We start from the raw sequence: 71397 nt of genomic DNA, 5'->3' as shown, positions 1-71397 counted from the left end.
GACTGTCTGGTGGCTGAGGAATTGGTTGGATGGTCGCATCCAGAGGGTAGTGGTCAACAGCTCAATGTCGAGATGGAGATCAGTGGCAAGTGGTGTCCTCCAGGGGTCCGTACTGGGACCAGTACTGTTTAATATCTTCATCAGTGACATAGACGGTGGGATCGAGTGTACCCTCAGCAAGTTTGCAGATGACACCAAGCTGAGTGTTGTGGTCGACATGCCTGAGGGACAGGATGCCATCCAGAGGGACCTGGACAAGCTCGAGAAGTGCGCCTGTGTGAAGGGCTCATGAGGTTCAACAAGGCCAAGTGCAAGGTCCTGCACCTGGGTTGGGGCAACCCCCAGTATCAATACAGGCTGGGGGATGAAGGGATTGAGAGCAGCCTTGCCAAGAAGGACTTGGGGGTACTGGTGGATGAAAAGCTGGACATCAGCCAACAATGTGCGCTCGCAGCCCAGAAGGCCAACCGTATCCTGGACTGCATCAAAATAAATGGGGCCAGCAGCTCGAAGGAGGTGATTCTGCCCCCCTACTCTGCTCTGGTGAGACCCCACCTGCAGTACTGTGTCCAGCTCTGGAGCCCTCAGCAAAAGAAAGACATGGACCTGTTGGAGCGGGCCCAGAGGAGGGCCACGAAAATGATCAGGGGAATGGAACGCCTTTCCTATGAAGAAAGGCTGAGAGAGTTGGGGTTGTTCAGCCTGGAGAAGAGAAGGCTTCGGGGAGACCTTATTGCGGCCTATCAGTACTTAAAGAGGCCTTATAAGAAAGATGGGGACAAACTTTTTAGCAGGGCCTGTTGCGACAGGACAAGGGGGAATGGTTTTAAACTAAAAGAGAGTAGATTTAGACTAGATATGAGGAAGACATTTTTTAACAATGAGGGTGGTGATACACTGGCACAGGTTGCTCAGAGAGGTGGTAGATGCCCCATACCTGGAAACATTCAAGGTCAGGTTGGATGGGGCTCTGAGCAACCTGATCTAGTTGAAGATGTCCCTGCTCATTGCAGGGGGGTTGGACTAGATGACCTTAAAGGTCCCTTCCAACCCAAACTATTCTATGATTTTGTGTGTTCATATTATGCTGGCTTCAGCAAGACCTCTGCAGAAATTCAGTTCAGCATAACAACACTTGTTTTGCCAAAAGACTTATACACCTGGCTGGGTAATCACTGATTTTTTTTTTTTTTTTTTTTCTGAAGAATTCTGAAGATTGTAACATAAGTCACAGTAAATTGCCAAATCTTCTTAAGGGCTGGGGGGGGTGGGGGGGAAGGGGGGCGGAAGGGAGGGGAAGCAACAATTATGCCGAGGAATATTTATAAAAATCTAACTGTCACAGTACTTTTTTGTAACATAAATGGCAAAGATTGAAAGCCTTCAACTATTTACAGTTTGTTAGGAAAAAGATTTAAAGAAAGGAAATGAGAGATTTCCAATTAGCAGAAGCAAGGGATAAAGTTTCAGGCAAGCAGTTCTACATTTTTTAAGAGGAAAGCTTTTGGAGGAACACAAATTAAAGCTCATCTTCAAGAAAGAACTTCTATAAAAGGCAACTTTTAAGACAATCTGAAAAGTCCTCATGCATGAATCCGAGCAATAACTTCGTAACAATAGATGACTACAGTTTGTGTTTTTCTCATTTTAAGTTTATATCCATTCCAATACCTTGCTAGAATCTCAACATTATAGTAATTTTTTTTTTTTTTAAATCACTGCACCAGGCTTGCTTCTGATCCACTTCTCATTATATTCTAACCCCTTGCAAAATCAGTTATAACAGAGTACTCCAAAATATTATTACATACACCTGATACTAAGTGTTAGGCATTTAGGAAAAAGAGCTGCTAAATAAGGCACTTTTTCAGATGAAAGAAATGCATGCAGTTGCACTCTTTCAGTATTAGAAAATTGAAATCTCAGTTCAGTAGTAAGAGGCACCTTTAACTTTAAAAAGGTTCATCTTCTACAAACACACCGAAGTTCACCGTATTTGATCAATGAAAATTTCTACTAGAAACAACCAGTCTGTTACAAGTGCATCTCTGCATAAGGAATTTTTGAGACCCTTCTGTGTACACAAGTAACATTATTTAAAGCTGTGCAATCAAATGAGAATGTTCTTAACTTTTCTAATTTTTGTTGCCAGGTTTCATCAATCAAGTCTACCATTAAAGCTACTGAAAGCAGGTCACTTTTTAAAAGTCAATTGTTAAGTAAATACCCAGATACATAGTGCTAACTTTCTGCATTTTGGGAATTGATACTTTTACATTTTCATAAAACAATTCAGTGCCATCAGTGAAACAAAAATCCAATAGGCTATCTTGCCTATATATACACACACAGAGTCCATAGTCAGATGGCAGAAGTGATCAACTGACACAGGTGAAAAATATATCTTGGCTAATAACTCTCAAACTTGAATTAAGCTGTATAGCTCCAAAGACTGACTCTCCTCCAGTCCTGCATGGTATCAAATTTTTTACCATTAGATTTCAGATGTATTACCCACATACTCTACACTGATATTAAGCAGCTGTGTTCTAAGTACACAGGATTGAGTATTTACCTCCTAGCACAAGTACTTGGATACCATCAAGTCCCTTCCTCACTGAACAAATCTGACTATATCATATATCCTGATTTCCTCCTAACTAATAATCCACAAAAAACAGCAGAATCACACATACACACACACACACACAAAAAGAAAAAACCCACAGAGGTACATGTTAATACCATGTCTCTGCTATCAGGGGCCTGAATCTTATCCACCCTATGGGAAGAAGTAGTTTCAATAAGGAATGTAAATTCTATAGAAAGGAATTAGACCTTAGATAAGTAGCTTGAAAACAAACAAAACAAAAAACCCACAAAAACAAAAGCATTCTCAGAACATTTAAATGTGTAAGTTGCAAATTTAGACAACAGCAAGGCAAGAAATGTAGTTAAAAATCTCACACTGGAGCAAGGTGAGATAGGAGCAGAGAATCCTCAACAGAGGCTACAAAGCAGAAATAATTGCCAACATAATTGGCAGACATCATGGCCAAGCCCAACTGTAAACTTGAACAAATACTTCAGACTGCCAGAGATTAAGTCTGCATTTAAGAACTGGTTTTGGTCAGACACTCATACTTCCTTAGAGCGCCTCCTCTTTTTAAGAGAAGCCTCACTTATAGGTGGAAACAAAACCAAGGGGGGGAGGGCAAAATATGTACCAGCCGTATAGAAGGAAGTGAGTAGGACAACATGCCTACCCAAACATGAGAATTATAATTCTGCCACCACATAACAGATATTATTCTGAGAGGAGCTTGAAGCTGTCTACAAAGCAAGTAGATTTTCATTACTTTAAAAGAGCAGAGCAACAACTAGAAGGCATTGCATTTGTGTATCTGTTAATATCAAGCATGGGTCCAAGAACAGTTACAGTTGCAGAAGAAGATCGCACAAAATTGCAGAATGCTCTGAAGAAAAATCCCCTGAGGCCAGATCATGTGCATCTCTGCTGAATTTGAAAGACAGCACTGGCACCAGGTAAAGTTTGTGGTACCTTAATAGAATTCCAAGAAAACAGAATATATTGATTATGACCCTGAGTAAATGATTTTTTTTTTTTTAATCTGAAGCTGTCATTGGATGCATGGTAATATGAAGGCCCCTGCTTTTTGAGATGAACACTTTTCAGTCAGAATATTGGTGAAGATCTTGGGGAGTACAATCAGATCTCTGAATCTACAACCATGTTTAATACGAAAGAGGGTAGATCTAGATTAGATATAAGGAAGAAATTCTTCACTATGAGGGTGGTGAGGCAGTGGAACAGGTTGCCCAGAGAAGTTGTGAATGCCCCATCTCTGAAAGTGTTCAAGGCCAGGTTAGATAGGGTTTTGAACAACCTGGTCTAGTGGAAAGTGTCCCTGCCCATGGCAGGGGGGTTGGAACTAGATGATCTTTAAGGTCCCTTCCAATCCAAACAATTGTATGATTCAATGATTCTATGAAGAACAAAGCATATGCTTTTTAACAAGATTTTTTGATAACAGTGTGAAGATACATGTCCCACAGATCAAGAGCTCTGGCATTGATACATCAGAGGGTTGTGCTGCCATCCAGAGGGACCTCAACAGACTGGAGAAATGGGCAGGCAGGAATCTCATGCAGTTCCCTTTTTTGAACTACAAACTCCTCCTACGGGGGAGGAATAATCCCATGAACCAGTATATGCTGGGGGCTGATGGGCTGGAAAGCAGCTTTGCAGAAGAGGACCCCGGAGGCCTGGTGGATACCTATCTGAACATGAGCCAGCAATGTGCCCTTGCCGCAAAGAAAGTGAATGGTATCCTGGGCTGCATTAGGAGGAATGTTGTCAGTATGCTGATGGAGGTGATCCTCCCCCTCTATTCAGCACTGGTAAGATCACACGTGGATTACTGTGTCTAGTTCTGGGCTCCTCAGTAAAACAGAGACATGGGGGGTTGGATGAGATCACCTCCAGAGGTCCCCTGCATCCTTCTGTGATTCTCTAAGAGCAGCAAGCAAGTTTCCTTCTTGAAGGATGCAGTCTATAGGCTGAAGGCTACAGTCATTATCCTGAGCTTAAAAGTTTTTAAACTAAAAAAAATTCAGTCGCTGAAGACAGAACTGGACATTATTTTTTTTTTTAAATAATAATAAGCAAGTACTGTTAAGTCTTCGCCAGCAACAGATTGTAACCTGTTCAATGGCCAGTGAAAGAGCATAAGCAAGCATCTCCTGTTGAGTCTGATCATTATGAAAGGCATCCCTAAAACTATTGATCAGTTTCTAAAGTCATAGCACTGTAATAATGGACCAGAACTGCAAAGATTGACAGAGGAGGTGACAGGCAGGAAGAACTAATTCCCGAACATGCTTTCTCTAGCACTATCTGAGGCCCAAATGATTATGGTAACTGAAATTCTGCTTGTTCTTCTCAAAAGAATAAGGCTACGTAGGGATTAACATTTTCATGGTATTCAGTCTCTCTCCTGCTGCCCACCTAAATGCATTTGGGCTACCTAGACTTTGGACGAAAAACACCATTTACCAGTGAACAGGTAGCAGAATGCTGGAACAGAAATTTATTCAGAGTCTGGGCTAGGCCCTATGAATTTCTCTATTTGCAAAGAACATGGTGCTAACTTTAAGAGACCACAAGCAGGAATTAGAAATGTCTCACTGAAGCAGAGTGTTCTGGTATACCCAAGAGGCAGCAACTCTGTTGGATTCTTTAGGGAAACCTGCAAGTTGCAAAGTATGTATTTAAGTGCAAATTATTCTTGACGACTACTAGAGGCCTGCTTCCTAAACACCACAGTAGATTGTATAGGAAGAACCGGAAAAACCCAACATTTAGAGATCAACAACCAAAAGGTATATATAACAAATGACATGTGAAAACGATGTGAAAAGTGTACAGAAATATTACTTATTATCTTACAATGGGGCAACTACAAAAGCATCAAATGAAAGCATTAACTGCTTCACGGGTTCATTCTTGTGTGATGCCATGGATGCGAGAAGTAAGTTAGAAACAATCCATTAAGGCTACTGAATACAAAGATACTAACTGTGGCTCATGAAGTCCTTGAGGGCCATGACATGTTGAGAAAGGACATGCTGAGAAAGAATATTGGAGAAGTATCACTGTTCTTACTTTCTTCCCTAAGCATCTGGCAGTAGCTCCTGCTACAGGCAGGACATTGCGTAGAAGTTCTTACCATGACAAACTCCTAGCCCGGTTCCAATCCTTTATATCATAAAATTTTAAAATAACCCATTATGGTATCAAACTTACATTAGAAAGCAATGTCTCCTAAAAACCCAAGCATCAAGTCATCAGGATACAATGGAACTTCTGATAAGTTTAAAAGGTACTTGAAAAATCAGCACCCATATTTAGTGCAACACTTAATTTTAATAGTTAAACTTAAAACCACTATGTCTCATTCATTTACTCTTCAAGCTGTTCTCTCCAGATTTAAATCTCAGCAATATTACTTGCACAACAAATTTTGAAGTTTATCGAAGACATTTGGCACTTCTTATAAAAAGTAAAGTTACCGTTGAAAAAGATCCTTCACCCAGAATTTTCCCAAATTTGAAGTCATCAGGTCGTTTCTTTCGAGGCTGTGGAGGCTGCTGTCCTGTATGTTGCTGCAAGGAGTTTGAACTAGATCTTGAGTCAGCTGCAGTGCCCTCCATGTTAGATCCCTGTCTGCTGCCACAGGTGGAAATGACAGATGGAGTGCTGGAATCTGCTTGGTTCCTCACCATTGATGGGGATGAACAGGAGCATAACACCACGCTAGACTGGATTGGAACAGCATCATACTGAAAAGAGAAATGAAACTTATTCCCATACCTTCAAATAATTATCACACATCTGCACTTTATTTCTATTCAAGCATCATATAACGTCCTATTTGAAAGGGTTATCATTAAAATGTCTTTAGGAGGGAACGTTAGTGTTTATTTTGGACATGGCAGCTCTTATTTGTTAAATAACTCTATTTAGATCGTGTTGTGCACATACATATAGCCACAAGTAAAAAATCTGAACGCTTTAATTCAAGAACACTTTTTTCCAAACTCAAAAAAATGCTCCCTAGCACCAAGGTATCAAATTTCATGGTATATTCTCCTATGAATAACATGATCTTTAAACTTTATTTTGTGCTTAGATACAGAGCCATGGGTCCAATCTTAAAGTTTTCTAGAAACTAAAAGAATTATCTCATTATGCAATGAATACCTGTACTCACGAGTAACATTACTTTAGAGATCCAAGTTACAATGAACTGTAAATGAACATGTAAAGCATGAAAATTTTAATGGAGACAAAGCATACATTCCTACATTTTTACTTGGAATCTCACTTTCTCCAATAGTATTTCTCTTTAATACACACTGGGGAAGGACAGGAAGAAAAGAGAGAACAACATATAAAAGGCAGATCAGATGGAGGGTTTAATAATCAGCAATACCTAATACTTTTTTTGAAGAATGATCTGGTCCATGACCTTTTAAAACAAGGGATTTTACACTAATTAAATTGTACATACGGTCACATAAAGACATCCCAATTCCAAAACAAAGAACCAGATATAACCCAGAAAACAGCAAGTACAAGAAGATACACTCCAAATACTGATTCTTGTAATATACAAAGCAAATAATTTGGTACCCTTTTATCACCCTTTATTTACCCTTTCCCAAGTAAGACCAAGGAAACTTGTCAAGCTGCCTTCCCTCCCTGCTGGTAATATACCTCCATTAGTCTGTCAGGTGTCTGCTTCAAAAGTTTTACTTGAAACTGGCCAGAAAACGCAGACAGTAGGAGAGCTCTGCTGAGCTACTTCTGCCAATAAAAACTGAAATGGTATGCAAACAGAGGGAATATTTGAAAAAATTAACACCATGTCTGAACATTGTTTTTTAATCTCAGTATTCTAACATACGTCCAGCAGAATGAAACTATGACTTAATGAAAATCTCCTATCCTCAAAACAGATGTATTATACAACCCTGACCTAGTCTGCAAAATACCTCATGTTGATACTCAAATAAATCTTACTTGTCACAAAAAGAATTTATGTCATTAATTTCAATTTGATTCAGAACAATTTTCTGCATATCTACATATCTATCAGAAACCACTTTAGAAGGGAGTGGACTTGCATTCAATCATGCATATGCGCTTAAAGCACCTAGCCCCCAAATTAGCAATTACTCACTTGGCTATGCTCTATGAAGTAGGGAAAAGCAGCCCTTCTTTACTGCTAAACTTCTTTCAAACGTAAGATACAATTCAGAAGTACGCTTTACTTACACGTTTAGTGGCATTACAGAACAACGAGACAAACATATTTCTAAGCATGCAAACATACACTTTCTAAATTGAGACACAGGTAACAAGGTCAAAAAGAATACAGCTAAAACTCTCCATTTCATCCACTCTCCATAATTGATACATAAATATCAATTCCCGCAAGATTGAAAATTAACTATTATTAAGCAACTATTCTAAACAATATCTTCCAAGAGGCATAAGGGAAGATTCCCTTTCCAATCTGAGTGGACCCTACTTGCTCCAGGATCTCTATTGCTCCTTAGGGCTTTTTCCAAGAACTATGACTACACCGACAGGGCAGCAGATCAAGAACAGGTAACAGCTTCTTTTATTACACCTTTGTCTGAACTTTGTGATACAGCGGAGACTGATGAGGAACCTGCCTATAATGATAGCTATTTGCTATATTTTGCATAGCTTCTGTGAGGACAAAAGGAGGGCGAGGCTGGGGGAAGACTTGGAGACAGATGGGAGAATTTTGCTTTTCGGCAAGTTCACTACCTCCCCCAGAGAGCAGTATATGCCCCTACTCAGAATCAGTTACGCAGCGTTCTTCCCTTTGAAGAGAAGAAAGTATATTGATACTATTATTATGAAAAGAGCACATGCACATTAAAGTATGTGTGTTGTTGGTCACAGTTCCTTTTATGCCTTCTATGCAGATATTTTAGCTGACATGTTCCCCAGATTATCATAGAGTCATAGAATCATAGAATCATAGAGGTTGGAAAAGACCTCTAAGATCATCGAGTCCAACCGTCAACCCAACACACCATGTCCACTAAACCATGTCCCTAAGGACCTCATCTACACGTCTTTTAAATACTTCCAGGTATGGTGACTCCACCACTTCCCTGGGCAGCCTGTTCCAAGGCCTGACCACTCTTTCAGTAAAGAAATTTCTCCTAATGTCCAATATAAACCTCCCTTGGCGCAACTTGAGGCCATTTCCTCTCGTCCTATCGCTAGTTACTTGGGAGAAGAGACCAACACACACCTCACTACAGCCTCCTTTCAGGTAGTTGTAGAGCGCGATGAGGTCTCCCCTCAGCCTCCTCTTCTCCAGGCTAAACAACCCCAGTTCCCTCAGCCGCTCCTCATAAGGCTTGTGCTCCAGGCCCTTCACCAGCTTTGTTGCCCTCCTCTGGACACGCTCCAGCACCTCCATGTCCTTCTTGTAGTGAGGGGCCCAAAACTGAACACAGGATTCACCAGTGCCGAGTACAGGGGCACGATCACCTCCCTGCTCCTGCTGGCCACACTATTCCTAATACAGGCCAGGATGCCATTGGCCGCCTTGGCCACCTGGGCACACTGCCGGCTCATGTTCAGCTGGCTGTCAATCAGCACCCCCAGGCCCTTTTCCTCTGGGCAGCTTTCCAGCCACTCTTCCCCAAGCCTGTAGCGTTGCCTGGGGTTGTTGTGGCCCAAGTGTAGGACCCAGCACTTGGCCTTGTTGAACCTCATACAGTTGGCCTCGGCCCATCGATCCAGCCTGTCCAGGTCCCTCTGCAGAGCCTTCCTACCCTCCAGCTGATCAACACTCCCGCCCAGCTTGGTGTCGTCTGCAAACTTACTGAGGGAGCACTCGATCCCCTCGTCCAGATCATTGATAAAGATACTGAACAGGACCAGCCCCAGTACTGAGCCCTGGGGAACACCGCTCGTGACCGGCCGCCAACTGGATTTAACTCCGTTGACCACAACTCTCTGGGCTCGGCCGTCCAGCCAATTTTTTACCCAGCGAAGAGTGTACCTGTCTAGGCCGTGAGCCGCCAGCTTCTCTAGGAGAATGCTGTGGGAGACAGTGTCAAAGGCTTTACTGAAGTCCAGGTAGATTAGTTACTGCCCCTAACATTCTCATAGCCCAGCTGAATCACCTTTCCTTCAGACAGCTACTCAAACAGCAGCCTGTATAAAGATACACAGTAGGCAGAATTAAAAACAGATTGCACTCTTTCCTATCAAGAGTGCAGCAAGGCTGACACAAGTATGACTGCTCAACAACTGAAATGATGCCAATAGAAGAAACATCCCATTAATTGAAACATAGTAAATAAAAAACACATGCACACAGACTAAATATTAGGATTTAAATGACGAACTGGCTCCAGTCAGGCTATTCTAGAGCAAATGAGGTTTACAGGTAAATAAAGCAGCAGCATTGGGGGGGATCTGATTAGGTTCTGCAGCTAGCAAGATCACCTTGAAAAAACAAACCAACAAGAAAAAAACCCACCACAAAAGCACCATAGAGCACTGAGAGAAAGGGGGAAAAAGGTGTTGGATGCAGTATATTTCCTTGCACAGTATCTGAAACCAAGTCACAATGAATATCAAGTATAGAAAAGTCCTAAGGGAAAAAGAGACAGGAGTAAAGGACTTCGTAGGAAGAGGTTATTTCCAGCCAAGGTATAACGTTAATTAGTCCCCTGACTTTCTCAAAGGAAAGTCAAGATTAAGAACAAGAAGAACAGAGGAAGATGCAGTAGATTTCAAGTATCAGTTACCTAAGAAATGACAGAACTATGCAACTAGGTATGTTGCACTTGAACATATATAGAAAAGGTCACTCCTACACTTGCCTTTCCACACTCCACATATTCTTGTTTAGTATTTTGTGTCCTGTATTACTTACCTGCTCAGTTTTATTTTGAAAGATTCCGAAAAACAAGTCTGCAGAGACTATACATGATGTTTCTACATATATGTCTTCACATATGCCAGAGAAAGAATATGGGTTAGCTCATCTGGTCCAACGTCGTACAGCCACTCTTTTGCAAAAATCAGATTTAAGATTCTGCTAAATACAGACTTTTTTAGTGACATATGAAGTCAATCACTGAAGAATTTAAAAGCCTTCTAAACTGTGTTTGCAGTTCTCAGAAGCTTGAGGATGCTTTCCTTCCAGCAATTACCAACATTTCTCAACCGGCAAGCCAGTGAAAGCACAGACACTCATAGAGTGACAACAGACTTACCTATTGCATGACATGGATCACCATGGGCCACACTGATAACCACTGATCTAATCATTCTATCTCTGCTTTTACAAACTAGTCTCTTACACTGCCTACCTTCCCAAGCTCTTAAGGGTGCTGTTTCTAATTTACTTCCACATAGTAACTTACTTTCCTTCTTACTGCAACATACCGTGAGTTTGAAAACCTAATAAGGAAGAAAATAACAAATCTGCTGAAGGTAAGTGGAATTATAGATCAACAGACATATCAAAATCTTCATTAACTGATTTTCACTAAATCACTAGAAACAGGCTTCCTTTTATTTACATGCCATGTGAATTAAGTCCATATATTGTTCTTTTCCCCTCTTGCCTGCAAACAGTAGAAAAACTTTAAAAGAAGAAAACTTGAATCAATGCAAAAAGCCCACTAGATATCACTACATTTTTCCTTTTATAGTTTCCTCGCTCCCATTTGTATGAAAAGCCAGTGACAGGCAAAGGCCCCAGCTATCTAAAAGGACTTACACCTTTTGGAATCCTTTTTGCAATTCAGCATTTTGACAACAGCACTACCACTAAAACTTTTAATATATCTAAACACTCCTCTAAAGCAAGTACAACCACAACAACTACATCTCCACTAGCTTTTTCCCACCGCAAAATCTGCAACACTGCTTTGCTGATACAGTTCTGTCAACGCTAAGAGCAGCATAAAATACTCTAGAGACTGGGCCTTCTAAAGCTTCCAGTATCTTTTACTTCTATCCTAACTGACATGATACTGAACTGAAGATGACTGAGAGTATCTTTGCTACCACTGAAACTCTACTAGCAAAATCTCTTTTTTGTTACAAAGAAAGTCAGTGTGAATAGGGTTCTAACCTATCACTTGTCTGATAACACTGAGTCTAACTGCTGACTGTATTACTGAATCTCTACCTGCATTAAGACATAGGGCAGACATGATCAGAAAAGCTCTTCCATCCACCTACCTATAAGGCCAATTTTTTGGGAAGCAGACCTGGCTAACAGAAAGTATTATTTACACAAAGCAACATGAGCTCTACATCTTAACTGGTACATTTGTTTTGATTATAAACAATGCTGATGAGTCTGCATAAGCTAGAACATTGGGCACAACCCTCTTATGAATGTTTTTTTATGGTAAAGTGTATTACACTTTATGAATGTATGAAATAATGCAGATAGACATCCATAAAACATTTGACTTGGCATTATGTAACGTCTGAAATACAGAATATTGTTGCGGAAAATGAATATAGGATATATTCTAAGTAAAACTGGTTAAATTCTTAAACAACTTATAATTAATAGTCATCCCCAAACAAGGATCTCTTCCACTTCACACCTGGATTGACTCTCAAACCAAAAAGGTTGAAAGAAAAAAGAATAATTGCATAAATTTAAAGACTGAAACCCCCACCACCACCACCACTTGGCAAAAAAAGCATATCTCTTACTTAAAGCAATCTACAGCTTTTGGTAAATTAGACAAACAGCGAGACCTTACTCTTCTCTCTACCAAAACATTACTACAAATTAAAATATGGTCCAAGAATTTAAGCATAATGGTGGGAAACAAGTGGACAAAGAACTTAAGCTAGTCCACACCTAAATATACAGAACTAGAAAGCATCAACTAGGAGAAGCGAAGTCTCACTGCCACTAGTACTGTGCAAACATTAAGGAGAAAAATCAAAACAAACCAGTTTCAGAAGAAAATCAAGACACTGAACCCCTGGAAAAACATTTAATCATCTGACTAGATTAAGCTCCTGAAATCTGTGTTTATTAAAGAATCTGACTGTTTTAGCCTTGTGGTATCAGAGAATACAGAACTCTAAAAATTAGGATCACCTGAAATTCAACACACGTTTTATTGGATATAAGAATGACTGAGTGGTGTATGTCATAACTGTTAGACTGAATTATCAGAAGTTCACAGACTATTATGAAGTTAAACCAATACAAACATGTATGCCCTACCTCAGCAAAGTTTGCTTAAGAAATGATAGGATTCAGAAAGCAACATAGCAGCACTCTAGGATACCTATGAATTAATCTTTTCACTTGCAAATGGAATGTGAGAGGCTTTCAAAACAGATACTACATGATACAGTATAAGATACCCTTCCCGGCTGTTACAGAATCCAATCACAGCTTTTACATCTCTGCCAAACATAGCCCTTTGACAAAGGATGATCTTCCAAAATCTACGCATCTAAGATTCAATGTCCAAATTAATACACTTGTCTTCAAGTAAAAATACGGAGTCCATTTATGTATCTGTACAATTAAGGAGGAATAAAGGCCTTTATTTCACACTGAGAGAAGATAATTGCTTTCATTGGACAAGTGTTTTGTAGTTTTAGAGATAAAGCTGACTTACTACTATTTATCAATACTGAGATTCTACTAAATACAGTTTAAGTTAGATATGCTTGGCGTGAGAGGTTTTGTAAATTATTTTGATATTGTCATACAAGCCAAAAATTCTGAAATTGAAATTTATTTTGTATTGCTTATAATTTAAACATTGACAACCTGGGGTCTCCTAAGGACTTATCTGCAAAATGCAGAGGGGAAAAAATGAACAGCGAGGCAGTTATATTTCATATATACTTTTCATGGCACACTAATGTTTCTGAGGGTTGACAAAGATGCAGCAACTGCATCTGACACACATCTTGTATCTGAAAAAGAGCATAAGAAGGGGCAACTAACAGATATTATGCACAGCTTTCCCACTGGCCTCCTCTCCCCTCATATCCCACAATGAAAATGTTTACTTTCTCCAGGTTCTCCAATACTTATTTGTGACAACCTCCACTTCAAAGGCTAGAGTGCAACACACCCTGGAAGTTCCAGCATATTCCAAAAGAAAAAAAGCAACTCATCAGGTCAAATACTAAAATGGGCCTGAATATATGTCCTCAAACTATTCCTCACAGTACCTAAAAAGAGAATGCAGTCAAAAGCAGGGTAGTTCAGCTACAAGAAATGTAAGTTAAGATACAAAGAAACACCAATTCAGAATAACAAAATCCAACTATAAGCCTCACCTTCCAGTGTAGAGAGCACAGAACAGGTGGCACTTCCCATTATATACCAACCCATGTAGGAGTGGTTTGCAGGTAGCATAATGATTGTCCTGTGATCCCTATCAATATTTAACACCAGTTTTCCTTTCATAAACTGTACGCTGCTACACCAGAGTGACTGCCATGAATGAAGGCAACCCAGAACAATAATAGATGGTGTGCTTTCATAAACTGCAGTAAACATCAATTCTCATACCATATCCTCATGTCTATTTATACTCTGGACTTCTATCTAAAAATGGACTGTCAGACTTTCTGCTAAGTGACCAACAGCATCCTCTTTCTTTTAACCGATTGTATATATATGCATATATAGAAACAATATACCAAATAATTAATGAAACTCCATTGCATGCCTGTTTCCATTTATATACACTTAGAAGTTTTTCAGATAATTTAAAGAATTTAATAATACATCTATTTGCCAACATTATTATTACCTTTGAGGAATTAAAATATTTGTCTAAAAAAAAAAGAAAATCCACTCATCTGCCTTAAAAAGAGGTGTCACTAGATGCTGGCAGACTGTCTTATCATTATAACATAAAATCAAGCATATAATGGACAGGACAAAACTCAGATTAAGCTAAGCCTCACCAGTACTTCTGAATGCACTACACAACCAGTAAACTGTTCGCTCACCTAACAGGTTAACTTTGACACTCAAATACATACAGCCATATTTAAAAAATTAAAACACCATAGTAATTAGGAGTTATTTAAAAACATGTACCCTGTTCACACTTTCAGCTTGATAGAAGATTACATATCTCCCCAATCAGGAAGGAATACCACTAGACCAAACATAAGGAAACCAGACTTAGAAGTATGCTTTCAGATTCTGAAATGTGAGGAAAAAATTGCCAAAGGCTTTAAAGAACCACACTCAACATTCATTCATTGAAAAGAAGGAATATATTAAAAAAAAAAAATTGTAACTGAATACTACATTGGCAAATACCTAGTCTTCTCTGGGATGAAAACATTAAGTCATACTTTAATGACTTATCTCTATGCAGCAGAGTGTGCAAAATGTAGCGTTAAAAAACCTAGTCAAAAAAATAATCTGATCAAAAGGGGTGATAGTAAGGCATTCAAAAAAAATCTCCTCTTTTTAGGTACTATACAAAGCAGTTAATTAAACAAGCTGGTTAATCTTCAACATATCACAAGAAGCAAAGCTCATATTGAAATGACAGATCCTGTTCAATCTTTCTTAAGGCAGATAATTCAAATGTCTAACACAAAGTCACAGCAAATAAAATCAACAGGCATTTCTAAGAACAAACACCCCTCTCCAAAAAACAAACGAGGCACTTACTAAAAACTGTACTAGAATACAAAGATGCCAAAAGTATTTTCCCGGGACAATAGGATGTTTTTTTCTACAGAGAAGTTCTTTGAAGATCATAGTAAGCCATTTTCTTCAAACTGCAGTAAACAAACCCTACTCCAACTATTAGTTATTTGTAGATATTAAAAAAGCATTAACATCAAACATTAATCTTCTATAGCACAGTGGTTTGCGTTTATGTTGTGTAGAACTGCATCAGCACTCTTTCAAACCTTATTGTCAAATGGTATGCAAAGATTACTGTAGAGAACTTAAGATCTAGCTCATAACCCAACAAATTGCCCATCAACTCCATGCATCTTGAAGAAAGCGACCATTACAGTCAGCAAAACAGTCTGAAGCCAAACAATTTGTCAAAATCTACACTTTGATCAAGGTTTGTAAATGGTTACTGATTACTACATTTAAAAGAACAGATTAAAATCTCATATTTCAATTATAAAAGCTATTTTAACACAACTTTGTTTTGCAAAAGAATCTGAAGTTATACATCTATCTGGAGTGAAATTTTTTGATCTCAGAAGTTGCCACATGAAAAAACTGTTGCTTAATAGACCATTTTTATGAATAAACCATGCAAATTTCAAAAGCATTCAGTTGTATAAAGGGAGGATTTTGTTGTTGTTTCAACAGACTGCCATGCTAACTGATTAAAGTCTAGGCTCTAACCCACCAAAACAACTATGCTCACCTTCATGCGCAGTGTCATTTGAAACCTCTCAAATGCTGGAAGGTAAGCATTTATTGAAGCATTGCATAAAACCGTTCCCAAAAAAAAAAATCTCTTAACAGATTATCTTGATAGAAATGACCATCATTTAAAAGAAAAGACGACTTCTTTAAAAATAATGTCCTGGTAATACGTTTCAAGATTAAAGATTGTAAGTGTTAATGGAAGGGGAAAGCTTGGAGCAGATAATTCTTCAAAGACACTATTCTACCCAAACTGCCTGGGACCTTTGCAATAGTAGAAAACAGAAGTATGAAAAGAATTCAAGCGAATGTAGTCTGCTTGATATATTAACAGCCCTAATACTATTTAAAGAAAAATTACAGTAATATGAAGGTAATGTTGAAAATATTTGTAATAAATCATCATAAAATACAGCTATTATTTCAGAAGAAATACATATAAAGCCCTGGCTAAGCCTAACATAATGCCACACTCTAATAACCCATGAGAACTTGAGTAGTAAAATTGTTTTTTTTCAGGGACTTTTTGTTTCTGTTACTGTAAGGCACAAGTAGGTTGTTAAAAAAGACTCTAGTATCTAGTTGGCAGTTGGTTGCCTCATGTTCAAAATAAATTTTGGAAGATACAAGTCCTATCTTCAAAACATAATCAAGAAGATTAACTTTGAAGAAGAATCAAAATTAATTTATTTTTCTTCCTAAGCTTTCTGGATGTACATCCTCACAAAGTCCATGGCATACAAAGAAGTGTTTTAAAGTTTGGGGAGACATACTGTATTGTTCACATAAAATAAACTCAAAACACCAGAAACAAAGGTCAGCTCTGACACTCTACCTCCTTCATAACTGAACTGATCACTTACCACCAGTTCCTTACTTTCTGCAGTAAATCTATAACACAGTTTGTCCATAAGGGAGTAATGAGAAAATCAGATTCATGTTTTATCAGGAAAAATATAACCAATATGCTCAAGGATTTGGAAGCACAGAAAACACCTCTACATTGTTAGATTGTTTTGACTCTTCATTTAGGGAATAACGGTATTTTATCCACAAGACTGATTTTGTTTCTACAGAAATTAATTTCTCACATACAGAGCAATATTGACCCAAACATTTTAGTTAACGTAAATGCCTTTTTCTAAATTTGACAACCTTACACATTCAGTGATATTTCCAGCCACTAACTTCCAGGATTCTAATTCCAAATTCAGGTAGGGATTAAAGCTAATGAAAGGATTTGTAAGAACCTGCATATCAGCCAGTTACCCTCTAACCTCCTCTACTGCTAAGCAAAGCACCTTCAGGGGCAGAGACTATTTAAGGCCTCCTTCCACCGCCTCCCCCCCCCAAGCCTCAAAACAGATCAGAAACAGGAAACCACAAAAATCTCTAAGAACCTAAAGTCAGCCTCTGGCCCAAATAGCTATATATGTAAACAAGCCATTGAGAATTCATTTCACACAAACAGATCCAGGCCAGCTCACAAGAAAACAAAAGCCATCTGTAATCGCAATAGTCTAGATCACATTCTACACCATCAGTTATCTCATGAAGCACACCAATATTAAGAGGTGTTGCACAGCATGGATGGGGTGCATGCTAACAAACACAAAGGCCTTCCTATACTAGGCTCCTTGCTAGCAATTCTAGGAGGCAAAGAGAACAGTTTTGGGTGAAGAGCAGAGAAGCAGCCACACAGGTGGCAGTATGCAGATGGAGTGTACAAAAGTTGGACAGCACAGTCAAGAATTGTAGATTAAATCCCTGCAGGATTACTAAAGAATTGAACATCAAATTTAATACTTTCTTTTCAGAAGAATGTGCTAAGCAAGTTAATCCTTGCAATTTTTCACCATAAAGAATTACAGAATATTTGCTAGGTGAAGTATTTACAGCTTGTCTTTTAAAGCAGAAAGTAAGAGTCAGCTTTAGTATTTAGTCACACACCAAACCTACAGTATTTCCTACAGCACTGTTGAGTAGAATCCATAAGGTGTGAAAAATAAGGTTCTAGACCAAACAGGTAACTTTGTGCATGTTGTATTCAGTCTTTTCATAGACTTTAGTTAGACCTTAGTAACTTTCCACAAGTTTACCTGCAAATAACATCTCAGAAAGGGAAGTGGGGAGGGAGAAAAATCAGCTCCTTCCCCTTTTTTGCTTCTTTATTACATATACATAATCTAACTTGGCCACCTGCAAAAAAAGTTTTCCCAGTTGAAATACCAGAAACAATAATTCCTTGGCTTCATACAAATTCTTCAGGAAGCTCCAATATGAGGAACCTGGAGCAGGATTTTACCTTTCAAACAGTGTTTTCCAAATTAAGTTTTTATCTTTCCATATTAAAAAGTAATTTCTCACTTGCATATTTTCTGATGCCACAAATGTGCTAGTTCTACAATAATCCATACAGCTTTTCTAGAAAAAAAGTTTAGGTAAAATACAAGTTTACTGTTTAAAAACAGGGATTCCTAAAATATTTCACACCTTCATAGATCAAATCTATTTTTATTATTTTGCCAGTTTATGACTTTTTTCAGTCTAACAAAGTGACTGTACCCCTGGTTTCATGCCTTCTGTACCAAAATTCCTACAAGTATTTAAATAATAAGCATCCCTTTTCAAGTTTTTCCTGCAATGCTGCCTTCCACCTCATCTGCTTTAGGGAAGTGAAATGAGCCCGAATCTGCAGGGTGTCTTACAACGTCCAGCTACAGCAATCTCCTCGCAGAGTTTCAAGAGCTATATGAAACAGACATAACTTCTTGCCCTGTATGTAACAGATGGATAATCCAAAGAATAATTTGCTTTAAAAAAAAAAGCCTACCTATACAGTGGATTCATTGTTTAGTTGAACATTGCTATTATATCCAGATTATTCTCTGGATCGTCTCCTTTCCACTCGCTACCAGCCCTTCCTATGTTAGAAATATGAATGCATATAAAATTGCTCCTTTCAAGCTTCTTCCATTTTTTTGCCTTTGAGCACCATCTCAACATCTGTATCTTTTACTATTTTCTATTCCTGCAGTCTGCTTTGGAAAGAGATTTACAGAAAACTATGCATGAGTGATGAAGACTAGTCATAGCCTTATGCTGAAAACCCAAGAGAAGAGAATACTAAGTAGATAGGTATGTAGGGAAAATCCCTGAAGCCTGTCTGAAAGTTTTATACCTACAAATAACTACAAACAGAACTCTTACCATAGCCTTGTCCAATTCCTAGCATAAATGCAGAACTTACTCTATTAAGAACGGCTCTTTGAAAAGTGTAGTTTTATTAGTTCCACAGGGGGAAAAAAAAAAAGCTAGCAGTTTTGTTCAGACATATCCATGACTATACTATAGGTTTTATCAGGTCAGAAACACTGGTAGAATCTAATAATCATTAGAGCAGCTAAACCTTCCAGTGGAGATGTTGCTGAAAATGAAGATGTAAATAACCATTCTTCTAGACTCTTCATTTTGAGAGGAAGAGCACTTCTTGATATGAGACCCAATATGCTTATAATGAAGGCATTAACAGCAAATAACTAAGACCACACTGACACCTGCAGCTAAAGCAGCACTAAAGTTGTTTCCTTCTTAAAAGTGCAATTCTCTCCTTGGTAGCACATGTTCTGAAAATAGTAGAATGTTTTAGGAATTGTCCCCATATACACAAATACAAAAATTAACTGTTTCGGCAGAGGAATGCTGGAATATTCCTTTCAAAGCTGTGCTCTATTCCCTGCCCGGACTTTTGCATTTATAGTAAAATAATCACAGAACTCATTAATGTAATTAATTCCATCACACAAACATTAACAGTAACTTGCTCAAAGTCTCAGAAATACTCGATTTCCCACATTTTATATAATCTGAATTACAAAAAGGTTAGCTGAATCAAGCCACCTCTATCTGCTACTGCCAGTCAGTACACTCACCTGACCAGAGAAATATTAAACAGGATGGAAGAGAAGGAATTAAAAATAAGTTACCCTGAAAAAATATTTTAGTTTTAACAAAAATGGTTGCCAACTTTGTTCTTCATTCATTCTCTCCTTGTATGTTTCTCTTACAGGCAGGGACCTAACCTGTATATAGAAAAGGAACAGAAATGTATTCTGGAGAGAAAAACCTGGAAAGAGAGGCAACAAGCAAGGACAGAAGCACAAAGGGAAGCACAGTCCCTGTTTAAAAGTAAACAGAAGTCATCTCTGATGCCAAGAAGCAGCCATATGGAGCTCTATCAAGTGGCAGAAAAGCAAAACTAATTCCTTTAATAATCAAACATTGCTTTATTTCATAATCCTCAATGCAGTATTTCATGTTCTCCTCTGTACAGCTATTCCGCATAATAATTCTCATCTTCAGTCAACAAGTATGATTATGTGTAACACCCTGAGGAAAAAAGCACTAAGCATGAAGAGAGAGCACACTGAAACAGGACTTCAAGAATCAATGCAGCTATGCCGGTCTCCATGCAAAAGACCCTCCTTATCCGATTCCAACTGATGAAAAAGTTAAGTGCTGCAGAGTGGAGCTTGGCAGCTTGCAACCGACAGAAAGAACATGAGACCCAAAAGCACAGCAGCATGCACACAAGTTTAAGGAACACATCACTGCCAGTTAGTTACACTAACATCAATGAAAGCTGGTAGTTATTTTTGTAAAAAACACTCTTCTCATAAGAGAATTTCTACACTAACTAAACTGTATAATCTACAAGGCAAACTAAGATTTACCATTACCACTTCTGTGTATCAGCTACAACTCCATTTCATGCTAGTCAGTGCTCACAAAACGTTAGACTTTTACATCGTGAGACTAACGTCAACTGTGTTTGAAACGGCGTCCTGTCACGACCCTCACGATCTCCCTCACGCGCTTGTTTCCACTACAGAAGAAACCGATTACAGAAGAACAGGTGGCTCCCCCAGGGCAACAAGGCCGGCTCTCCCGGGGGAGACGGCCCGGCACAGCCACGCCAACGCCCCGCACCCGGAACCGAGAGCGAAGCTCCGCCAAAGGCCGCGGGGCGGCTACTTCAGCCTGGGCCCCGGCCTCGCTTCCTCCCGCCGGCGGGCCGAGCTCGGGGCGCCCGCCGCCGCGCTCGCCTCGCGCCTCAGGGCCCCGCCGGCGCCTGGGGCGGGAGCAGGGTCCTCCCGCGGGGCCCGCGGCGACCCAGGAGGCAGGGGGCAAAATGAGGACCAGGAGCAGCAGCGCCAAGGCCGGCCCCGCGGAGGGCAGCGCTCGCTCGCCCGGCCGCCCTCCCTGTCCGAGCGGGCGGCAAGCGGCGGGGCCGCCCGCGAAACCCCAGCACGACCCCGCCGCCCGGCAGCGTGTAGGGCACGGGTGGCCACCCCCTCACGGGCCGGCGCCGGCGCCCGGGCCTACTTCTTCCCCCCCGCACCGCGGGCCGCGGCCGCCAGCAGTCCCGGGCGGCCGCCGCGCTGGCCCCGCGCCCCGGACTCACCAGGTGGCTGCTGGTGCTGGCCATGGGCCCCGCCCGGCCGGCGCGGCCCGCGCTCCGGTCGCCCTTTAAGATCCCAGCGCACGGCCGCCGAGCCTGAGCCAATGGGGCGCCCGCATCCTCCGCCCGTGACGTCACCCACAACAATACGCCCCCTCCGCCGTGGGCAGGACTTCCGTGCAGTCCGCTCGCTCACTGGCGGCGCCATCTGCTACTCACGTGCGAGCCCGGACAGAGCGTCCCCCGTCAGCCTCAGCGCCCTCAGCCAAGTGAGCATGCGCAGTCGTAAGGGTGACGCTGCCGGCCTCAGTTCCTGTCAGGAGGCCGAGCAGCTGAGGGCGGAAGAGGACAGGGCAGCCTGGCAGCGCGGCCTCCCCAGCCTCCACCTTGCGCTCACATCCGGGTTTGTGCCACGACGCAAGAGGGCTGTGGGAGCGACGACGTGGTGACGTCAGGAGGGGGCGGGTGATGCCGGGGCGGTGCCTGGCGTCGCTGGCAGGTTTGGCGGCGCACGGCCTTCTTGCTGCCTCTGCTGCCGGTAGCAGCCCGTGACTCGCCTTGTGAACGGATGGGCACCGAGTCCTTGTTACAGCCGTGAACTCAAATGCGTCATAAAGGCAATTTCAGTACACATGTTCACTCCTAAAAATTTGCCCTCTCTGGAAAAAATCCACGTTCCCTGTGCCTCTTGAGTATGAATTCACCGATTCTGACATGCAGTTTTCATTACGAGGCTTTCCTTTGCGGTCTGGGAACAGAATAATTTTTGCCGCTTGTAATTAGTGTGCCTGCTAAGTACCGACAGCATTTCTTAAACTACTGCGTGGTGTGAGAATGAGAATTTGTTCTCTCGGGTATGTGTGTAGAAGGCATGTTCTGGCCTGCCTGCGTTCACAAGCAATGGAAGTGCATTTCTTCACCGGTCAGCCGGATCCAGTGCTAACCACCACCAGGATCACAGGCGTGCTGAGAGGGATGGGCCATTTGTGCACGACACAGTAGCAAACAATTTGAATTTGTCAAGGGATTATTGAATTGTGCGGGATAACTCAAAGCGATGATGCAGGGAAGGACCGTCTAGTTCAGAAAGCTGCATTAGAATCTACAAGACAGATATTTTGTTTCAAATGGAATGGAGGGCCAGGGCAGCCGCAGTGTCCCAGCATTGAACTACTTTCTTTAGAAAGATTTTTGCGATAGCCAGCCTAAATAAACTTTCCCGTATGATGACTTTTCTCTTCCTTCTCTTCAGCATACAAGTAGAACAACTGATCATAATCTTCTAATACGTTGGGCGTGTGTGGGGTGGTGATGGTGGTTTTTTGTTTTAAATATACCTTCACCCTTTTTCAGACTGTATCCAAATTCTTGGCCTCTCTCATAGGCAGTGTTTTCTTCCCTGGATTCTTTCCAACTGACTTACACCTTTCTGAAGGTATCATGCCTAGACTTGGATATACTATTCAACTGCGGCCTCATTTGTTATAAGTAGAATTAAATAAGTACTTGCTACCATTCTCAAATTACATGTCTCTTATTATGTGCTATAATAGTATTTGTCTGTTTGCAGTAATATCTCACTGTTAATTCATTATTTATATTATGGTACACTTCAGCTCTCACACCCTACTTCAATATATTGCTGATAACCTCTTATTCCCCAGTTTATATTAATGCATTTGCTTTTTCTTTCAAAGTGCAATCCTTCGCACTTTATGGAATTTCATGGTATTTAGACTTTATTTAAAATTTGTCAAAATATTTTTTCTCCTCATTTTTGTCTCCCAAAATGACTAAAATCCTTCCCAGAACAATGTCACAAATCTTGTATGCATACTTTCTGTTTCATCACCAAAATTAATGAAAATATTGAATCAGACCAAGATTGAGCCAGGATCGACTCCTGGAATACCACTTGAAATGCCATTTCAGTTTACTGGGGAACTATTAATGATTAGACTCAAATGCATTTTTAAAAAGTGTAATCACTCATTCATAAGTCTAGGTGGTATCACTTAGGCCAACTAGCTTCCTTAGTATTCCTTTAAAATTGAACTATGTCAAAAATCTTACCAAAGTCAAATTATATAACATCCACTTCTTCCTCATCATCAGCAAGTAAACAAAGAAGGAAGTTGATGAATCAATTTATAATGTTTGTCACTTTTTAATCCTCTAGATATTTAAAAAAAAATGTTTAATAATTTATTCCAGAATCCCTTTTAAAGAAGTTAGGCTAGTTGGTTTATCATTATTTTGGGCTCTATTTTTCCTACATTTAAAGATGAGACTGTTTCTCTTTCAAAAGCCCTCTAGATTTCTTGTTCTGCATGGCTTCTCAGAAATAACTTTCTCAGAAATAACGTTGCAGAGACTGCTTTGGGTAGTTATTTATGGTTCACTTGGGGTTTTTTTTGCTTTTGCAAAAAATACTTTAGGGTGAACTCCATCTGGCCCTGCAGAAGTTAACATACCTTAGGTTAAGGCGTTTAACTCAAATTTTATGTGTGCTACTATCATCTTGTTAAAATCAATCATATTAATTATCCTCATTGTTAAACTATATTGTTCTACTGAAACAAAAAAAGGGTGCTGTATCCTTCAATCCACTACACATCATCTATTATTCACTCCCTTTCCTGCTCAGTAATGGGCCTCTATTCTCCTTTTTTCCTCAGACCACTGACAAACTCTTAGATTTGTTGTTGCCTCCTTTTCTATTTAATTTTAGTTTCTCAGTTTGTTTCCAACTGAGCAAGAGATAAAAATCTCTACCGTACAAGTTTTCCAGCAGGTCTGGTACCCTAAACTCTGCACGATGAAGCCATGGGACTCTGCAGCATTGTCTTCATCTCAAAGGATGACACAGCAAAACTCTTTACAGCATCAATGAATGTTTTCTATGCTGAAAGGCTTTAATTGATATGATATACTGGTATTTCATGAAACAGCTTTAGATGCTATTGTGTGCTTTACTACTTCCATTCTGAAGTTTTTCTATAAAGGAAAATGCTACAGTTTACTTTGTCTGATGTTAAGCAGCAGAACCTAGCAAATTGCCTATAGTGATGCTGTTGCCTGATTTGTGTTTGCCTCAGCTCATACATGGTGAGATAAATGTATAGTCTGTATGACTGATCCACAGCCCAGATAAGCAGGGATACAAATGAATCAGAATATGATGTCTACCTAAGTTAGCCCTACTGGAATAGGAAGTGAGTCTGAACAGAACTGTCTTGACGCATATAGCTTAATTGAGTAGTCGTAATATTATTATGAGTCTGCCCTCCTTCATTCCTTCCTTTTCCTTGTGTTCACAACTCTCTGCTGTGTAATATTTGAAATAGCTGTAAACTTTGCTCTGTGCAATCCATAAATTTTACTAGTTCTGTGACGAGCCTGATAGTTTTTGAGCCTTATAAAAATATGCAAGAACATAAACAAACATAAATCTGACTGTTCAATCAGCTGTGTGGACCATTATGATACTGTCTAGTTATAGAGCCAAAACTGTGAACGGATGAGAGAAAAATTTTGCCAGATGAAGTGGAAAAGGGTCTGCCTTTTGGCCAGGAGGATCTGTTTGAATTCACATATGTGAAAACCAGCAGAGCGACAAAGCATTCAGTAGCCACAAACACTGTAACAGTATTAATGCCCTATCTAAGCTACACAAAAGCTTTTTGCTACTTGGTAGTGTTTCTTCTACTTTCCTTACCATAATTCAGCATTGATGTTTTTCCAGAAGTCTTTACTTTCCGTGAACCCAGTTTATTTACAAAATTTTAAAAATAATACAACAAATCTTCCGCCTACCCTTTCTTGATAAGAGGATCTTATGCTTTTGTCTACTGAAGTTACAAGAATCTTCCTACTCTGCAAGGTTATATGACCTCAACAGCATCGCTCAGAATGTGTCTTTGTAATTTTCCAAGAACCAAATTCAAGTGCAAATACATTCCTCTGCAGTCCTGGGTGCTAACCTCCTGTCACATGACCTCTAAATTGAGACAGCTTGGAAAAAGCCTACTCTAGTTTTAGGTATGCCCAAACCATTACTTCTATCAAAAAAGTAAACTGGTGTTTTACAACTGCAGTTAATTTCTTCTATAGCATTTTTGCTATGTGGTGCATGTGTTTGCATTTCACAGTGCAAGCAGTAGAAGCTGTGGAGGCTATGTTAACAGATAATCTCTCTACTACTTTTCAAATGTAGTTTTATTTTAAGAAAAAAACATTATCTTTGGAAAATAAAAAGTGTGCAGCAATCCATATAAAAATTAAAAAGGAGGGTAGTTCTACACAAAATGCAGGGAAAAAATGAAATCAACAGAAGTAACAGCATTGGCATAAACATAATTCGCAAAGCAGGTGTAACTGTTGTAGCCTTTCACCAATAACAGGAACAGAGGAGAGAACTCTTTGGCACTTGTAAAATCCAGACAAATAGTGTCTAAAATATCTTTCCCTTTCTGTCTCTGACTGTAGAGATCCTATTGTAAGCATAATTTAAGTCCCATTTCCATGGTCCCCAAACATGAACGTGGAGATAGAATTCCCTTCATACACTGATACACATTTTGAAGCTGTTTAGATACTTTGCTCCAGCTACTTTTAGTACAAAATATTTTGAGAACCTTATTTCTGTGTTTGATCAGGAGCGTTCATCTACAAGTCTAATCTTAATCAATTTATAGAAGATCTGTTCCGTGAATCTTTCTGAACCATGTATTTAGTATATGGTGGCTTGTGATTAAGTTGAAGTTTACACAATGGCCACGTTTAAACTTCTAAACCTGTCATTCTGTTTAAGTAGCTCTACCCCTTCGCATTTCTTACCACTGTGTAAAAGTAGTCACACCTCTTCTCTTCCAGTACCTGTTGCAGCCTTAGTTAATTTCTTGAACATGGCTGACCAGATTTTTTGAATACAGTATTGCAGAAAAAGACAGATACAAGGAAGAACACCTGTCCTAGAGGAAATAATGTGTTGTTCTTGCGTGAGAGAGTTTACTGCAGTATTCAGAGAGGTGAACGGCATCTCCCCTACCCTGCTGAGTGAATTGTAATGTAGATTTTTTAAGGATCGTGTGTATCTTTGCTATCCACCTGGTGACAGACATTTAATTACCAAGCTGAGAGAAAACGTAGAAGCAATTTAGTAGATTAGAGTGGACCAACAAAGACATTTTAGAAACGCTAGTGCGATCTTCACGTTCTGCTTCGCAGGCCGAAGGTCTGCGAAAAGGCAGCTCTTCCAGCAGGTGGCAACGACGCGCTGCGGGACGCGGGGGCGCGCGGGGGCTCCGCGGGGTCCGAAGAGGGTGGGCAGAGCCCGGGGCTGCTGCGACGGCTGAGTGACGCTCCAGTCAAGTGAGGTGATGAACCAGGTCCAGGGTCCAACCAGGGAGTCCAGAAGCAGCCGGGATGCAGGTGGGCCTGGGGACAAAGTTCTAACATAGTCCAAGGTCTCTCTAGGAGGTAGGGCTGGAAACAAGGCTACAGCATAGGTCCAGGGTCCATCCAGGAGTCAGGGACAGAGAGAGGGGACTGGAAACAAGCTACAACATCCACCCAATGGGCCCATCCAAAATATAACCCACCTGAAGCCTAGGTCCAGAGCCATCCAGGAAATGACACAGAGATAGAACTGAAGGCAAGTCATGTCACTCAGGCCTAAATGGAGGTTAAATGGAGCACTCAGGACCTCGGCGGAGGATGTGGGAGGGAGTCCCAGGTGAGATTGGTCAGGCCAGATAAGGCCTATTGGTGCACTTTAGGCCATGACAGTAAGACAAACTACACAGCAATTCTCTTTACAGAGACATGTATTCCAGCTGTGTTCTCACTTAAGTCTCTGAATCATATGGCTACAGAAAGCATTTCTCTAACTGACTCTACAGGTGCAAAATCACATGTAGCTCTCTGGGTATTACACCCAGAGAGATAAATAGATTTTTAATACACAGTTTGCAAATGCAAGCAACTATATTGCAGCAATGGGAAAACTTTGAGTATAACAAACATCAGAGATCTGAGGTAGGCATATTATAAACAAACCCTAGACTTTTCCTCAGTTCATGTACACTGATTGGCAGGTGACTTCCATGTCACTGGACTATCTAGCCCCAGAAATATTGCTGAGCTGACTGCATTTATTTGCTCAGAGCTGGTCCAATATTTCCCAGCCAGGGAAGAGTGCATCCTGTCTTCTCCCTCCCACAGAATGCTGATTAAATAATTAACTTCATCCTTCTCCCCAGCAAACAAAACCCCCTCAGTTTGGTGATAGCAACAGTGCAGATTTTAGGGCGTGAAGGTAAGGGAAGGTGATGGGAGGGATCAGTAGTCTTTAAATGGCATATATGATCTTTAATTGTGTAAAGAAGAAACTGGTATTAGGAGTCAAAAGGTTGTATTACCTATGTGTTTGGCACTGGTGCACCTCCTACTGCAATATGTTGAGCTGTGGGAACCACTGTGCAAGCTATTGAAAACCGTAATCTCATTATAAAGATGGGGTAACCAGTTCTGCACACTGAAACCAGGTGAGGCATGCTATTGATTTATGTGAAAGCATTCTTAATTTTTTTCTCTAGTACTGTGAATCTCATTCTGAATACATCTATTGCCTGGTTTTGAATGTAAAAGTATGTTATGAAAAAGTCTTCATTGAACTGTCCAAATTGATGCCCTGATTCCTTTCTTAAACTTATGCTTTATTTAGACGTGCCTATGGCTTACAACTTTTTCAGAATTTGGCAGACTGTCCTGGTTCCGTCTGGGACAGAGTTAACTTTCTTCCCAGTAGCTTGGGGGGTGTGCTGTCTCTTGAGTTTGGTATGAGAGGAGCATTGATGGCCCGTTGATGCTTTGGCTGTTGCTGGGCGGTGCCTGCACCTCGGAGACTTTTGTTTTCTTTTTTTGGCCTCCCATGCCCTGCCACCTGCAGGGGAAGCTCCTGGGGGGAGGGAGCACAGCCGGGGTGGTTGACCTAGCTGGCCAGTGGGGTATTCTGTGACATACCCCATGTGACATCATGCTCAGTATAAAAACCGGAGGTGGGGGGGGGGCTCGCCCCTCATTTGTGACACGCGGTCGGCGAGCAGTTGCATTCTGCATTGCCTGCTTTGTATAGTCTTATTATTGTTCTCATTGTTATTATCACTGTTCTACTTAGTTTTATTTCAATTATTAAACTGTTTTTATCTCAACCCGCAAGTTTTCCTACTTGTACCCTCCCGATTCTCTCCCCCATCCCACCGGAGCGGGGGGGTGAGCAAGCGGCTGTGTGGTGTTTATTTGCTGGCTGGGGTTAAACCATGACACAGACCATGTCAGAAAAAGACGGTACAAAAGGCAACTCATTACTTGCATTTACACTGTAATGACTCTCAGTTCTGTGCTCAGGCATTGCCTATATTAGGCTTCATGTGAATCAGGTTGGCTCAAAAAGCCATATTGTGTTCGGCCTGCAGTACCATACAAATATAAATATACTACTTCTAGACAGAGGCAAATACGCATGGCTGATGTACATGCACATGCTATCTAGAGCTGATGCTGTCACAGCAGTTTCTGTGCTGCACTCCAATATGCACTGAAAATAGGAAGTGTGTTGATCAAATCAATTGTTCACTAGTCCTAAAATGATAAGATTTGACACTGGGATTTTGGATTTTGTCAATTAACTTGGCTCCATGAGCATTGAGGCTAGCATCCAAGTGCTGTAGTTTTGTGTCGCAACTTAATCCTCGTCTTGCATGTTGTTAAAAACAAACACACTCCCCCCCGTCGTGTGTTCATTCCCTTTCCTAGCATAAAAAGAACATCCCCTCCTCTCTTCCAGTTATGATCGCGGGTACGTAAATATGTATGTTATAAAATATTATGGTTCTTGCTTTAGAACTGATAGTTTAGATCTCTGTACTTGATTAGCATCTCTGTCTTCAGAATTGCTGCGCCTCTAGCAGGAACAGATCTGCAGATTAGATTAAATTACTGAAGATTAAACAGACTATTTGTAATTTTTGGTGTTTTTACTGGCTAGATGAGTGAACATGTGGATGGCTCTGTGAAAGAGCATACACTCTGCTGAGGGATGCTGGGACACTCAAGGGGCTATGCTTGTCTGGAAAGGCCTGTGGTGATAGAGAAAGACTTCTGCAGCACAGGATTCATGACTCGCAGGAGCACAGCAATACAGGAAAGACGGAGTGATAGGGCTGTGGAGCTGGAACTGACAGAGTTCGCATTGGGCAATTTGTAAGACGGTGCTACTCTGAGTCTAACCAACGTTCTCTATCCTTTGTTTACACAATGATCAAATTTAACAAAAGTAAACTAAAAAGAGCAAGCTTGTTTCTCTTGTCTCTGGAATTACTCTCCTCCTATTTGCTTACTTAACCAGGAAAAGATTTATGGCTTTATTTGGCCACTAACTAATGGCAGTCTCAGGAAAAAAGATTGCTTTCACAGGCTAGGCTTCTGCACCTTTGACCAGGAGTTTGCAGATCAATGATCTTAAGCTCTGAAGCTCAGGGCTGCGGGGAATGTTTCAGCATGCCAAATACCACTATTTGACACGTGCGTTTTGCTTTGATGCATTTGAAGCCACACTGCGAAGACAAGTCACCCTAACTCAGAGGGCACAATAGGTTGAGTGCTGTGTCTTAATGTTTGTGACTTGTTTGCTGCTCTTTCAAAATGAGTTTGTGTCAGTGCTGTGATACCTATACTGTTGAGAAACATGCAGTCTGATCTTCTTACCCCTCTTGAAATGAGCGTGCAGATGACTAAACAGCAGAATGTCTGATGGAGATACAGCTTCTATCACTTATTACTGGGAACACCAATACTTCACCAGAGGTACAGCTATTGGGTGGGCACTAGCAGAACTATACTGGTGCTCACATGCTAGACACCATGGGATAGCTCACCATGCTGGTCCCCCTTGGGTTTTTGAGCTGTAAAATACATCTTCATTCAGGAGCCTTCTTATCCCTTTTTCTGTTGGTGGTAGCAGCAGCACTGGTTTAGTGCTTTGATCTGCAAACCAGGGGGAGCATTTAGTTCTTCCCTCTCCTATTCCTATGATTTTTTCAAGCCAACTTTTACTAATGATTCATATAGTCAATGTTTTCTAAACTAAAGTTCTTTCCAAAGCTCTCAGACACTAACTTCTGAAAAATTGAAGTTTGCATTAATAATTCCTCTGCTTTATTTACTTCTGAATAATCATACTGTGTTAGTTCTTTTACTTTATTCACTTTAAGGAAAAAAAAAAAAACAAACCCACAACTAAAACAAAATCTTTGTCACAGAACAATTTCAACTCCTTAGTGGCTTACAAGCATTGCTTAAATATCTTCTGAAATTGTTTCCTCTGGCAAAACACAACAGGAAGAAAAGAAAGGGGAAAATACTGGGCACTTTGTTCTGGTTGCAGATGATACATATAGCGTGTAGTCAGTAGTCCCAGGAAATGAAAGGCTTCAAAGGCTTGACCAGAGCCCACATTATGGCTCCTTACTAGATGGTAGTTCTCTATCTTCTGCTGGAAGGATATATATCACACTTAGAGGCAAAACTCAGCTTTAGAATAGTTCAGAGATTCTGGGAGAAGCTGTGAAAAACCATAGCTTGAACCTAATACCAGTCTCAAACATGGCACAAAAAACCCCAAACAATAAAACCCCAAACCAAAACAAAAGCACAAAGCAAAAGGACAGAAAAATGGGCTTTTATACACTGCTTTTCTAGAAAAGTTTTTCATTGGCTGAATAAAAATGAGGCTTTGATTGTTCCAAAACCCTAATTGTAAAGCAGAGGCATTTTGTTCTTTTTTTCTAGCTACAACAACTAACATTTTCTATGGTACCTTTCCTCTTTGCATTTTTCCCATTTTATAAGTAGCTGCATAAAAGCAGCAGCAGCTCAAAGTTGTTAGAGTTTCACCTGGAGAACCGCTGATGCTGCAATATCATTTCAGTCTTTTAACCATCAGCCTGTCATCATCTCCAGACTCAGTTCTTATAGTCTTCCTGTCCTGGTCTGATGGACACAGGCAGCATCATATTTGATTTTTCATTTCTCTCAAGTATTTTCCTACTACATTCCATCTCTCTATTTCCTTTTGCTTCTCTATCTCATTAAGTTTTGTGCTCTCCCTTCCATAGCCTGACCTGCTGCTCCTTACTCATATCTGAGTATAATTGTTACCATTCTCCTTTTGCTAATATTACCAGTACAGAATACCTTGTTAACCGAACAAGATTTTATTAAACTGGTTCAATTTCTGCGCAGACATGTTCATAGGCAAGGGCTGTCAAGATCTGAGAAATTTGAAGTACAATTGATCTGACAATTCCAGGAAGTATCCCTCTGATTCTGAAGATTTGAAATTTGGGACACTACATCAAGCCACACTAGGGGGGTCTAAAAGTTTGAGACCACCAAAATCCTTCAGGCATGTGGTCTTGTTTTACAGATTTTCTTCTCCAGAGGAAATTATAGCAACTGCTAATGACGGTAACATCACATTCTTCTCTTGCCATTAGATTCTGGTATAACATAAAAAGCATCCTTGAATATAGGTTTTACAAGATAAAAAGCACAAAGGACCAGAAAGGGGATATTTTTCCAGATATCAGAAAAGCCCTTACAACACTGAAAACAAATCACTGCTGGCACCTCCTGTGGCTGTCACACAAGTTGGATGTGAACTCCTCATTCTGATGCTGCTTTTCTCCCAGATGAAGACTTCCCACAATAGTTCTCTGGCTTAGCACACGTTTTTGGGAAGGGTGTCTCGATCTACTTTGTTACTTATAACTGAAATCCTTCTTTGCATTGTCAAAACTAATCAGTTCTAACAGTCACCAGAGAGACAAGGGAAGCACACCCAGAGAGGATGAAATGAACGTGTGTGACTGTATGTATGCATGTCCCAGCTAGTATAGATGCATGTGTACACATCTCAGTATGCTTGCTAAAAGCATGCTTGTTGAGCCCTTTAAATCTAGGAGATGTAACTCAGACTCCAGGAATCTCCTTGGTGGGTAATCAATTATATATAGGATTTTCTGTGTGTAGGGCAGAAAGTAAACTTCCAGAGATTTGGCTCAGAAAGGCTGTACCTGTTGAGCAGATAGGCAAAGGACTCATCAGTTCTAGAGAAATAATAAAAGCCCTGGAAAGGCAGTGCGCCTGGCCTGTTTTGTGATTAAATAAATCTCGTTTGTGCTATTCTTGCTTTTCATCTTTCTCCATTAGATCAGCCCAGCCACTTAACCTTGGAATAAATTTTTGTTAAAATCAAAGCAGTACATGGGGCTTAGTTTCTGCAAAATAAAAAGTTACAGCCATTCAGGATAATAAAGAACAAGGCCTGATTATCTTTAAATAGTGCAATTATAAATTCTGATGAAATCAGGAACCATTTGAAGTCATCAATATCATATTAAGAAGCAAAATTACCCTCTTTAGCAAAAATTGTTTATCATGGTTTTATGAAGAATCGTACATAGTTTTAAAATAATGGAGTTTAAATCATGGTTCAGCACATTGCAAATATTGCTGCTTCTCAGTCCAGCAGATGCTAATGTTCAGGATAGAGTAAATGTTGGGTTAATCTGATTTGCAGTGAGGAAAGAACTATCTACCAAGAGCAGTACAGAGCTGTTGTCTCACAAGGAAATTTGGAAAGCATCATCTTGCAGGGCAGGGAGAGGCACATAATTCCAATAACTCTTCCTGAGGAAAAACAGCAGGTCTGCTGCTGCTTCCTTAGACTAGGGGGTTGCTGGACTTCTGCTGCTGCCAGGAGGTTAATTTAGGGAAGGGCATCGTCATGTGTCTCCTGAGACTGCAGATGTTGCTGGAGTCAGGCCTTGCCATGCCTGTAGGGGTAGTATTTGCTAGCCAGAGGAGTTGGTCACAATCTTCTTCTGAAGTACAGAAATTGAGGATTTACCTGAAAATGATACATATTTGTAATTGTCTGCACAGTCACCATTTAAGCCACTTGGGAGGACAATGTTGGGAGATGAGAAGACAGCACAAAGGCCTTTGCAGGCAGTATTCCTCAGGGAAGGTCACGCTGATCATTCTGATGTTTGACAAGACTATTACCGTTGGAGAGCTTCAGTGGTTCAGCAGGAATCAAACCTCCTGTGGTATCATTGTCACACAAGGTACAATAGTCACTACTGCTGAAGGACACATTTGCTGTCTCCAAAGATTCCTGAAGCGTAAGGAAGTCACCCTTTCCATGCTGTGACTGAGATGGATAATTCCTTTCCATGCTAAGGCTCTCAAGGTTGACTTTAATTATTTCAGAGATTTTCAGGCCAACTGTATCATCAGCATGGTTTTGTGCAAACAATAGTCCCAGCCTCGCTTCTACTATCTCTTCTGCTTTTATGTACCTGCTGGGGACATACTGCTGGCTTGGACCTGAGGCAAATACAAAATTTTCTTCTGCAGCAACCAGACTTGTGCTTTCCATAGGTTTCAAAGAGATCTGGGAAATCAGTTCTTGGGTGTTTAGATCAGAAACTCCACCTGCAGTCACTTTGTTTGAGTTGCTGGCCTCTTCTCTTCTGAGTTGGCTACAAGCCTCATTAGGTCCAACCCAGTCCTAGTGAAAGGATCAGTAAGTTCAGGACGTTTTGCTTAGAGTTGGAATTTGCAAAATAACCGTTCTTTCTGTGTGGTTTTGGCACAATAATCCAGAGGTTTAGTGCAAATCTACTGGGCAAAGTTAGAGTAATAGGGTGGAGAATCTAGCTGCTAATTTCACAAGATTTCACAAGAAATTTTCAAGATTTCACCTCCAGAATATACTGCAAGCTGCTTGTCTTGCTTTGGCTTTGCAAAGGCAGGGTGCACCTTTCATGTTCGGCATGGATAGGGAATGAGTGACTGGAGGGGGTTTATTTCTAAGGAGAGAGAAGCTGGACAGAAGCTCTGGTGGTGTAGCTAGTATGTGGAGGCAGGAAACTGAGAAACTATAAACTCCCAGGAAGACCAGAACCATGTGTCAGTAACTCTGCTCGGGAGCTAGAATGATTAATCCCAGAAAAAAAATCCTCCCCTCATGAACTGAGGGTCATAAGAAAGAAATGAAACTTATTTCTTACCTTAAAATTCCCGTTGTGCAAATTATAGAGTGGCTGAAAGAAAGCAGCTGGCGTGGGAATGTTAAAGCAGGAGAGGCTTTTTGCCCTGAAGTGAGAAAACAACACTTAAAATAAAAAAAAACAGGCAATTTTTCTGTATTCTGTCTCGATGATATAGCACACTGATTAGATGAAAGCCCCACACTTATGTTAGAAAGATTGCATGAGAAGCCCATTTCACATGGCTTCTGACATCTCATGCAATTGTTTGTCTGCCTACTGTGCATGCATTTAATGTTTCTAGCCTGAAGCACAATCTTAAAAGTTTCTGAGGAATGCTATATGCCGCAAACTCAATACTAGCCTATTACTCATTATATGCACTGAGCTATTTATGCATTTGTTTAGTAACCTGTTTGATCTAAACCACTGTTTCTGGAAGTGTTTTAGAGAGTTCTAGTTTCATTACGTTTAGACAGAGAAATTCTGCCAGACATCCTGGTTCCCTTTATTAGAGTGTATCCTGCAAAAATATTTTATTATATGGACATCATGTATTCTGTTTCTCTAAGAATGACATGTATATGGAGCGTAATAATGTATGTCAAGGCAGAAAAGGAAGAGGTAGGAGATTTACCTTTGCTCTGCCAGCATAAAAAATTGCAGAGGATGGTTCTAGAGACACTTTTTTCTCTGTACAACTTGGTCCCAGAACCTAAGAAACACTGAATCTGTGTCAGTGTAGTCTGCCTATATTGGTATTTTACATACTGACTACTGCCAGGTTTGTCACTGACATCAGTAGCTTAACACTGACATCAATTTAACTACCTTTATGGATTGCTGTGTACTTGCACTTGTAATTTATCTACATGAAACTTAACAAAAATTCTCCATGGTTTTAAATTTCTTTAGCTCCAAGAGACCCTTTAGCTTAGTTTGGGTGCCACAAAAGCACTTTGGTCTCCTTAAGGATTGAGTAGTGGGTCATTAACCATCATCAGCCAAGGAACGTGTCATGTCCCAAGATTGTCAAAAGAGCTTTTGAAAATGATTGAGTCTGTCCAGCAGAAACAGGAAACAAAAGGGACATAAGGACACTTGATATACCCTCTTCAGGCTATAAAGATCAAGGGGAACTTAATGAAAAACTATAACATACCTTGAAGAAAGCTTGCAGTTCCAAAATAAATAGAGTAGAGTGCCAAAACTCAGAGGAATGAACAAGAACTGCATAGTTCTGGTATTTAGGATCTTTTCAGACAGTTTTGGTACACCTAGGAAAAAAATCAGCACAAAAATAATTGATAAAAAGTCTGGAAGTCAAGATAGAACCCCAAATAACCAAGCAATGCAAATGAAACAGGCTGCTAAAGACCTCAATGAAAGTGATTTGGCTATGAAAACTTGAAGGAAGCTAGTTCTGATTTGAAAAGCTTCATTTTACCAGGTATCTTCCTTTTTTTTGGAACATGGACATGAAAAGACATGAAGTAAGGTAAAAACAACATTCTTTGTACCTGCTCTTTGAAACACTGTTGTCTGGCTCCACTCGCTCCACTGACTATGGTACGAATCCTCATTTTCAGAAACTTTGCAGCGAACTCGTGCAATGTAAGCAATGCCACTGCGAAGCTCTGTGGCTTCAATTTCTATCTGTGGCAGTGAACTGGGTGGTGTCTTGTTCAATGCGATCTGCAAAGTATTACAAAGAATTTCTGTTAACAAGGCCGGGCAAAGGGATGGTCTTTTAAATATTTTTTTTTCCCCTCCTTTTCTTTTCCAAATCCTCTTTTCTTGGATGCAAGAAGAGGGCCTGCATGATGATGGATGACTTCTGAATGCAGGGTTCAGGAGAAGATTTATTGATCTTCAGTATTGATGTTTTATATAAAGTCTTTCAGCCTTGATGTGGGAAAGCAGAAAGGCCAGCTTAAAACAGTCAGCTGCCAGAAGGCCCTGAGGTGAGTGGCAAGGCCACTGCGCCCAAAGAGCAAGGCAGTATCAGTGTGTGTCTCGCCTCATCCAGTTACCTCCCAGGACATGCTGTACTCTTTATACTGCAACTCGTATTGAAGAATTTCAACGAGGTACCAAGGCACACTCCACCATATCTGACACTTGCTGGCAGTGACGTTGCTCTGGATGTTCAAAGGTGGATCAAGTTTGACTGCAAATAGAGAGGTAGGTTTTTTCCACAATATTTGGGACATGAACACCGCAGAAGGAGATGCATGATACTAGGCTGACTAAAGTCTTGGAAGATAAAGCTGGGTCTAAAGACTGATACTAAGACCAGCAGTAGACCAAATTAGCTTACAGGGTAGGTCAGAACAGCTACAGAACTGACATAAATTAATGATAACTCCACTAGCCCCTGGGCATAGTCCTGCAAGCAAAGAACCACTCTGGATGTCACATTCTGCTCTTCCAACATACCACTAATATAGACAGGCTCTGAGATTTCGAATACTAGAGCATTTCTCTGAAGTACCAGGCCATGGGACATTGAATTAGAGCCATGACTTCGATTCCTCATGACTTCATTTCTTAAAAAAAAAGCAACTATAGAGGCAATCCAATTGTACATTATCCATGGCACAGGAAAACATGATGCAGATGAGAAGTATGCTTGAAAGATGCTCCAGAGCCAGCCCTTTCTGAAGCCCTGGAAAAGTCAGAATGGAGAGACACTGGGACTGCATCCTTACTGGTGAAGTCCACACAGTGCACTCTCCAGGGATGGGCAGTCTGGCTTGTTTCCATTATTTTCACTTGCTGTCTTTGAGACATCCTTTGTTAGAGAGCATATCAGACCTACCCCAAAGCTGCTAGGCAGAGCCTCAGCCCACAGCTGCCCTGGTTCATACTTACTGTGCTTGCGGGGATTGTACTCTGGAAAGGTAATGTACGTGTGATTACGTCCAAAGAAGTTGCCTTGGAGAGAGATTCTATAACCATCTGTTTCCAAGATCTGACTGGCTAAATGGATTGTGCAGTGGTATTGATTCTGCATGCTCTCTCTGGCAGTCAGTTTGCAGCTGGCGTTGTGACCCTTTGACCAGAGGCTAGAAGAATAAAAGGGCTGAAAGTTTCTTTTAAGTAATATGATTAAGTGCTTTTCAGTTTATGGAAGATGGGTGGCAGCTTAGCACAGCACCACATTCTGGAAGAACATGAACCTCTTTAGTGCAGACAGCAGAGGAAGCAATGCTAAAGCTGGCTGGACGGCAGGGCTGAAGAGGGAGGAAGGAGACACCTTCATAACCTCACTGCTGAGAGCACCAAACCTCCCAGGAGCTGCACACAGAGCCCAGTACCTGCCCCTACTCCCTCTGAAAGTGAGAGGGCTGCTATGTGCTGCTGCCAGGAAAGCAGCTGGTGTAGGGGGGTAGGAGTGGGAAAGTTAGTTACAAGTGCACAGCACAGAGCTAGCAAGTTGTACATTAAAGCCTCTTTTGCTATGAACAAACCAGTACTGACAGCAAAACATGTCAGAGGTTGGTTTGTTGTTTGTTTTTTTTTTTTTTTTTAATATTCACAAGCTTCAGCACAGCATAACAGGATGAATGACAGAAAACATCATCTTGGGGAAATAGCTCCAAAGAACAGCCTTCTATTATTAAATTATCTAGTGTAGCCATTTATTAGCAAATTTTTTATGTTGCATGTGACCCCCAAATAAACTGGGATACCACAGTTTATCAACTTGCATTTTTTCATAGATTTAAAATCCAGTATCATTACGAGTTAGGCTATTTTTGACTTAACCTTCCCAGAATATATGAGGCATCTAATGTCAGGTTGGCTTACCCTTATATAATAGTTCACCAGTTATTGGTAGTCAAGATATTGTTATCACGTAATCTAAACACATACATCTCAAATTAGCTTATTATCCTATCACCTAGCAAAACTATTCACCTGATTTCTTCTGTTAGAGGAAAAATTATTCACATCATATTCTAAATCTGTTATTACAGCTTATAACTCACTGGACTGTCAAAATCCTTTTGTGTATATATATTAACTAATTTAGATTAACCACTAGGGGTTTAATTTCTAGGCAACAAGACACGAAGCGATTAGAAATTGATTAGGCAGTGTCATGTAGGATGGGCTCTGGAAGTCCCCAGATCATGGGGAGCAGAAGCTGGGATGGGAGGGCCCTCTGCGCTGAGGCCCTGCCAGAAGGGGACACTGGACGGACGGACTGCCCTGAGCCGGCACGCAATCATGCAGCTGTGTGTGCTGGACCTCTGCTGCACCCCGAGGCTGTGGGCCCACAAAAGGGTGCGAAGGGAGCAGCTTCCGAGGCAGCCCAGGTACGGCAGAGCAAGCTGTGCCACAGGTCTCCTGCTGTGGAGGGAGCAGAGCCCGTGGCCGGGCCCTGTCTCTGCTCCTCTGCGCTGTCCTGCCCACGCCAGGGCCAGGGCTGCCACGGACAGCTCTCGTGTGCAGCTCTTACTTGGTGAAATGCAGGTGGAAAGGTCCGTCGCCCACGGGCTCCTCCATTGCCCACATGCAGCTCACGGTAGTCACGTAGTTATTCAGGCAGCTCAGGCTGCCAGGGAACTCTGCAGAAGAAGGAGACCAGAGCTGCATTCGTGTATCACCTGATGAGGCCTTGCTCAGGACATCAAATGCATTACTTTACTGACACCTCATCTATCCTTCCTCATGATGTCCTTCCTCTCTTGTGCTGCACTTCGCTGCATGAGATGAGTGTAAAATCTTAGGGCAGGGACCAGGGCAGGGACTGGCAGTGGCTATGTTTTTTCTGCTGCCCAGCTTGTCCAGTACGTACTCAGTTCCCTAGACCTGGCATTGCCAGCCAGCGGTACCGGTTCCTGGGACCTGGGAAAGGGCAGTCACAAGATCTTGTGTTGCGTACTTTAGGGTCTGTGAATGGAAAATGAGCACATACACATGCCTCTCTTCCCATAGTGGACCTACTCCAGATCTCCTCTTACCTCTCCCTCTTCCTCCACCAAAGAGCAGCACAGCAGTAATGCACAGCTGGAGGCCCAGCTGCCACAAATGTCCTCCCATTCCAGACAGTATCTAAAATAGAACAATTGTCAGAAGCAGTTTTGTCAGTGCTTGTACCAATGGGTTGAAGCTTTAGCTACATGCTTCTGCCAGCCCTGACATAAGCTGACCTTGACTCTATCAGACAGGGCACCAACTCAGCTATATGATTTCATCTATAGGAACTGTTCTTCTCATGGCAGTAAATAGTACTTTGCACAGGAATCTAAAGTGCCAGCTGCCTGAAAGGAAATCTTTAATTCCTGCCATTTGATCAGGGGTGTGTGGGGGGGTTCCATCTTTCCTTTTTCCTGCATTTTTTGACATCTGGTTTATGGCAATTTAAGAGCAGCAGAGTGCCACAGTGGGTTGTAACAAAAGTTCATGTTTCCCCTTATCCTGTTTCTGACAGTAACTAAAACCAGATACTTAGAGAAAACCGTAGCAATAGAGGAAGCATAGATTATTTTCTCTGAGAACATTCTCAGCCTCCAGGCACTTGCAGCTCAGGCGCCTCCTGGAGCAGACATAATTCAGCATACTCAAGGCTTCCGTAGATTTTTCTCTCATGAGCTTGTCCATCAGCAGTAGTCACCTGCTGAAAGCCATCTACACCACAAATACTGCTGCCTGCCTTTAATGATGGTTTGTTCTTTCCTTGAGGGAGTTGAGTAACTGGTCTTCTGCACCTTCCCTTTCTCTTCACTAGAGGAACAAGTGCTTGACCTGCTGGTGTCACAAAACTTTTGAGGGAGCCTTTCTTCAAGCCACTTGGAGTTGTTCTGAGCTAGTGTGAAAAGGTTTGAGGTCAGGAACAAAAGCTGGGGTAGAAATGTGGGTTCTAGCCTACAGATTTTTTGTTTTAGAAATTCACCCATTTCATATTTGAACAAAACTAAGACCTATCATAGTTTTCTCTCTCTCAGACACACACAGACCTATACACAAGAAGCTACAATTCCAGGCAGATAACAAAGTTGCTCATCTGCAGTGTGGGAATTTTGGGATGATATTTCCTTCCCATAAGTATTTCTTTGCCGTAAAAGAAAACTCCAAAAGGCAAACCCAGAAAGAATAACTAATACGCCCCTGGTCAAAACACTCATCGGGGATATAGAATATTTAGGGCCTAGTCACTACCCCAATTTACTGAAGGGTTGGGTAAGGATATTTGAAGTGTATCTTCTGCAATATGGAACACTATCTCTCTACAAGGTTATGCTGGACTCCCTTTCTTTTTAACCAGAAATTCCATTCTGTGAGTTCTTCCCTGATGAAGTTTTCATTTAAAATTATACTTTTTTATAAGAAGTTTCTGATTTGATGATTTTCCAGCAAACAAAGTTTAATATGAAGAATCCTGACCTGATCTACTCAGCCATATATGATGTGTTTTTAAGATGCTTCCAGTTTGCAATATTTGCCGTTACCTTAACACAGCAAACAAGCCCAGCACCTCTGCAGGTAGTGTGCTGCTCTAAGGAGCCCATGACTCAGCCTGGAACCCAGAAAACATGGAATGAGTTTGTAGGCAGAGACCACTAATAAGTATAGACAAAAACAGTTACTTGAAAAATTAAAAAAAATATTGGAGGAACACTGTTTGTACTGCTTGCCCAACATGGACACTGAACTGAGCTCAAGGGCTGGGATAACGATAATGTAAGAATGTTCTGTCTTGAAAGAGCTTGGCTTAGTTATTGCAAAAAAGACAAAACAACCAAAATTTGCCAGGGGTTATGATCTCTCTTTCAGAAGAAGCTGGGGAAAAGGGATAGAGAAGTGTCAGGATAGGAGAAACACTATGTACAGCATTAGCACAAGACCAAATGGGTATAGCCTGGCTATAGAATAAGATCGTGGTTTCTAACCAAGAAAGAGTCTGAAGTAGTCTTGAATAGGAGTGAGTGAGAAAGAGCCTACGCTTAGGAAGGGTTGTGATATTTCAGTCATGAGGATTGTTTTACTGAAGGGATTAAATGATCTGATGGCTACAGTAGCAGGAGGTGGACTTCATGACCAAGAGCATCCTTCCAATCCCAGATTTCACAAAGCTAGACTGCAGCATCCACATATCAACCTCTTTCCTGTAATTATGCCTGCTTATGGTGTCCCTTTTCTGAATTAAATAGTAAAATAATTACAATGTTTCAGAAACTGATCAAGAGAAAAAGAATCTTTCTGGCTTCCACTTCACCATCTCTTCTTTTATGGGTTTTTCGTAAATATCCTGTTTTGCTGCAGATCTTCAGCGTGGGGGTTGTCGAGAGGAAGTGTCACCATTAGCTGATTTTAGCTGAGGGAGGTTGGGAGGCATGAAGTCTCTCATGCTTATCATTCTAATCAGGGTTGCATACGATCCCTGTGATAAATACAGTAAGATTGTCTAAATATGAAATAGAGAGAGCTGCATTAAGTAGAATTATAGATGTGCTTACAAGAACTTGTTCAGGCACACAAACAAACATAGGCCAAGATAACTAAACCAGGGCAGAATATTTCCAGGTAATTGCTACTAATTTGATAAACTCCTCCCCTTCCCCCCTGCAAGAAGTTCTTTGTTCAGTTCTGCAGTGTTTGAAACATATCAGACATTTCCTGGCTCTCTAGCTCACCTGGAAACAAATACAGCATGTTTAAATGCAAATTTTTGTGTTAGAAGCCATGAATGTTAGTCATAAGTAGATCATGGAACACTGAATTCTGAAAGGCTTATCAGAAAATGATTTGGGGACAGCTGAATGAGATTCTGCAGTACATTAATGCAATTAGAGGAGCTAACACACAGACTGTGGATGCATATCAATTAAAACAAATGTTATTGCAGCCACATGTAGCATTCATAACATCATTATTAGTTAATTTCTTCTGCTGGGATCCATACTTTAAACAAAAAGTTGCTGAAAAGATAAAAATAGTTCTGAAAAGGACTGTAGGAGTGATAAGTGATAACTTTCCTCAGAAATGAACAACTAAAGACCAACTAAATCTCTTTAACTTAATCAAAGGAAAGGTTAAGTAGCAATTTCACACCAGCCATAAGTATCTTACATGGGAAGAAGATTTCGGGTAGGAGAAAATTCTTTTTTTTTTTTTTTTTTTTAAATCTGCTAGAGAAAGATGGGAAGAATCCAGTAGTTGGACACTGAAGGTAGATACAATTAGACAGAAACAAAGTGCAAAATTTGTACAAAGGGGAACTACTTTTATTGCTGGAACCTCTTGCCTAAACATATGATCCAAGAATTGTAGTCTATAAATCTTAGTTAGGTATCTTAAAAAAAAAAATCCTTATCTCAGATGGAAGTCATGAAATTGATGCAAGACTTAGTTATAATTGTCTGTCCTAAAGTGATCACGATAGTGTTCTCCTCCTAACATCGGCAATCCTCAGCCTTGCAAAGGCAAATCTATAGTACATCCTAAAAAACTGGTTCACAAACAGGCCCTATCACTTCTCAATAACTGCCAGACACTTCCCAATTATGAAGAAAGGAAATAATTGTACATTTTGTAGTGTTCAGGGGAAATACCAATTGCAAGCATAGAGAGATATTAATGAGGTCATTTGAGTAATGTCTGCTGATGCTTGCAATGATTTTGGCCTTGCAAGAAAATAGCTGCAAACTTTGCTAGAATCCTAGAGATTCTACAATGCCTTTTCTCATCTTTCATACTCACTGTGCTTCCCCACCTGGTTCAAGTCACTCAGCTGTGGGAAAAGAATTGCCACATTACCCTAAAGTGGGCTGAGCTGATGATAGCCCAGCCTGACCACAGATGAAGTGTCTTGGCAAGTTCACAGAAGAAAATTATTGCTTTGGTGAAATTCTCTTCCTCTTATGTAGGTCAATATGAAGATTTTGATAGGCCATATAGCAAAACGGACATGGTCAATTCAAACCTCAGCTCCTCTTGGTGCTGGAGAGCAGGCTGCCATAGAATGGGACAAAAATGAGGCAAGTGCAAAAGCACTTTTCAATTTCAGTGAGAATGGATGGGTGAAAGGATTCTTGGTGACATAGCAGGCATTCATCATTCTTCCTAGCGACCATCATCTCTGAACACTGCCAGTTCTTTCTGCAGCAGGAGGAAAGCAAGAAGCTGATTATCAAGCCAGGAACCAAGCAGAAACCAGTAAGGTGCCAGCACCATTGCAAGGCAGCATCTCGTTAGCATGCTTTATGTCCAATGCTAGCAGCAAGTGCACTATTACAGCAGCTGGGGGACTGGAAGACAAATCAACTTCCTAGCCAGGCTGCTTGATGCTTCTTTTTGTTCTAATGCCCAGTTTCTGCAACACTGCTGAGTCGTAGCTGAAGGCAGAAAAGCCCTGTGAAAACTGTAGGTGTGGGTGGTGTCAGAGGAAGGGAGAAGAACCACCTTCACTCTGCAGGAAACCAAGAGACAAAATGTCTGAGAGAAACGATGCACCAGGTATGCTGCCACCAAGCCAGGTGTTGGTTCAGCACCAGAAGCTGACTGGTGACCTCGAGTTCCCAGGTGGTCTCAAGCTGGTTGCAATGGTGTTTCCATCCTTTCTGTATGTTTCTGGGGCAGAGTTCTTCTGCCTGTTACCTGCTCAAGGAAATGAGACCTTGCAGCCATGCCTTTCCTCTCCCCTCCTGCGTTTCCATCAGCTGCCTCTATTTCCCAAAAGACATTTCAAGTCATTTTAACCAGAATTTGTTCCACACATTTTTTCAAATGCTCTCAACAGCTTATCAACAGAAAGACAGGTGATCGACTGTTATTGCTGTATCTGTTTGTATTACCAGAAATCCATATTCAAAGTTCTGGCTAACCCCCACATTCGGGGTCCAGTAGAACACACAATAAAAATACGGCCTTTGCTTTTAAGAATTTATAGAGTAAAATAAATTATTTGATAGATACCTCTGAGAGGGGAAGTAATACAAGAAGATGACAGCACAGTCTCAGCATGTGGGTAGCCTAAATATCATCTGGGCTTTAGCAACTCAGCAAAGCAGAGCTTTAAGGAGAGACTTGAAGAATGACGTTGAGGTAGCTCAAGAGAATTGTAAGCAGCACCTTCAGTGTGTAAGCAGTAGTATGGAGGAAGGTTAGGAGGAGCTGATTTGTTGATCTAGTGGGAGGTGGAAGCTGGCATCATAGAAAGAGCTGACTTCTTGATATGGAAGTGAGAGATGACAAGAGGACAAGGAGAGGCTGTCAGTGACTTTGAAAGTGGGGACAAGAAGCTTATGTTTGATGTGATAGAGAAAGGGAGATAGAAGAATTGTGTAGAGAAATGTAATGGGTTCAAAGTGACGGACACAAAAAAGGACCTTTGCATCTTCGACCTTTGGATGACTACAAGTAAGACAAGCTTTACAAAGGCCTGATAAAACATGAAATTGAAGTGTCATACAAGACCATGAGCAAGGATTTCATGTGGAGGTGTGTGCATAAGATTCTTCAACATGCTTGAGTACCCTTTGATACATGTAGTGATATCATATGCCAGCCCACAGCAGACAGCCAGGACTCCTAGGTTCTATCCCACCTCTGCCATCAACTTTATTTGTATAGAGTAGATTGTTTTGTCAGTGCAATTTTTCTTGTTGCAGCTCTCTCGTATGGTCTGCTATGCTTACCTAATCTTAGAGGAAGTCAGAAGCTTCAGGCTCTGATTTGGCAGTGGCTCTGAGGTGTTCCAAGATGTGCCCTGCTTGCTCTCCGTCCCACAGTAAGATACAATGAGTGGTGCGCAGTGGGAGCAGGCACAGCAGGCCTAGACCCTTGAATACTCTGTATCCATTCCTTACATCTTAGCAATTAGTCATAAATGACCAGCTCTCCCTTGGCCATAATTCCTTCCTTTGCTTCAATCTTTTCTAGAGGCAGCACCAACACGCACTAAAGAAAGGCAGGACACTGACTCACGCCTACGAAGTACAACAGTGACAGGCCTGTTGTGTCTGTACCAACATGCACATCCGTCCATCCATTGAGGTTAGCCCCAAGTGCACATTCTCCAGAGCGATCCATTGTGCTACTAAGTGTGGTTGTTTATCATGGGCACTCCTTCAGTCATCCCTGCCTACAAGAAGATATTTTGTAGGTCCTTTAAGAAAAATTAATGATCGATTACCTACCTCCTGAATATCTAGGCCTCTAAGCACACGTCTGACAGAAGCACATCAGGTGCACGTGGTAGACTCACATGATCAGCCTGTGAACTGCTGGAGAATAAGGAAGAAGTAGTAGGATTTCCTCATCTGCACAGATTATCAGAGAAAACCCCATATAACCCGTCTTTTTCTCCCTTCATCTTTGGAGACCCATTTTTCCACAATTTGATGCTCACAAACAGCTATGTACTTTTAGATTTGACAGACTTGGATCCCAGAGGCTGAAAAAAAGCTGCTACAAAGGATGACTACTGCAATAAAGCATTATTCATACACACACATATGTATACATATATATGTATATCCATATATATACATACATTTAAAAAAAACCCTTTTTTTTTCTGCAAAAGTCCCAAACATTGAGGGCTATTTTGGCTGGATTCATTTACATTCATCTGTTTCAGTCAGAGAGGTGTACCTAAAAATCATTTGTTCTTCTTTCTAGCACAATCCATATCGGAATTAAAGCAATACTGTAGTTTTGTGCTCAGCAATCTAGCAGAACAAAAGTGCAAAGACCCTTCTGGTGGTTTTATTGTTCTAGGTTCCCAGTACAAGAAACAATATAGAATTCCACATTTAGGTAAGGAAATTATTTTTCAATATCTTAGCTCAGTAGATGTATCCTATCGTTATTTACTGGCATGCATAGCACAGAAATATGTTAAACTGTCTTACCAGCTCAAAGGAAACTTCACTTTTTGCACTGCTTCTGTCCCTTGATAGTTTAGGCTGTGTGGTTTGATGATCAGGCAGTAGCAGCAGTGGCATAATAAAGCAGAGTTTACTGTGCCCGATTTTAAAGATAATCTCAAGAACCAATGAAAAACTGCTCAGATTATCAGATTGAGTTAAAGTAGCTGCATCTGCAATTACGCATTAGTGATGGAGAAACTGAGGAATTTCTGTTAAAGGGTTAACATTTAAAAGGCCAAGTAATATGCTGAATATAAAAGTACCTTCTTGCAACATTTATATAAAAAAAGGCCAACAGAAGAGCTCTGTAAGTGACTAAAGCCATTTCCTAGCCTTGTCTGAATATGAGGTGGGATTGCTTCCATCCAAGGCCTCTGCCCAACTGTGCTCAGACACCTGAGGCATCCCTGAGCTGCCCTGTCCTGTACTTCCTCCACAGCCTATTGCTGCACTGTGCTCAAAGGGGCAACTCTGGAAGCAAAGGCAAACAAGCATTGCAGTGCTTCCATGTCCAAATCCTAGAGTGTATAAGGAACAGATCTTTCCATAACCAGCTGCAATACTGCAGTGGTAGTGTTACAGTCAGGATCCATCAAGTCAGCCGTGTACCTGGATCTAGTGCCAAAGAAGGGGAAGAGAGGAGCAGGCAAAGCACAGACTGAATAACAGTCTGCCAGTATTAGCTTTAGGGGCCAAGAGACAGGAAGACAGGGGCCATGCAGAAATGGAGACAGATGTTTCCAAATTGGTACTACAGATTGAGTTACAGTACTTCTCCCAATACCTGCTTTTGGGCCTTCCCCATCCAGTAAGACTCCTGCCAACTCCCATGGGGCCCCATGGTTACCCATCTAAATGTATATTACACTTTTTATAGTTACAAGAATCCTGAATAGGAGCAGAAACAGAAGGCCCCTAAAATGCAAGCAGCCTTCAGAGTGTCATTTAAGCAAGTAACACCTGCTACCTCAGAACTGTCCAGATGCCTGTAGTTTGCCTGCTGCAGCAGAAAACATCTTGTGTCCTGTAGACACAAATTGTATCCCTGCATCTTCCCAGCCTACGGTCGCAGGTCACCATAAAGATGCTACGGCTGTGTAAGACCCACAGCTTTTACCCTATTATACCTACAGGGCAGACAGAAAAATCAGTACAAGAGTTAGCAGCAGTTTGGCTCAAACGGCAAAACACAAACTTCTTTTCCCAGTTTCCTTTAGTATTACTGTTCCAAAATACAGAGCAGTATTTCTGACAAGAAATCACAGCTCCCTGCAAGTTGCCTTTTTTCATACTTCCCCTGTACCCCAAGTGCCACTCAGCCCAAAGACCATTAACTGAACTCCTGCTCTCCGATGGCCGCTCAGACCCTTCTTTCATGTTTTCTAGGACCCATTTACACCTGTCCCACCATCCCACAATTAGCTTCCATCAGGTGAACAGTGTTTCTCACCAGCTGATTTGTGTTCAGTTGCATCTACCTTGAAGTTCTTTTTTCTTTTTTTTGTTCAAAGTGCTCCATTTGGATAGACATCCACTGTTTGTTTACTGTCAACCCAGTACCAAATACATATGTTTTGCTGTCTCCTCTGGTTTTGGATCACAATAGAGGCAAAGGTAGTAAATAGGAGAAGCATCACATTACAATGGAAGCTACTGGGACATGCAGCACTTGCTCCGTCTGTGCTGCATTCCTTGGCTTGTACAATAATGCGCATTTTTGAGCCTGAGATAGCCTCAGATAGACTGGGATTTCTCTGTCTACCTGCTTCTGTGCTTGGCTAGTGAACACATTGTTAGTCTATTGTTACCTGAGCATGTCAGGAGCAGCTAAGCAGATTCCCCTGCAGTGAAGGGTTTAGGCAGCCTATTGCAAACTCTGTTCTTTTAAGCAGGCCTGCTTGGCCAACCACTTAAACATCAAATGCCTTTACCACACAATTATCATAACTCTTTCCTGTGCTTCACACTGCTGTTCAGGAATCTGACACTGTGGGTTACTGAGGTCACGGAAGGGTGGAGTGAGACCTTTTAGAGACAGCTTGTTTGAGAGCAGGGGAAGCCTCCCAAAAACCAACAAAACATGGACTTGCAATGCTACCAATAGCCCTAGCAGTCCTGGGGAAACACAGTTTTTCCAAATTAGATATTGCTAGGTCAGGGACATTTGCAGTTTGCTGCTAGGAGCCACAGGAAAAAACCTACTTCAAACCCCTCCACATCCACAGTGTCAACAACTCATTGGCCAAAAGCTTAATTGTTACAGCTTGCTTCAAAGGGAACAGTCTCCCTTATTTTAATATCCTTATGCCACATGTCAAAGCAAGCTCTTCTCTGCCCATGAAGTCTGCCTCCTAGGGTGACCAGAGGCAACTTCTAGCCCAACATAGGAGCAAACCACCACCTTCTACCAGATGTGCAGATAGATAGTGTAGCAATGACCGAAACAGCTCCTTCAGCAGTTCTGGGGCCAATGATACTAACAGCAACAAGGAGCATGCAGAACTGAGATGTAAAAGGGCCCTAGAAAGATAGGCAAGTTTCCCCTCCTCCCTGAAGCAGCCTGGGGCCAGTTACCAATGTAGTTTCTGAAGTGCAAATAGCTGTAAGATGAAGCTACAGAAGACGGTGTTACAGGCCATCAGCGATGCTTCTGCCCAGTACACATTCGCATAGACGTAAGCAGGATGCAAGCAGACCTTGCAGGACAGTGCGGGGCAGGCTCAGCTCACCAACAAGGAAGTGGAGCTGGCTCGATCCTCTGCTGCCTCGTGGAGGGCGTGCAGGGTACTTGCAGCACAGCAGGGAGGATGCATAAGCACGCTAAGACAATACCTCCCACAACTTACCACAGAAGATGACAAGAAAAATGGAAAATAAGGAGGGGAGGAACCAAAAAACCTGATTTCTTGGAGCAGTGCCCAGGAAGCCCCTGAGCTAGGGGTGTATTGAGGGAGTAGTAACAACATGGGCAAAGCTAAGCCCTGTAGGTTCAAAATCAATGTAGCAGAGACCACAGCTGTACTGAACAATAAAACCAGGGATGTGGATGCATAGAAAAACCCTCCCAGCACTCACCTGTGAAAGAAACAGCTTCTCTTCATTACAATGCTCCCTCTTGTTTAGGGAGCTTTGAGATTGGCTAAAGTCTTTGTTAAGAGATGGGGGAGAGGGAAGAGAGTTTATTGGTATCACAGCCACAACAGATTATTACTGCACTGGAAACATATCATTCACCACAAAGGTTCTCTCAGTATAAAATCTTCTGGAGCCAAGCAGCCCATGGGTTAGTAGCACTGTGCCTACATAAGATGTGTCTTCACATTCAATATCAGTATTATAGTAATTTTTTAAGACAATTATCCTAAACAAAACAGAGATACAGAGATATCCGAGGAAAACATATTCACAGTTACGGTGCAAATAGCAGTTTCATGGCTGGTTTTATTAGCTAGCAGAAATTGCTCAAACTTTGTGCTACTGACCTGTTAACTGCAGCAGACCAGGTCCAAGGCAGAAGATGGAGTTGCAGGCACATCCAGGTAGGGCAACATTTCTGAAATTTCTGCATAGTTCTAAAAGCTGCCCAATGTTTCAGTTAATGTTCTTGGAAAATGCTGGGAGAGATGCTGATTCAGTAGAAAGCCCTGGTAGCAAGAGTTTGTCTAGAATTATATGTGTTTTGAGGACTTTTCTTTTGTAGACTCCACCTGGAAAGGCAAAGTCTTTCTGAAATCTGAGTTGCATTTGGTCTCTTGGACACACAGTTCTGTAATGATTATATGAGAGTTGTTTTTGATCATACCCCATGGGCAGGGCTGGGACCCTCCATAATTAAAAAACTATTACAGCTGGGTTTAAAGAGCCAAAGATATTAGTAGGAAAAGTAACACCACCTGTGTTGTTTGGAAAGGGTAGGGGAACTTTAATGTAACAAACATGCTTGCCACGGGTTATGCTTCTAAGATTCCATGTACATCCAAACTCTCAAGTCATGTGAGAATACCAGGGAAAATAATTTAAAGTTTTGTACTCTTTATAAGGCTTCTGTCAAAAAAATTTGCACACCTACATAAGCTAAAGGTACAGTAGCTTTTCTGCCATTATAAGGGGCTTTGACCTAGGATTCTTAAAAAAAAAAAAAAAATCATGTCAAGTTTGAGACATTAACAGGATAACAGGATAAGTGGCAATGGAAATAGGCATGTATTTCTATGGACCTAACAGTTTTCAGTTGTTTGCAATAGAGCTTACACAAAGTAAACTTTGTTTCTCTTCTGAATTTTGCTAACGCTTTGCTCCTGGCACAGTATGGAAAAGGTCCTACACTCTGCAAAGTAATATCAAGTCCTTAGTTTGTCTGTGTCCCATTGACAGGGCTGTCAGAGCGACAGGAGACCCACTGCTTCACATAGCTCCGTGGAAAGTCCTCCCCTTCCTGCTCAAGAGGAATGGACCCACAGTTGGTCTGACTGTTTTGCTCAAATTCACAGTCAAGTGGACTCCCACAGTCCGAATCCACAAAGCCACTGTCAATAGTGTCCAAATCTACGCAGATCATAGGGTAACTGTCACCAGGCCTTGCAATGTGAGGGAAGAAGTCATAGGAGCCTTCACTGTAGGAAACACTTTCACCAGCAGGAGAAGGTAGAGAAGCTGGATTTTCCAAATCCCACTGATTAGGCTGCAAACAAAGGGCTTCTAGGATGCTCCCCATCCCTCCTTCCAAAGCGCTTTTTACTTGCTGGTGGGCTGGGACACTTGTACTCCTCAGGTGGTCTGTGGACACAGAGCCTGAAGCAAGTATTTTGTCCTGTGTGCTCAGGTCAGCCAGATGCAAGTCACTGGATATCCTTCTGTCTTCATCATCAACGTTAACCTTGGGGTAACTGGTTTCTCCAGCGCTACTATCTTCCTCACTAGTATGCTCATGTCCCCTGTACAGACGGTTACAGTTGTACTGGCAGTTACAAGGTGTAAATTCATCAGCCACAGTCACAGTATCAATGGACAAATGCCCGTATGACCGGTCCTGAGTCCCACTGTTACTGTTCACACTAGACAGCAAGGACTCGCTATCCTGACCTTGGGCAGTTAGGCAAGACACACAAGGTTTGCAAGGCAGATCTTTTCTCAGCTCATGCAGCTCCTCCCGTGAGGTGCTGTTGGAAGGACGCATGGTGTAAACTTCTAGGACTTCTGGAAGGACCATTCCCCATTCAAAGAAATCAAAGGTCATTTTTGTATGGGATATACCAACCCACTTCTGCATAAAAGGATGTATGGGGTGGGGGGTGGGGGAGGAGAGAGAGAGAGAGAGAGGTCAGTATCATCAGGTTTGAGGTTTCACAGAAGTGACCAAAGTTCTTACCCTTTTAGAGGCAAAGTCAAACTTTAAAATCACTGACTCCTCCAAAATAACAGAGTATGAGATGCTGTTATTACCAGACACAGGCAGCTCCAGGAGAATTGGCTCAAGTAATTGAAAATAATTAGCTCTGAGAGGTTTGCATGGCTTTGCAGTTTTCTCTATGCTGCAAAGAATGTCACTGCCCATAGCAGCATTCCTTTGTGAATTAGCCAGAGGTCCCCTCCCAAGCCACCAAGTCCCCCCTGCCCTCTTGTCCTGGACACTGCTTCTCTCAGGAAGGATGGTCAGCTTCTCCCCCTATGTGCTGCATCTTTACCCAACACACACACATAGCCCTGCTCTGTCACTTCCCTCACCTCAGTTCTCTGGGAAGGGGGTCAGGGCAAGGCTCCTCCCAATCTTCTGTATGCAACCATGTGCCAGACCAGCCTTTTCTCTCACAATGACAAGAAGGAAGCAGGGGTAGGCAGGGGATGGGGACCTCAAAGAGCTGTAGCCACCGCCTGCTGCAGATAACACTTACTCAGATTATTAGGGAGTGCCACACATTGAATCTTGCCCTTCTGTATCACCATTAGTATTACATTCTGCCCTGTGCCATGCATTATCTCTAGATCATGAGCCCCTTGCATTCAGTCACATCTGGGAGTAAAGACACCTCTGGGTTTCTCTGATCTAAGAACAAAGTAAAAGTTTCTGTTCTTTTTGAAGAAGTCACTGAATCAGACACTCAGATGACAGCAAACTTCAGGCATATGCCACTAATGAATGCCAGTGAGTCCTACTAGAGGATTCTGCAGCCCAGAGGCTGGGCACAGCACAGACTCAAGACTTGGTTCTGCTCCCTGTCTGACACTTGCCTAATGGCCGAGCTGTGTCAAGGCTCTTCTAAGTGCACCACTTTCTGCTGTGTATAAAATAGGTGAGCTTAAACACCGTGAAGGCTTCTGACAGAATGCTGCGTGAGAGCTGGGTGTTGCCACAGCTGTCAGACTGCCTTAATCGTATCGGCCTCCTGTCCCAAACTGCACTCAGCATAACTAGACATGAGCAAAGTATTTGGGAAGAGAACGGCTTGATACAGCTTATTACCCTCTGACACAGAGCATGGAAAAATCTGCATTACAGCAGGAAGCGCCAAGTCTATTTTAATTTATTTTTAACCTTACCTACAAAGAGCTTATTATTACAGCTGTAATGGACGGAAAGGCACCTAAGGTGCAAAAGGCTATTTGAAGAAACAGCAGGAAATCCCTTTCTTAGAATTGAGCAGGCAGAATATTTCCTATTCCCTCTTGACAGTTCTTTGCAAATTTCCGCTCAACATGAATCTAAGGACCCATGTACACACAAGAGTAAACAATGTTCCTCTGCTTTCCCTTCTCTTTTTATGTCTTAACTTTTCTTCTAACATTTTCACTGCTTCCTACCCAATCCAGGACTGTTGTCTTCAGAGCATTACTATTGTAATTTACTGATCATTATTCACAGACGTAACCTAACCACTTGCTTTGATACAGGCAGGATGCAGTTGAATAAGCCCTATATCAATTGGTTTCTTGCCAGCCGAGAATGACAAGTCTGTTCACATATTAGTGATGTCACCACATCCTCTTGACACCCCCTCCCTGTGCATCTTGTGCTGTGGCTGTGTGGGCAACTGCTGCTTTAATCTGCAAATCTATTATGAAGTAACTCAGCTTTAGCAACTGAGGCTCATTCCCTTCCCAGCAGCACTGAACAGCCTAACTAGAAGCTAGCAGGAATGTAATTCCCACAGAACAGAGAACGCCATGGCTTCACCCTGAGAGGAGCACGGCTCTTGGCGTGCAGGGTGCTTTCACTTTCACTGTGAGCACTAACCCGTGACTCTCAGGAATTCCCACACTGAGTCCACCTGGTCCTAGTTTCTTTCCCTGAGAGCAACCAGTGCCACCTGCCTCCCAAGAGGATGCAAGTACACCTCTGGTGCAGATATGAGAAGCCGTAATAGGGCTGAAAGAGGAAGGCAGGAAGGAAGTGAGACAGTAACTGCAGGCTTCAGCTTGAATGGCACCCATCCAAGACTACTTGCTTAACCTAATTGCAAACGTCAGCCATGACGCAGTGGGAAAGTACATGAAGACCATTAGGGCCCAGCTGGCATCCATCTCCCAGAGGGTCTAAGAAAAAGCAGAAACAAAAAGCAGACACTGAAGGGTCTCTGATCAGTGCTGCTGTAACAACAGGAACTTGTTCAGAAAGAGGCATTGATGTCTGCACTCACATGCCAGCACTTTTACAGTTTGATAATGGCATTGTGAGCTGCTCTTCAGCTTAATATGACCATTATTTATGGATGGTCAATGTTCTTTTATTTTTGTATCCTGAGAACTCCAGCAAACTCTGCAGTCTTTGCAAGCCATTTTGTCACATGAGCAAGTTTGGCTGTGTTAAATGAGAAGAGAATTTGGGAGGGCTAGGCAAAGTTACTCAAAGACACTTCCTTCATAGGGAGGCAGCTGCACTGTACTATCACACAGCAGTTATTTGCCCCCAAAGCTCTAGCCTTCTTTCCAGCATGATATGCATAGCTATTGTCTGTATGAGTGACTCTTCAAAGAGAACTACAAGGCTTAAAGTTGAGCTTGTGTCACTGCAGAGGCTGGAGTGGGAGATCTGGCTCTACAATGAAGTCTGTTCCATGGCCCTGCTGGCAGCATGGGACTGGAGCTTTGGAGAAGTCCCAGTTACTGTCCTGGTATCCCTTTGTCCGCTCCCTTCAGGTTCCCAGGCTTCACAGATCACATATGAGCTCAGCTCACCCACTGAGACAGCACCTACAGGGAATAAGCAGCACAGACGTGACATAAAGGCCTTTGTGGCACAGAATAGACGCTGGAGAGCTCTGGTCCTTATATCTGGAGCCGTTTGTCATTCCCTTGAGATAAATTCCCCCTCCCACTGCCCTAATGAGAATCCCTTGCCCAAGATAGCATGATGAGCCTTTTAGTTCGACTTTATCATGTGCTCCACTTGCTTGTGTAGCCCATTTATACCTTGAAATCTCCATTATGCACCAGGTAAAGAGGTTTGAAAAAGGGAGCAGGGTCTGGGATGCAAGCCATCTTTTTCCATAAGCTGGAAGAGAAAAGAGAAAGGCTTTGGGGTTAAGCACACATTACAGATGCAAAGCAAAGCATCTCCAGATCCAATTCAAGCAGCTGAAATCACCTGCTCAGCCTCACAAGTTAGCAAGTGGCTGAGGATCCAAGGATGTCTTGTGCTGTCAGAGCCATCTAATGGCCTTTCTTGTGAGCCTCACAGGAGGTGGGGTCTCAGCCCTCAGGACTTGTGCACACAATATTCACGCTAAGGAAAGAGGTTCCAATTTTTTCCTTCCTGGAAAAGCACCAAGTGCTGGAAATGCATTTTCCCCTCAGGCTGGGCTGGCTCGTGGTCTGCACCTGCAGGCCAGGACTCTGCCCTATGCACTTTTTCTGTGGCTGTGGGCTGTGCCAGCCCAGTTGCTGCACCAGCCCGGCACCCTCCTCTGTGGCAGTGTGCAACCCATCCCTCTGCAAGGGCTCCAAAAAGGAGAGAGGCCCCCAGCCAGCTTTGGAAAGGGGCAGGCCAGCCTGGCTCCTGCTCCCATGTGGCAACTGCAGAGCACAGACAGGACCAGGAGAAGAGCCCAGGAGGCTGAGTGGCCTCTGCTCAGTCCCCATGTGCCACTGTCTTGTCCCAACCAGCTGAATGGCAGCAGAGCCCCAGAGAAAAGCAAGGCACTCTTGGCAGCACACCAGCTGGAGACCATACTTTGCTGGCCCTCACAGGCCCATAGCTGTGTCTGTGCATGGATATACAAGATGCAAGGAAGGCTGCATGTGAACACCCCATCTTTAACAAGATAGAATATGAGCATTTACTCCAGCTTCCTGAAGCATTCTTACCTCCGCTGTTTGGCCAGAAAGGTTGTGATTGAGGCAGTGATTGCCACGACAACACCAAACAACAGCAGCCATCCCATGCCTGCTGTCTGTGTCACTGCTGGAGAAAGAGACAGGATCATTCAGGCTCACCTTGCATTTCTACCCTGGTCAATAAGCAGGAGATAGTGAGGAGACACCCTCAATTTCTACCCCAGACATTCTGTTAGGGACACTGGGGCTGTCACCTGGGGCCCAGCACTCCAGACGTGAGGTCTGAAGGAGGATGCTCAGAGAAGACTGCATTAATGAAGGGAGCAGTGTATCAGCTGCCCTATGGCCTGGCTGCACCACAGACCGACAGCCAACATGCTTGGGGCAGGACAGCTCCCTGCTATAAAGACCCATGGTGTTTCTGACTCCTCCTCGTTTAGCAAGTCCTCCACAGATGATCCATGAAGTGAAAAGAGAGTGCAGCTGGCCAGAGACATGTAAAGAAAAGGTGTTGACTAGGTGAATGCTTGTTGGCTGCTCTCTGCCTGTGCTGGAAAGGAGCACCTTTGAGACCCAGAACTCAGATAACCCTTAGCAAATGAAGCCTGACCCTGCTGCACAGCACCATGTAATACTTCAGTTTGAGCTGCAGATCAGTGAGAGCAGGGAAGCTCAGCACATGCTGCTGACGTTGACCACAGTCACCCTGCCCTGCTCTATTTGAGCAAAGACTCCCTATTTTCCTAGCCTCTGTTCCACCATGACAAGCACCAGTGTACTTCTGCGCATAAGATACTGTGCACTCCCTGTGGAGTGAGAGTGGTGGCTACCAAACGAAACACCCATGTGCAGTATGACCAAACATCAGAGTCCAGACACAGAACTTAGCCCTGAGAGCAGGCTCCCCTCTCCCCTCAGCTGAAGGCAATTTTAAGCCCCAGTAGTGGAAACACCTCTATTAGATCTCCCCCATTTCTGAAAGCTGCAAGCAGGACCCTGGTTGTTTGACACTGGAAAGGAAGCTAGAGGCTGCACTCCTGCTGTGGCACCCAAACCTACAGCCAACCCCACCAAACCCTCTTCCCATGGGCTATGCTGTAAGATGGGCTTTGCAGCACAATGAGAAGGTCAATACAGACAGCCATATCAGCCCAGGCCTGGGGTTCATGTACTCAGTAAGCAAGCCAAACATGCCTCTCTTTACTAGACTATTTAGAATTTGTTCTAATTAATTAGGTTTGATTAGAGTTCTGGAAGCATTCTCTGACATTGGACCAACTGGAAGGGCAACAAGAGCTGGTAGTATGTACCGGCAGGGCTGGTTTTCAGTGTCAGCAAAGGACTCCATTCACTCCAAAATCCATGGTAGCTAGTGTCTTCTCGGGGTCTGGCTCTCACTTGGAACTCATACTCAGTGTTCGCCTGGAGTTCCCATGGCAGGATCACAAGTGTCCGTTTATCTTCATGGACAGCTTTAGTCTTCTGAGTCTGTGAATGATTGAACACCAAAACACTCAGGACTGGAGTGACTGCTCCCACCTTACCCTCACTGCTGCACAGTGAGGAGCCCTGCAAAGTAATCTCCTCTGCTTTCACGTTGTTTCTGCAAGGCCATGCAAGTAGCTGCATGGGGCCCTAGGGGATCCTGCCATGCAGGACAGCATGAGAAGCAAATGAACTATCAGCCTTCCCCACAGGATCCAGTACTTCTCAAGCAGCTTCTCCTCTCAATTCTTTTTTCGGTTTTGCCTGTTGTCAGTCCAGGCGAGCAAAGAGACACCTTTTCTAAACTATGAAAACCCTTCTTCTTCACCAGCGCTCCTGTCGTGGTTGTGCTGGCCTCCTCTTTGCTGGTACATCCTACTTGATGGTAAACTGACATCTCACTTACCTCCCAGGTGTCGGTCCTTCTCTTATAACGCAGCTGATATTCCAGCTCCTCATCCAAAAAGTAGAAAGGAGAGTTCTGGTAGATGGTTTCCCAAGAAATATTGTAACCCTCTGAGAACACAGCAGTCAGATTGAACGGAGGCTGTGGTTTGACTGGAAGACAGGATGGTGTTACCCTTCATAGCATTACTGCAGACAAGAGGTGGCCCAGCACGGTATCAGCAATGCAGAGCAAGTAGGGAGCTAAACTGCCCTGGTAGGGGTGGGCCCTCCTACACAGGACAGCATCTACAACATTCCTGCCTCTGAGGCTGAGCAGTCCTGAGCCATACACAGAACCTCACACCTCAGCAGCATAGTGAAGTCAGGCCCACATTTCTCTGAATATGCCTTCTGCCTGTCTCTGAGCCCCCTCATCACCTAAGGAGCAGAAGAAGATAGCACAAGGGGCTAATACCTCCTGGGACATGTAAAGAGTAGAGCACCTTGTTCTTCTCATGACATACGAGGACTCTCTGCAGTCATGGTCACTTGCACAGTTAGGGAAATACCCCTCAATGTAACAGAGGCATCATGAAAGGCTGAGGCTAGTGGACACTGCATAAACCCAGTGCAAATTCCTGTGTCATATGTGCCTAAAAGGCAAGCTTTTGTATCCCCTGCAGGGTGTTTTCATATATTGAAAAGCAGTAATACATAAACTCCAGCACTAGTCTGCAGGGTCTGTCACTGAGCTATGATGCCTCTGTATGGGGACATCTAGGAGACATGCAAAGCACCACTACCCCAATCTATAGTCTGTCAGTGGGGGGCAAGGGGCTTTCCTAAAATGTTATGGCATTTGTCAAAAAGATGACACTTCTCATGTAAAGTTTAATTTCAGAAGAATCAAAGCAGAAAAATCCTTTTTCATGTGCCTGCATGGTACCTGTCTGCCTGGCTAACCACCCCTTTTCTTCGCAGTTTGCTGCACAGCTCAGAACACATCAGCATTCCACCAAGTCAACTATATGATTGCACCCAGTCTTCCTCGTCATGCAGAAGAGATGGTTAAGAATTGCCCCAGAAAGGGAAAGTGCCATCTCCATTGTGTCTGGGACAGCTTGTGCCAGCCACAACAATGTCATGTTTGTTCAGGTGTCCACTGCAAAAGCCTCCTGGGACTCCTGTGAGGATATTTGTAGCATTTGCAATTAAAGCAATTCCAACTGCTCTTTAGATCCTAGCCAAGAACAAACACTTGCATAGTCTAGGTATGAGACTGGTCTAAGGTGGAAATTTATCACCTACTGCTTCATGGGCAAAAGGAATGAAAAGGCTGGGGCCAAACCAGCTCTAAGCTCAGCCTCAAGCATAAATGTTTCTGTAGTTTACAGTAGCAACAAAAAGAGCACAGTGCTCTGCGTAGACGAGTGCATACCAAACATAGCCCCCCACCACTGGCTGCCATGTGCCCTCCTTGCCCAGACTATCCTAGCAGATAGACATAAGGTCAGACAGTATTTATCAAATCCACCATTTTTGTACTTACTGTTCTCTGCCATATAAAAGCCTTTGGAAATCACGTGCTGCCTATCAGCTATCTCTGTAACATCCACCTGGACTTTGATATCGGCCAGGAGTTCAGTCATGTCCACAGTACACATGTACTGTGTGTGACTGGTATTCCTGGACAATTGCAAGAGACTGCAGGCGGCCACAGTATTTTCTGGATCTTCCTCAGGAACCCTAAAACCACCAAAACAAACAAACAAGTCCACATCTACCACAGGCTGTAGTTGGACTAATCTGTTGCTGAACCACCAGGCATAGAAATAAATAAGAAAAAAAAAAAGAGGCAACATGTTCAAATAAAAATTTATCTTTGAACTTTGACAGATTTTTTTTCCCATTCTACTTGCTCAGCTTAGCATCTTTGAGAGAAGTAGGAAAGTGATGCTGAAGTGTTTGTGGAAAGGAAAGGTGCTCACCAGGGCTGCACAGCCCACGACGGCACCCACTTCCTTGCTGGGGCAGAACAGCAGCCATACAGGGCTTGGACAAGCTGCATGAGCCCTGCCAGCACACGAGTGAAAGTCCATTGTTAACAGCAGCAAAGGGCAAGGTATTCCCAGGGCAGGAGAGAAAACAATGCCACGGAAGCCAGAGTCAATGTAGCAGTCAGTGGCAAGCAGTGCAGTCAGTGGACACAGGAACCAGGGATCCTTCACTAGGGGAGAAGCCAGTTGATAACTGGAGTGTGAAGTACTAAGTAAAAAACAACATGGCAACAAGAACAAGAATTCTACCTAACAAAGAGGACAGAAGGACACCGCTGTGCCATGGCTGCATTGGAAGTTCCTGCTGACTGCACTTTGCTCATCCTACTGAGACGTACCATGTTGCAGTGAGGTTATATGAACTGGCGCCCAAGTCATTTCTCAGGATACACGACAGGGTCTGTACATAGTCCACAAAACAAGTGAGGTTTTCACAACACGTAGCTGTAGATTTGGAAAGAGAAAACACAATATCAACTTCTATGATGAAGCAAGCAGAACTTTATATCAACATCCACAGTCCTCAGGGCTTCCACTAAATCTGAAAGGAACAGACCACTCCATGCCAGCCCCGCCGAAAGTCTCCAGTCTTGGAGCATAAGATGTGTTCCATCTCTACAGAGAGGCAAGTCATTGACAGCAAGATAAGCGTCAAACAAAAATCTATTAAAAATGCTGTGGCAGCAAATGGCATGCCAAAATACCAAGAAATGCCCAAATTGTGACTGAATTTTCAAACTTATCTCTGTCCCCTCTTATACAGTCACTATAGCAGAGTCACATATTATTTCTGCAAGAGTCCTAGCTTATTTAGCACATAAAAGAGGCATGATTACACAATCAGAAACAGTAGCATATTCAAACATTTTAATGATACCATTTCCTAAATTGAGTACTGTTCTTTGCTAGTCTAGTTTTCGTTTTATGACATCTATATGGCACTTTGCACATTTAAAAAAAGTGGTATTTTAGTAATTTTTTCTTTACCATTCTCTCTGCTTACTATTTTCTACAGCTTGATATCTGCAGCATCAATACTTTTCATGTCCAGCTCCAGAGGCTCAGAATATGCTTTTCATGGAATTTTGGCAAAAAAATATTGCAAATTTGTAGTTACTATAATTTCCATAAATCATTCTGATACTAAAGTGATAGGCACAATTTATTAATCACTTCAACTGAAACAGACTTCTAAAGAGAACTTGAGAGGCAATTGTAGAATTTACCCTGGTCATTAAGAAAATTAGATGATTTGAAAGTGGTTACAAAGCAGCATTTATGCTCTTCTAATTGTTCTGCAGGAGCTCTACTCACATACCAGCATCTGATATGTGCTGTACAAAAACACTGTTGTTCTATGCATAACACACTTAAGTTATCTCCCTGGATTTCAAGGCAGGGAAGATGGCAGTACAGTGAGAAATGTCTGCATTGGTGAGTCCTCTTCTGACAGTACCTTGGGCTGACAAGAGCCACCGCTATTACATTAGGAATAACTGAGCGAGGAAAGGCCTGTAGGAGATACAGCATGATATGCTGGTGCAAACCATGCCTACTACAATGACTATTCCTCTCTTACATGTACAGTACTACCCCTTTTTGATGGGAATAAAATTGTCATCATCTAGGGGAAGATCTCAAGGTTGTTACATCCATGCTTAAATCATGCATGGGTCCTCCCTTACCATCAGGACTGCCCCCAGCCTAATGGGAACACATTACTTCACAGCCATCAGGCACCCACATCCTCTGATGCTAATCATGCTGTGAGTTCACCTCCCTTTGTCATTCTGCTGCTTGCCTGGTTAGAGAAGTTGCACTCCCTGCTTCCTACCTTCCCTTTGTTGAACATGCTTTACGTTCAGAAGAGTTGTTTGCATAAGATGAAGGCAGGCCTACATGATATGCTCAACAACCACAATGCCTGATTTTACAGTTAAAGAGAATGCTGTATGCAGAGAACAATCAACATGGAATGCAAGCAATGTGTGCATTGATGGACCAGAAACATCTGTTCCACCCTCCAGATCAAATGACAGTCCTCACAAACAAGTTGTCTCTGCATTTACTGTCACAATGCACATCAGGCATGTCCAGTGGAGGGTGCAGCCTAATTCTAAGCCAGAGTAAGTTCAAAGGAAAACAAAGTCCAACTTTTCCCACTGACTTCACTCATCACTGAAGTTTCTTTCTAGTCCTGTTGCATCAGAGCACACACTGCTCTCCCAATATGAGGTCTGGGCAGCAGAGATTTGTGTACAAGGCCCCCTGCAAAGAGTCAGGATGGCGACAGAAGTTTGGGGATGCTTGCAACAGGCTGGCCCCAAGGGTGTACATATGCTTTATTAAAGTTATTCAAATTATGTGGTTGTCACTTTGTTTCATTTTGACTTTTTAATTTCACACTGACTTCAGGGTTTTGTTCTAAAATTTTCATTAAGTTTTAACTTTTCATTTTGAGGCCTCAGTAGGGCCCTGGTACAAGCACTGCTTGTTCCGGAGTCCGGAACAACATACTTTTTCACCCTTAGCCTAACTTTACTCTCCTACAAAAACAGGGTTATAAAACCTTTGCTTTCCTTTAGAGAGGGCAGCAAATATTAATAAGCAAATAAGCATTGCTAATTAGCATTCTTCTATGCTATTATGTTAATCAGCCAAATGGACTATTATTCCTAGGTAGCTGGTAAGCTGCAAGTGTATCTTTGGGCAAGAATCTGTTAACAAAATTAAGAGGCAGACAGCTTTTTACTGCTAAGGGAATAATTAAGTATCCTAAACCCAGTTAGATCTAGGATAAATTGTCTATCCTTGGCAAGCTTCAGAAACAAAAATCAAATACTTTTAACAGTAAGATCTAATTTGGTCCAAACTGAAGTTAGTACAGGGTAATTCCCTGGCTTGTGATACACAAAACTCAGACCAGACATCACAATGGTCTTGTATGGCAGGAAGATACAACTCTGAATTTGTCTTTTCTGCTAATTTAGGTTTGGAGCAGGTCCAATGCTCTGCCTAGAAGCAGCATGTAAAATGCTAAACTTGCACCTGTTCCCTGCAGACACTGTTGTCGCTTGCCCTTTTCTATCCAGCTGACCTGTTCAGAAAGTCAGCTCTGAGTCAGCTGAAGCTTGCATGGTAGGTAGGAACCAGCAAGAAAGGGTGAGTGACTGCACAGCGCAGTCCTGAGCAAACGGGCTTAGATTAGGAGAGGTTCACTCCACTGTCCCTGGCTGGCCTGCCAGCAGCAGCCAGAAGCCCTAGGGATATCCTGGTCTTGGCCACCAGAACCTTTCCTATGGCAAAGGGGTTTTTTTGGGGGGGAAATCCTACTCTAATGTCAACAGGAGACATTTCAACTCAAGGCAGGCACTACCTCTGCACTCTTCCCACTGGTGCTGGTCCCCGGAGTGCTATGCAGTCTGGCTGAGCTCTGCCCAGCTGTGTACCTTCTTGTGTCTGTCCTCCACTGCCCATGGAGCCTCTTCCATAACTTGTTATCCCATGGAACCTTCTCCCCTAGTACCCTATCTTGTGCTTGCTGTCCCATGGCAACCTTGTGCCATGCACATCTCAGCAGAGCCTGCATCAACAGCCACCAAGATAAATCCTGTGGGTGTACAGCCCAGAAGACATATCTGGGAACTTACTGTACTGGAATAAAAGGAAGAAGGAAATACTCTGGAGCCACAGTTTGTTCCTCATGTTGGTTCTGACCGGATGTCCTGGGAAAAAAAAAGAAAAAAAAAAAACAACCAACCAATTAAAAGTTCAGCTCAGCCATCTACTCATACATTGACGATTGAGGTGGAATTACTTTTAGACATTTAAATGAAAGCAAGATTAAAGTGCCTAATTTAGGCAAGTCATCTAAGCTCTCCTGTATCTATCTGCGCCACAGGCTAAGGGGGGGACGATGAACAGCCCTGCCAACTGGCCATAAACCAGTTCAGTGAAATCTCTACTCCTTGCCAGCAGCATGTGCAAAGAGAAAGCAGCAAAGTGACTGCAGCCTCAGTCTATCCATGCAACAGGAAGGCATTGGGTTAAGTGCTAACCCATTTCTTCTTCATTGGTTTCCTGCAACTAGAAATGGCTTGCAACTAGGAGAAGTGACATTGCTGTGGCTTAAACATCTGTACAGTGAATTAGTCAAATAGAGTCTGAATATCACTGTGGGTCTGTATGAGAAAGGCTTGTGAGAACTCATTGTTTTGGCCTACCCATGGTTAAATAAGCATGGAATATCTAGATAAGTGACTCCAGGAAGGCAGACCAGGCAAAAAATAACAGCCTCCCATGTGGCAAAAAAGAGAATGATGTACAGCACTCACTTCAGGGGAAAGCTGTCCTGATGCAGTTCGGTGAAGAGAACCTACAGGAAAGTGTTCAGAGAAGAGGACAGCAGGATGTTTACAACAATATGAGGAAACAGCATCCCATACATCACACACAGCTCAGCCCACAGCCCCTGCTCCAAGACCAGGCCCTCAAGCCACATAACACATTAAGGCCGTGTTTTCACAGAATTTAACATTTACCGAAACACAAAGATGTGCTCAGAAAGACTTAAAATAAGCTCTCTGCAGAGTGTTAGCTATTGATATCCAGTACAGATTTCAGCACTGTTTTCTCAAGCTATTCTGAAATGGGCTAGGCTGCCTGGGAACAAGACTTCGGAGAAGCAACCTATATTATTTTTGGGACATACTTCTGTTGGCAGCAAGTTGCAAGGATGCACGGATAGCAGGGAGGGCCCACATGTCATGCCACAGAGCAGCAACATTGTCAGTGACTGGACACACAGGAGTGTCTCTGCAGAGCCCCAGAGCTCTGCAAAACCTCCTGCACTAGATTGCAGAGGCACTTGTGAAAGTGATATGGGTGAAGACTGGGCAGTAAGCTGCAGTCACCAGAAGATACCCAGAGCTCCTGGCAGGGCCTGGTGCAGGTCATGGAATCATAGAATCGTTTGGGTTGGAAGGGACCTTTAAAGGTCGTCTAGTCCAACCCCCCTGCAATGAGCAGGGACATCTTCAACTAGATCCAACCCGACCTTGAATGTTTCCAGGGATGGGGCATCTACCACCTCTCTGAGCAACCTGTTCCAGTGTTTCACCACCCTCATTGTAAAAAATGTCTTCCTCATATCTGGTCTAAATCTACTCCCTTTTAGTTTAAAGCCATTCCCCCTTCTCCTGTCGCAACAGGCCCTGCTAAAAAGTTTGTCCCCATCTTTCTTACAAGCCCCCTTTAAGTACTGGAAGGCCGCAATAAGGTCTCCCCAAAGCCTTCTCTCCTCCAGGCTGAACAACCCCAACTCTCTCAGCCTTTCCTCATAGGAGAGGCGTTCCATCCCCCTGATCGTTTTCGTGACCCTCCTCTGGACCGGCTCCAGCAGGTCCATGCCTTTCTTCTGCTGAGGACCCCAGAGCTGGACACAGTTACTGAAGGTGGGGTCTCACCGGAGCAGAGCAGAGGGGCAGAATCCCCTCCCTCGACCTGCCGGCCACGCTGCTTTTGATGCAGCCCAGGATGTGGTTGGCCTTCCGGGCTGCAAGCGCACATTGCCGGCTCATGTCCAGCTTTTCATCCGCCAGTACCCCCAAGTCCTTCTCGGCGGGGCTGCTCTCAGTCCCTTCATCCCCCAGCCTGTATTGATACCGGGGGTTGCCCCGGCCCAGTGCAGGACCCAGGTCCTGGGGTGCCTGTGCCTCCCCCACCACCAGCAACAAACACCCAGACAGTCACTCGGCAGAGAGAATGCCAGTGAGGCCTCTCCCACTTGGGGAACATTTGTGGTGTTTAAAAATTTCCCAGGTTTACTCAACTAATGAAAGCAAAATAAATTTAGCAGCCACCAAAAAGCCCCTGCAGCCCCACATGAGCTGAGAGACTTGCTCTCAAGGCACCACAGTGTCCAGATGAGATCAGCAAGGCTCACTCAGGAGGTGCCACAAACACCTCATGGCTGCAGCACCTCAGCCCTGTGGTGGGAGCAGCCATGCTGCTGCTGCCTCTCCTTTCCTGCCAAACATATCCTGCAGATGAAGCATATGCTCCAGCTCAGCAAGGAGCCCCAGGCACCCTGCTAGTCTCCCTCGCCTGCTGCGAGTGGCAGGACAGAAACTCTCCCCACACTCCAGCCCTTCTTTCTGCATCATACATTTCCTTGAGGAAGCACCTTTTCTTGACCCCTGTAGTCCCAGTTCTCCAAGTTTCCTCTGTATAATAACTATTGTCATCACCACTACTTCTGGTGGGGCAGTCCCTGATTATTAAGACACAGCCCACTGTCTAACCCCACCTTGTGCTCCCACTCATCCTTCCACTGCTCTCCTCCAAATTCTCATTCCTTTGAGGAAGGCACCCTGTTATCCTGCCACCTGAAACCTGCTCACCCGACTTCATGCTAAGACTGGCTGCACCATGAAAACAGATGCCCTCAAGATGGGAAGCCTCCTGATGCTGATGCAGCATCTGCTCGTGACTTCCTAGCATTGAGGGCCCTGTTCCTCGCAGCACGTTTAATAGAAGAGCTGTGCCGAATGAACGGGCCACTGGGGCCTAGAGGTCACTAGCCCTAGAGACATGATACATGCGATTGTCCCACTGCCTTTTTAAATCGTCCTTCTCCCTGCAAAATACCTAGAACCAATTGTTGCTGGGCTCAGAATATTTGGGGTCCCCCAGCTTAGGATGCCAACAACCTGCCCAGGTGGGCCTGTTCCCACCCTGAGAGAATGCACAGTCCCCAGGGCTGCTGCTGTTTCTCCGCAGGCCTTCGTGCCTTCTCACTGACTGTAAGCCAGCACACGCGCTGGACTGCAGGACGGACTCGTGCCATCTAGTACTGTGCCCTGCTGCAGAAGCCCATCCCAGTGTCACTTTGCTTTGTGACTGTCACGCTCCACAGTCTTGGTCACCCTGTAAGGCCAAGAAAGGCAACTTGCTGCCTCTTCTTCAGCAGAGGAAGGAAGGGTTGGGCCCTCAGACAGCTCTGCAGACCCACAGCTTGTTTCAGAATCCAACTGGCAGTGCCCCCAGTGTTCCACGTTCATGATATTTCTGTAGCCTCCTCATTTTACTCCCATTCCTGCCTAAATGAGCAAGGGAAGTCTTTGCTGCTTTTAGCTACTGGACTGTGGTTTCGATAAAGTGCCTTCCCTGTTTTCCTTCCTCGGGTTAGAGAATAGTACCATCAATCCAATGGGACAGGAAGGACTGAACAAGAAAGTCAAAGCAACCAGCCCAAGTAGCTCATCGGGAAGATGCCTTATGGAGATATCAGAGGCTGCCATTACACCCTGGAGAGAGGTTAAATACAAGATTGTAATCTAGAAGGAAGCTTCCTGAATAAGAGCACAGTAGCAAAAATAAGACAGAAAAGCAGTAGGATCTGCTAACACAGAGGAAGCAAGGAGACAATACTTTCACTGTCCCATCTCTTACCCTTGCCAGTGCCCACAGATTAGTCCAACACTTATCTCCTTCACTTCTTACACAGTTCTCCTACCTCAGTGTGGTGGGGAAGGACCGCTACCTCTGAGAGTGCCATAGAAAGTGTCAGTGCTATGTGTCTCTGACCTCCTGGCTGTGCTCCAGGTTGTGATGACAAGACATGGATGCATGGATATATGTGCAGAAGAGCTAGGAAAGATGCAGCTCTGCAGCAGTCTCTCTGTGGTCTTTGATGGCTAGAAGACCTCATGGCTTCAGAGATTTATAGCAGCCCCTGTTCTGAAGCTTCCTCCAGTTAGGCACTCTGCAAGCCTCAATCCCAGTCTATGATTAAGACTCCCACCTTTCCTACATCCTTCCATTTGTTACACCCTTCCCATTTGCTTCCATCTGTCAGCACCCTGCTCATGTGATTGTTCACTTGGAAGGAAGAATGGCGGTGGGCAATGAGCAGAGGCAGGAACTTATTCCCTGTCTGGCATTAGAAAAGTCCTTTCTACCACCTAATTTCAATTTCTCTGTCTGTGAAATGGGGACCCCGAGACAGCTTCATGCATCCTTGAAACCCAGTTACTTAATTCTTATAAAATGTCAAGCATTGTACAGCTGCTAAGCACCATTGCTGCAAACTCTGCAGTATCTTAGGGAACTGTGTGTGAGAGCACAGTAACAAAGTTGATTAGCCATTCATATAGATGTGCACATGTGTAAATGATGCTACAAGGTTTAGTACACCAGAGAATAGGAAATAGGACCAATACAGACACAGACATTTACGAAGATTATTTTTGTTAAGGATCTGGAAATATTGTGCTATAAGCTGCCAAAGATGGATGCAGTCTATGCTTACAATTTGAAGTGACTCCAGGAAATATATGCACTTACAAGAATTCTACAAAAAAAAAAAACTAATTAAGAACTCTGTTTAAGTAAGATAGAAGAAAAAAAATCTGGTATTTCCAAACATGAAAAAATACATGTCATAGCTACACCCGAGCAAAAAAGGGTGGAAGTCCCTCAGTCCATCAGTTATATGCAAAAACAAGCTTTCTTCTTGAAAAAAAAAAATCATCAATATACACTGTCATCTAATCACAAAGCTAAAGCAACAGAGAGACAGAAGGATTCTCTAGCTGTAGAGAGGCCAACAGCAACGACAGCAGGGGCACAAGGGCCACGTCAGCTATAGGAAAGATTTACAGTGAAGTCACAGATATCAAGCAGTAACAAACTGGCAGCAGGGAAAATGGTGGAAACATGGACATTACCTTGCCCCGTCCTTTCAGCTGTCCATTTCAGCCCTCCAACACTTCCATGGCTGGCCTGGCTAAATCATTACTGCGACTGCAGACACTGCATGCGCAAGAGCTGGAAAACAGGTGGATCTCATCAGCACTGAGTAAGAGTAAAGCCTACGTGTACACGACCAAGAGTTGTACTGTATTGGAATACACAGTGATAAATGGCAGCTGACGTCACCACTGTATCAGTATTACTGTGCCGATAGAAGGATGTGGTGAGCAGAGGAGGCAATGAATTCGAGTCCAAACACCCACACAACATTTATTACTGTATTGCTCTGCTCTCTCATGTGAGAAAAAGGTGGGAGAGCAGATAAAAACTTATAAGCCTCAGATCTAAAAGGTCATAGTGGGGCTGGTGGAGTTAAAGCCTTGCAGTGGGGAGGCATCAGTGTCAAGGCATTAAATGGTTAAGCATAACTATATAGTACAGTGTGTACCACATCAGAGTCAGCCAAGTACCACTGCGCTCTGCTTCCACCTGTCCCCAAAATGGCCCCTGGGACCAGGGCAACAGCACCAATCCCCAGACCACAGGCAGGGAGGTGGTCTGGCTCCTGCACAGGTGGAGGGGCCCATCCCTACCCTGATCTCATGCCTGCAGCTTGTGTCTGGGCTGGAGCTCTGCAGACTGCAAGGCTGACACTGAGGGGGGGTAGGTCAACTCACCTCTGCGTACCTTAAAAGGGGCTGCAAGGAGCCCAGTGCACGTTCCTTGTGTCCTTGGGCAAGAGGGAAAGGAGCAGCACTATGGAGGGGACTTGGCACACACAGCATAGTGTGCTGGTAGGAAGGTAAAGAACAAGGAGGTGGAATAACCCAAGCCGACTGCAGCAGTGAAGTGGGCACAGAGCAGCTGGCTGCAGGGTGAGCAGGCGAGAGATGTTCAGTCCCGAGACCTGCTGAGCTGAAGAGCCCACTGCCCCACCACACAGCGAGAGGAGATGCAAAGACTTGGCATAGCACAGCACAACGCAGCCAGGCAGCCTGCAGGAGCAGGCGCACAACCAGCACGGGCCAGCTCTTACCTGGACCTCAGGGCTCCTCAGATAGCTATAAGGGAAATTACAGATATGGGAGAGTCATGGCTGGTCAGTCTACATTCAACACATTTTTATAGTGGTTAAAGAACAAAATAAATCCCATCCCTCATGTAGGCAAGGATGCAGCAGTTGCAGGCCATAGAGGACATAAGATTGTCAGAAGATGCTCAAGACAGAAGGTCCCAGCTCCATATTGAGCAGTAGCAGCTGTCTCTCTCTCATGTACTGGTAAGATATTTGAAAAATAATCAGGAGCCTACTACTTCCAGCATACATAACATCTGTTTGAAAGGGAGAAATCCAGACTTAAAAGGCTGCTGATCCCAGTGTGGAGCAATGAATACACAGCCATGGGGAAACTGCTAGTAACAGTGCAAAAGAGAGCAACTCTAGTTTCTATGCTGATACGTAGGCAGGAACAAGGTGGGCTGTCACTATGTCAGAGGATGTTCCCAGGAGATTGTAAAAGTGTTAACAACATGCCAGACTTTTTGTAAAAGGAAGTAGGATATTCTGGGCTGTAAAGCAGGCCAGCAGGTCTAAACCAAAACTATTAGAAAAGTTAAAATGGGCTTCAGTTAATATACAACAAAAGGATAATAATACAGAACAATTGCAGCCTAAGCAGTTATACAGAAAATATTAGCGCAACAAGCGCAACATTCATTTTTAATGAATTAAGTTTGAGAAAAACAGGCATTTAGGTGCAATATGTTTAAATTTATAAAACAGTTGGTCTGAGAGTACCACCAGTATTCTTGTTTTAAAAATTAGCTCTATAATATCAAATGCATATTACTGCATGTTTTAAAAGTAGCATGGCTTGTGCCTGCCAGACTATCACTCTTTGGACTGATCACACATGCTGCCCCTTCCCTCCTTCCTCTGCACAATGGTGCTAGCACACTTCGGAGAGTCCTGTGTAACCGTGGAGCACAAGCTCCACCACTGTCCTGGTCTGCTATCCTCACAAGAACAAAGTATTACTGTTTGGGAAACGTGTAGCTTAGCTGCTCAGCCTATTTGACCCTGTGCTATCCCACACTGCACCCAACAGTGACAATCTCCATAACCCATAAGCAGCATAGCTGAGACAACTCTTTTCTAGAAGCTTGGGCCTGACACCATGCCTGTAAGTGATCCACAAGTGCAGAAGGAAGAGCTGGTCTCTCTTACAGAGATTCTGCTCCAAACACGATGAGGAATAGCTGTTGGGCTAAGTAACGGGATTTTCTCCATCTGTGTTGTAACAGTGCACAACCAGCACATGGGCCAGCCCAGCTACCGGCAACTACTCGGCAAGCATGGTCAAGAGCCACCTGCCTTGGCCTGAATGGTCCAAACCATCTGTTTTTCCCAGGGTGAGTCAGGGGCATGGAGGTGTTTACTATATAGAGACAGAGAGGTAGGACTGAAGGCAGGTAATGAGCCCTAGGAGAGGGCAGCAGTGGCAGTTGGAACTTCTTTTTCTAAGATAGTTAATTTTAATTTAAGGAAGTTTATCCTTCATTGACTGCCAGAATTCACATGTGTACAGTTTCCCTTCTGTGATGCTCACTGCTGGTGAAGCATAAAGCCAAGAGAAGCATTAAGGCCTGCCAGAAGGCTGGAATAGCTCATCATGCATGGATGTGTTGAAACTTAATGATTGATTCTTTTCTGTCATCTAGCACTGTGCCTATACATGTGTGCATGTGTATATGTGCAAGTACATGCATGTGCACATGTGAAACTATGCGAGCGCTGCAGTGTGAAGAGCAAGTAATCTTGCCCCTGCAGAGCAAATGCTTAACATACACTTAGCTCTTCAGTCCTGGGAAGCCCAGCACAATGTGACCCACTAGATCTCTGTCAGTGACTGAGAGGGACTGTATCCACCATATCCCGCCTGGGAAGAGCAGTGATGTATG

General features: G+C 42.9%; 3 protein-coding genes across 7 annotated transcripts in view; all 3 read right to left on the bottom strand.

Moving 5' to 3' along the window:
• PDPK1 (3-phosphoinositide dependent protein kinase 1) overlaps positions 1-21715 on the bottom strand; it is a 39638-nt gene extending 17923 nt beyond the window's left edge. Inside the window, exons 1-3 of one of the 4 annotated variants that reach the window (XM_075165653.1) lie at positions 21481-21637; positions 20003-20098; positions 6094-6363 (exon numbers count right to left, since the gene is read on the bottom strand). In XM_075165653.1, coding sequence (XP_075021754.1) covers positions 6094-6363; positions 20003-20098; positions 21481-21504 — 390 coding nt within the window. In that variant the 5' untranslated portion in view covers positions 21505-21637. Of the gene's footprint in view, positions 1-6093; positions 6364-19948; positions 19972-20002; positions 20099-21480; positions 21638-21696 lie in introns of those variants that run through there. The other 3 variants (XM_075165656.1, XM_075165654.1, XM_075165655.1) reach the window with 3 other exon arrangements.
• Positions 21716-30292: 8577 nt separating this feature from the next.
• Positions 30293-46603, bottom strand: LOC142089320 (interleukin-9 receptor-like). 2 transcript variants are annotated; one of them, XM_075165650.1, is made up of 9 exons: positions 46466-46603; positions 39572-39662; positions 39067-39175; positions 37473-37666; positions 36632-36768; positions 36119-36293; positions 35761-35875; positions 34620-34704; positions 30293-34117 (listed from the first exon to the last, which is right to left on the bottom strand). In XM_075165650.1, exons 1-9 carry the CDS (start codon positions 46556-46558, stop codon positions 33563-33565), a joined length of 1554 nt encoding a protein of 517 aa, XP_075021751.1. In that variant the 5' UTR covers positions 46559-46603; the 3' UTR covers positions 30293-33562. The 2 variants fall into 2 exon arrangements, with proteins under 2 accessions (XP_075021751.1, XP_075021753.1); XM_075165652.1 differs by lacking the exon at positions 46466-46603 and adding an exon at positions 41060-41096.
• Positions 46604-49642: 3039 nt separating this feature from the next.
• IL21R (interleukin 21 receptor) lies at positions 49643-68663 on the bottom strand. The gene is made up of 9 exons (XM_075165649.1): positions 68412-68663; positions 63333-63407; positions 60021-60126; positions 59175-59371; positions 57645-57796; positions 57064-57241; positions 55784-55880; positions 54890-54971; positions 49643-51746 (listed from the first exon to the last, which is right to left on the bottom strand). The coding sequence occupies exons 2-9, from the start codon at positions 63385-63387 to the stop codon at positions 50832-50834; spliced, it is 1782 nt and encodes a 593-aa protein (XP_075021750.1). The 5' UTR covers positions 63388-63407; positions 68412-68663; the 3' UTR covers positions 49643-50831.
• Between the last annotated feature and the right edge of the window lie 2734 nt (positions 68664-71397).

The sequence above is a fragment of the Calonectris borealis genome, chromosome 16, assembly GCF_964195595.1.
Source record: "Calonectris borealis chromosome 16, bCalBor7.hap1.2, whole genome shotgun sequence".
In the NCBI taxonomy this organism is placed as follows: Eukaryota; Metazoa; Chordata; class Aves; order Procellariiformes; family Procellariidae; genus Calonectris; species Calonectris borealis.
The sequence above is the reverse complement of the archived record's forward strand: the minus strand, read 5'-3'. Positions and strand labels throughout refer to the sequence as shown.

Excerpts from the sequence above, each read along its gene's own strand:
- LOC142089320 (XM_075165650.1), bottom strand. The coding sequence starts at position 46,558 with ATGCCACTGCTGCTACTGCCTGATCATCAAACCACACAGCCTAAACTA. Across the intron at positions 37,667-39,066 it reads TTCCACCTGCATTTCACCAA|CCTCTGGTCAAAGGGTCACA; the intron begins GTAAGAGCTGCA and ends TTATTCTTCTAG. Across the intron at positions 34,705-35,760 it reads AACTGCAAGCTTTCTTCAAG|GGCAAAAAGCCTCTCCTGCT; the intron begins GTATGTTATAGT and ends TTCTCACTTCAG.
- IL21R (XM_075165649.1), bottom strand. The coding sequence starts at position 63,387 with ATGAGGAACAAACTGTGGCTCCAGAGTATTTCCTTCTTCCTTTTATTC. Across the intron at positions 59,372-60,020 it reads TATAACCTCACTGCAACATG|GGTTCCTGAGGAAGATCCAG; the intron begins GTACGTCTCAGT and ends TGGTGGTTTTAG. Across the intron at positions 55,881-57,063 it reads ACTGAAAACCAGCCCTGCCG|CAGTGACACAGACAGCAGGC; the intron begins GTACATACTACC and ends CTCTTTCTCCAG.